The sequence below is a fragment of the Nuphar pumila genome, chromosome 7 (assembly GCF_984573655.1).
Source record: "Nuphar pumila chromosome 7, dmNupPumi1.hap1.1, whole genome shotgun sequence".
In the NCBI taxonomy this organism is placed as follows: Eukaryota; Viridiplantae; Streptophyta; class Magnoliopsida; order Nymphaeales; family Nymphaeaceae; genus Nuphar; species Nuphar pumila.
The window spans coordinates 104849987-104915429 of NC_143255.1; the positions used below are offsets into that span (position 1 = coordinate 104849987).

Consider the following 65443-nt stretch of genomic DNA (forward strand, 5'->3'; position numbering starts at 1 on the left):
AGTCAAAATTACATGTGCCATCGTGGTACCGATTATACAAAGTCAGGATATTTTTTATCAACCAAAAAGTTTTAAGGTTAAATAGATTTTTTCGAGGAGAAAAAGCGTTATAAATGGAAGGCTGGGACCTTTTCCTTCAAACCGGGTCCATTCCATGGCGTGTTTGTTGGAAACGATTTCCACTTTCCTTTCTAATCCAAGCAAACAGGCCACCTACTTTCAATTAAGCAGCACATGCACCGAATTAATCACCGCATACTCCTTTTGTCTTCCCCTGTAAGTAAGAACTCACAGAGGGACGACCCTCTCTCTCTCTCTCTCTTTTGGTAAGGTATAGCGGCGAAGATGGTCACTCCCATAAGAGCATCGAAGAACCCAATCAACGTTTTGATAGGATGGGTGAGGAGGCAACCCCCGAAAGTGAAGGCCTTCCTCGCCGTCGTCACGGGGATGGCCACCCTCGTTTTCCTCAGATTCATCGTCCACGATCACGACAACCTCTTCGTCGCCGCGGAGGCTTGTCACTCTCTCGGGATCTCCGTTTTGATCTACAAATTGATGAAGGAGAAGACCTGTGCAGGTCCCCCCTCTCCCACCCATCTTCATATTTTTCTCCATTTGTCTCTTATAAGGGCTTCATAAGTTTGATCAATCTTGTCTTTTTCTGATGGAATCGAAATGGGTTTTCCTTTTTTTTTGTGACAATTGAATGGTTTTACGATGTTGGTCGATGAGTTTTATGTCTGTTGCATTGTTTGGTTAGCTTCTATCGGGAATTCGCGGTTTTTTGTATTGATTCTTCGCGGCGATTGTCGTTTGGAATTGGATGCAGGGCTTTCACTCAAATCACAGGAGCTTACGGCGATTTTTTTAGCTGTGAGGCTGTATTGCAGCTACATGATGGAATACGACATACACACCCTGCTTGATTCGGCAACGTTGGTTACGACATTGTGGGTAATTTACATGATTCGGTTTAAGTTAAGGTCGAGTTACATGGAGGATAAAGACAACTTTGCAATATATTATGTGGTGAGTTTTGGATCATTCTATCCATATATTTTCTTTATTATTTCCATTTATTTTTTTAATATTTAAATTGTCTGATTAGTAAACTTTAGATCATGGAGTTTAGCAGTATGAGAAACTGGTTGGTACTCAGGCATTTTCTATGATCGTTTGAAATGGATGATGAGAATGTAAACCATCATTTTCTGCCATTCATTTGTCGATCCTATAGCTAAATTGAAACAAATACGTGCTTAGCAGTGGGTTCTTGAGTTTTTGTGTTATTACTTCATCTATCATGGCTGTGGCCGGTCAAAGTTGTAGAAATCAATTCTGTTCAAAATTATTAGGCAAAAATATTGATGTTATTGGCATACCTTTTGTAATCTTGACAACTTTAAAGCATATCTTTTATCCTTCTAACTACAAAAATGACATGATTTGTTAAACGAGATAGTGGTACAATGATCAACAAAAATATAGAGATGTGTTTGTAAGATTTTACTAAACATGGAATGAGACATCAAAAAACTAATATGGTCCATATCAGTACGTACTCAAATTTATTAGGACAGACCAATTACTCTCTCTCTCTCTCTCTCTCTATATATATATATATATTTATCTATATATCTATAGGGAAGGGGGACCGTCCAATCAAAGGAAGGTCCAAAATCTACAACCGAAACGATCAGACGGCCCCCCTTCTCCAATGCTTGAGCATCTCATCGATCGGACCTCCTATATTTGTTTTTTATAATTTATTTAGTAAGAAATATGCTTCACACTAAGACTTGCGACATATAAACATGTTTTTCAAAGCATGAAAAACCAAAATCTCACAATGCATTTAAAACTTTACAATATAAAGTATTGTGGGCTGTTGATTTTTAGCACTTTAAAAAATTCATCTAAACATCGAAAATTCATAATCCATAACATGTTGTTCACTAAATGAATGATAAAAATCCAATATGTAAAGTCCGATAAATGAAAAACTCGATCGTTAGAGAAGGAATGTCGTCGATTATCGGTTGTAGATTTTGGACCTTCCTTTGGTTGGACAGTCCCCCTTCCCTATATAGATAACTGTGTGTGTATGTATTATATGTACACATGATAGTACTAGTAACTTTAAGATATACTTTATGGGGGTCTTGATATAGCATTGCATTCTCTAACGGAAATATATTTGCTACAATCGATTGTATGTCCAATCAACTTAGCAAAGTGGCGGGGCCTCTTTTTTTTTTTCTCATCTAACACCATAGATGTGATTTGCATGTTTTATTTGGTGGGAACTAACTTTTGGATCATTAGAATCTGACATGTATACCGGTTTCTTCAGCGATCCAAAAGTCAACAATTATAATGCATCATTTTTTCTTGACTCATAAAAACATGTTTTATTGTTAAAAAATGATCCAAGAGTCGATTCCTACTAAATTGTGTATTGAAACAAAAAATAATATAAGGATTGCCTCTAAGGGCTACAAGAACGCAAAAAACACAAAGAGACCACTTATGGGTCAAATACAATATCTCAAAAAAGATATACAAGCACAATCAAAAGGGTCACTTATGGACCTAATACACTCTCACAACGGAGAAACCACACACAAACACTTTTAGATAGCAACAAAGTAAAAGATATAAGTTTTTATTCACCATAAAAATGCTTAGAAAAGCATTAACATACAATGGGAAAGAACCCCCATTAAATAGGCAAAAGGAGACCATAGGGGCTAGTCTAACTAGTCGTTGGACTAGCCCCAACAGTTAGAAATATAGCCGTTGGGGCTAGCCCAACGACTAGTTGGGCTATCCCAATGGCTCCAAATAAAAAAATTATAAAAACTAAAAACTAAAAACTAAAAACAAAATTACAATGTAGCCCCCTACTAGGCCAACCCTATTACAAAAATAAAATGATTAAAACACCCTTGATGGGTATTTTAGTTTACATACATAAAAAATCTATAAATATTGTATATATATTTATATGTTCACACTCTCCCTCAAACTTACGGTGTAAAAACTGAAAGTTTGTCAAGTAGAAAGTGAAGCCGAGATGACAAAAGTGCCTTGGTGAAGAAGTCAGATAGTTGATATTCTGAGGTGACGTAGGGCAAAGTGATAGTCCTCTTAAAAAAATCTTCACGTATATAGTGGAAATCCATTTCAATATGTTTAATCATTTCATGAAATGTATGATTGTCAACTATGTATATGGCATTTTTGTTGTCACAACATAATCTGGAAGGTGTCTGCAAATGAGCCCCTATATCTTCAAGTGGCATACATGACCAAACAATCTCTGACGTTGTAGTAGTCATCACACGGTACTCAACTTCACTAGATGATAAGAGTACTTTTTGTTGCTTTTTGTACTTTCAGGACACCAGAGCATCACCTAAAAATACATAAAAGCTAGTAGTTGAGGGTTTATCATTTGAATCTCCTCCCCAATCTGAGTTAGAATAAGCAATTAACTCGAGAGAAAAAAAAAGACAATAAAAGACCCCTAAAAGTAGAATTTTGTTAGTATCTAACAATTCTCATTATATCACTTATGTGAATTGTGGTAGGAGAATGTTGGAACTGGCTTGTAGTATGAACTGCATGAGAAATATTAAGTCGGGTAATGGTCAAGTAGGTCAATGCACCAATCATTTGGCGATATGGAGTAGGATTTTTTTAGAGGTGATCCATTGTCTTTCTTCATGTTGACGTTGATAACTTCTGGAGTATTCATCCTCTTTTGGTCAGTGATTCGTCAATTATATCATTAGCAAACGTGGTTTGAGTGAGTAAATATCTTCTAGGAGAATAATCAACCTCGATCCCTAGAAAAAATCTAAGAAAACCAAGATCAATCATTTTAAAATGCTTTTTAAGAATAACTTTAATACTATCAACTCCTTGTTTATTTTCACCTATGATGATCATATCATCAACATAAATGAGCAAAATGACATGCTCTGTGTATGATTCTTAACAAATATAGCAGTGTCAGTATAACAAGATTTAAATCCAAGTGTAAGCATAACAAAGCTAAATCTATCATACCAGGCCTTAGGTGCATATTTTAAACCATATATTTTTCAAATGAAGAACCTTTTCAGGAGAAATCTCATATCTAGGAGGTGAGTCCATATAAACTGTAATGAGATATTGCGGAAATATAAAGAGTGCATACAAGCACATACAACAATGAATAAAAGAGAAAATATCACAAGTCCACGAAGGGACAATACAAGCACAAGCCTTTAAGAAGGCAACAATATACAAAGCCTCTTATTGAAAAGAGAGAGAAGCTCTCCAAGATGAGAATACACAAGGGGGTCACCCCTATTTATACAAGAGGAAGAGAAGGAAAAAGGAGGGCCAAAGGGCCTCAAAAGGAGAGCCAAAAGGGGGCTCCCATAGAGTCGTTGGGAGCCCCCAACGGTCACATTTGTGACCGTTGGGGGCTCCAACGACTTCTATGTTGGAGCCCCTTTAGGTCCTCAAAAAGAATAAAAAAAGAATTGAAAAAATAAAAATAAAAATTACATTTATTCAAAAAAGAAAAATAGTTGTTTTCTAAAACAACTATGTGAAATTACAAAAATACCCCTATCGGGTATTGATGTAATATACAGAATTTATATATATATACATATATATAATAGGTACATTTTAACACCCCCCCTCAAACTTTACGGGGGAATGACGGAAAGTTTGCCAAGAAGAAACATGAAGCGAGGAGCCGGAAGAGCTTTAGTGAAGAAGTCCGCCAACTGATATTCTGAAGTGACATATGGCAGAGCAATAGTTCCTCGTAAAAATTCGTCACGAACATAGTGGCAATCCATTTCGATATGTTTCGTACGTTCATGAAAAGTATGATTGCTCGCAATATAGATGGCACTCTTATTGTCGCAACACAGCTTTGAGGCTTCAGTAATATCAACTCCCATATCTTTAAGCAAACTGCGAAGCCATACAAGTTCCATTGTTGTGGTTGCCATCGCCCGGTACTCTGCTTCAGTGGATGATAGTGAAACTTTCTGCTGCTTCTTGCATCGCCAGGCAATCAATGAGTCCCCTAAAAAGACACAAAAACCAGTAGTTGAGACTCAATCATTGGGATTACCTTCCCAATCTGCATCAGTATAAGCAAGAAGATTCAAAGTGGAAGAGGAGGATAGAAATAGCCCTTTATTGATGGTATTCCGAATGTAGCGGATGATTCGGAGAACCGCACTCATATGCACGGTTGTAGGAGCATGCTGAAATTGACTGACTGAGTGAACCGCATGAGTGATATCTGGTCTGGTGATGGTCAAATATGTAAGAGACCCAATGAGTTGTCTGTACGGTGTAGGATCTTCCAGAAGAACCCCATCCTCTAACCGCAATTTGGCATTAATAACCTCGGGAGTCTCTACCTTCTTATCATCAGAAATCCCAGACTTAGAACATATATCTGCAGAAAGCTTCATCTGTGACAAAATATATCCTCTAGGAGAATATGCAACCTCAATTCCAAGAAAATATCTGAGAAAACCTAAATCAGACATATCAAAATTATCTTTCAACATATTTTTAACATTAATAATACTACTTTGATCATTTCCAGTGATAATCATATCATCAACATAAAGCAACAAAATTACGATACTAGAACCTGCATTTTTAACAAAAAGAGCAGTGTCAGTATAACAAGAATGAAATCCTAATTTTATCATGATATCACTAAAACGATCATACCAAGCCTTAGGGGCTTGTTTAAGACCATATAAGGCCTTTAAAAGCCGAAGAGTTTGACCTTGCTTAATATTTATTCCGGGTGGTGGATCCATATAAACTTCTTCACTTAAACTTCCATTTAAAAAGGCATTTTTTACGTCAAGTTGATAAATAGGCCATTTTTTGGTTGATGCGACAGCTATTAAGGTTCTGACACTAGTCATACGAGCTACGGGGGCGAATGTTTCTTCGTAATCAATACCATATTCTTGGGAGTATCCCTTAGCAACCAATCTGGCTTTATATCGTTCTAAAGAGCCATCGCTTTTAGTTTTAACTTTGAAGACCCACCGACAACCAATAGGTTTTTTGTGTGAGGGTAGATCAACTACTTCCCAGGTATTGGCCTTTTTTAAAGCATTTAGTTCAACTTGCATTGCTTCAACCCAATGAGGTATAGATTTAGCTTGATTATAGTGAACCGGTTCAAAATAAGAATGTAGAGTTATCAAACATGCCCGATAGTTGGGAGATAAAGAATCATAGGATACAAACCTATTTGGGGGTATTGATATTCTAGAAGAATGCCTAACTTGTGGTTCCTCAATGGATTCGGAAATTTGAGAGTATTTTTCGAGGGCACTAATAGGTTTTTCTTGATTTCTTCTTGAGTAAACATTTATATTGGCATCACTATCATGAACATTTGTATTTGAATTACTATCATTTGAGAGTGTTATGTCAAGAGGGAATACCTCGTGAGTGTCATCTATGTTTTCAAGAGAATCTTCTTGTATGTCATCAATGAGATCATATAAGAATATATAATCGATTTCATTTGTCTCTTCTATTTTATCAAAACCGTTTTCTTCTTCGAGAAATGTTACATCTTTTGAAACATATAGTTTATCATTCTTAAAATCATAACATCTATACCCTTTTTTATTTTCACCATATCCAAAAAATACACATTCAATTGCTTTTGGAGATAACTTATCCCTTTTATGTAGTAGGACAAAACATTTGCAACCAAAAATACGAAGTCGATTAAAATCGGGTGAAAACTTAAAGAGTTTCTCATAGGGAGAAACATTTTTTAACTTAGAAGAGGGCATTCTATTGATTAGATAGGTTGAGGTAAGAACGGCTTCCGCCCAAATTTTTTTTGGAATATTTCTAGACACAAGTAATGTTCTAGCGGTTTCTATAATGTGCCTATGTTTCCTTTCCGCTAGGCCATTTTGTTGAGGAGTCCTAGGACATGACTTTTGATGACAAATGCCATTTTGGTTTAAATAGTTTTGGAATTCGTGAGATAAGTATTCACCACCGGAATCGGATCTTAAAATAGATATGTTACTTTGAAATTGATTTTGAACCTTTTTATGAAAATCTTTAAAGAAAGTAAATACTTCCGACTTATGACTAAGGAAATAAATCCAAACATACCGAGTAAAGTCATCAATAAACGTAACATAATATGAATAGCCCCCTTTAGACATAACCGGAGAAGGACCCCAAACATCCGAATGCACCAATTCAAAAGGCCTTGATGAGAAAAAAGATCTAGTTGGAAAAGGAATAGACTTCATTTTTCCAAAAATGCAATCTTTGCAATTAATTTCTTTTTCCTTACAAAATTTGTTTCCAAAAGGAAAGAGATACATTTTGGAGTAACTTGGATGACCAAGTCTTTTATGCCAAGTTTCCATATTTTTTTCTTGGACATAAGAACAAAAAAAGTTTGTAGGGAGATCAAGATGGTCCATATAATAGAGGTCTCCCTTTCTATGGCCTTGCCCAATCCGCTTCCCGGACCGGAGATCCTGCACAAAGCAACCATTAGATGAGAAAGATATTTCACATCCATGGTCGGCAATTTGAGAAACCGAAAAAAGGTTTAAATTTAATTTGGGAACAACTCTTACTTTTGGAACACAAAAATTTTGTGAATCTTTAAAAGAGCCAATACTTGAAATTTTCAAAAAAGTTCCATCGGCCGTTGAGACACAAGAGTCCTTTGAATTGATGCAAACATCACTAAGTGCATTTTCATGAGGGGTCATATGAAAAGAAGCTCCGGAATCAAGGATCCAAGAATACGTACCGGGTGATGATGTTGAAGCAATGGCCGCACCCGATGTGGAGGAAGAAACTTTTAGCATTTGTTGGAGAGCCATAGATATTTGTCCAAGAGTTTCTTTAATGTCATTGTTTTTGCCTTCATCTTCTTTGGTGGTGGTTTCTTCAAGAGAGGCTACTTTAGGCTTGAAGGTTCCCATAAGCTTTGGACAAGCGGGTCTAATGTGACCCGGCTCATTGCAATAATGACAAACAATCATTTTTCTTCCTCCATTGTAGTTCCCTTGTTTCCCAAAATGAGGAGGCTTATAGGTTCTAACATTGTTACCCGATTTGGATACGGCAAGGACTTCATCAACATGCTTACTCATGCCAAGCCTTGTCTCCTCTTGAGTGATTTCGGCAATAGCATCCTCAATAGGAGGAAAAATAGATCTATGGAGAAGTGAGGATCTCACTTGCTCAAATTCGGGACGTAGCCCAAAAAGAAATTGAAACAATCGCTCTTGTTCCATTTGTTTTTGTCTTAAATCAACATCTTCCATAGAAACCCACTTTGGCTCTAAGAGAGCCAATTCATCCCATAGTGGGTTTAGGGCACTATAGTAGTCTTGAATGCTAGAATCACCTTGCTTGGTGGTTCTAACATTTTCTTGCAAGAAGTATGCTCTTGCAAGATCCTTTTGGGTATACATACCCCTCATAAAGGACCAAGCCTCATTGGCTCTACGAAATTTAGCTATATTAGCACATACCTTAAGCTCCACATTGTTCATAAACCACGCAAGGATTTTTGCGTGATTGCTTTCCCAATCTTCCACTTCCTTTTGATGATTTTCAATGGCCTTGAGACGAGCATCTCCCTCAAGAGCCTTTTCTTGATCTTCTTCCATCTTCGTGAGCATAAGCTTAGGTTCCGGAACGGTCCCCATGACATAACCCCAAAGCTTCTTTCCTTTGAGATTATTCTCCATTGCCGATGCCCACATCATATAGTTCTTTCCATTGAGCTTGAAAGAAAGATCAATCTTTGTCTCCATGATGTTGCCAAGAAGTGAGAAGATGTTCACTAAAATATGAGATACACGAACCACACCTTTCCTTCAAGAATCGAGTGGCTTTGATACCATGTAATGAGATATTGCGGAAATATAAAGAGTGCATACAAGCACATACAACAATGAATAAAAGAGAAAATATCACAAGTCCACGAAGGGACAATACAAGCACAAGCCTTTAAGAAGGCAACAATATACAAAGCCTCTTATTGAAAAGAGAGAGAAGCTCTCCAAGATGAGAATACACAAGGGGGTCACCCCTATTTATACAAGAGGAAGAGAAGGAAAAAGGAGGGCCAAAGGGCCTCAAAAGGAGAGCCAAAAGGGGGCTCCCATAGAGTCGTTGGGAGCCCCCAACGGTCACATTTGTGACCGTTGGGGGCTCCAACGACTTCTATGTTGGAGCCCCTTTAGGTCCTCAAAAAGAATAAAAAAAGAATTGAAAAAATAAAAATAAAAATTACATTTATTCAAAAAAGAAAAATAGTTGTTTTCTAAAACAACTATGTGAAATTACAAAAATACCCCTATCGGGTATTGATGTAATATACAGAATTTATATATATATATATATATATATACATATATATAATAGGTACATTTTAACATAAACTTCTTCCTTTAACTCTCCATTTAGGAAAACATTTTTCACATCCATTTGGTATATGGTCCAACCCCAACTACCACAATAAGAGTCCTAACAAAGGTCATCGTAGCTACGGGTGCAAAGGTTTCATTATAGTCTATGCCATATTCCTGAGAATAACATTTTGCTAATAATCTAGCCTTGTATCTCTCTAAAGCCCCATCACTCTTGGTCTTTACCTTGTAGACTCACCTACATCCTATGATTTTCTTTCCTTTAGGTAAATCTCTTATCTCCCAAGTTTTTTATTTTTCAAGTGCTTCTATTTTGTCATTTATAGCTTCTATCTATTCAAAATATTTTTTTGCTTGGTTGCAGGTAGCTGGTTCAAAATAGGACATGTTTTTTTGTTGAACATGCTCTATATTGGGGAAACATAATAATCATTTGGGTTAATATGACATTCAGATAGTGTGGACTTATTTGGGGTCATGAAAAGAAGCACCAAAATCAAGAATCCAAGAAGTCTTATCAGGGTCAATGCATGTTGATACGGCCATGCCCGAGAGGGAAGAAGCTTGATTTTTTAATATTGGTTGTAGTGCCTCCATGAGTTGTACCAAAGACAAATAGCCGATGCTTTTGAAATCATCTACACCATTTCTTTTAAAAGATGGTTTCACCGAAGCCACCTTCTTATCGTCTCTGTGATCTTCTCTCATTCTTTTAGGGTAAAAGTGCTTGACATGACCCGACTCATAGCAATGATAGCATATTAATTTGCCACTCTTCTTGTATTTATGGTCGTCTCTTTTATCGCTTTGGCTCATTTCATAATCATTGAAATTTCTTTCATTTTCATTACTTCTTCTAAAGTGAGGGAGCTTATAAGCTCTTATGTGATTTTCAAGCCTTGACATAACAAGCATAAACTCTTCATCTTTAGAAGAGGGGTTTTTCAACCTATTTTCCTTCATAGTTAATTCTTCAAGTATTTCAACTATGGTAGGTATACCTCTATGAAGAAGGGTCGATTTGGTCCCTTCAAATTTGGGTCTAAGTCCATTAACAAATTGGTAAAAATTCTCTATTCTAATTCGTTCTTTACTGGGTTTTACATCTTGGGGGCAATGTCACTTTGGCTCTATGAAAGCCAATTCATTCCAAAGAAGAGAGAGGGCATTGTAATATTCTCTAATACTCATCTTTCTTTGGATCGTAGTTCTCACCTTATTTTGCACATTGCATGTGTGAGCTATATCCTTGAGACTATCCATATCTTTAAGATACTTCCATGCATCATTAGCAAAATCAAATTTTGCTATGCTAGAGTATTTTTTTATGTCAACGCTATTGATGAGCCATCCAATTATCTTGGAATGACCTATCATCTACTCTTTTCATTTTTTCTCGTACTCGGTAACGGCCTTAGATATCTGTTCTCCTTAAAGAGCCATTTTTTTTCATTTTCCATCTTGGTGAGTACAAGTTTAGGTTCTTTTTCGATGTCATTAACCAAACCCCATAGACCCTTTTCCCATATTTTATGTTTTACTATAGATGCCCACATCACATAGTATCATTGATTCTTACGGGAATGAAAACAATCACTCCTCTTTCATCCTCTAATTTTAAAATAAAGAGAGAAAGAAGATAGCCAAAATTTTGTTGAAGAGACTTTGATTATGCACTTCTCAATGCTACGATCACACGAACCGATGCTCCACCAATCTCACAATCCTCCTCTTGGCCTTTCCGAATGAATCACAACTCAAAAGCAACAAAAGCAATGGAATGTCAACCTAACACAAGGGACCACTTAATGGTCAATCACACATGCACAACACCCATACAAGGGTCAAGAGAGCACATAAAAAATATAGGCAATATATTGCAAAATGCTTGAGAAAGCGTTGAAAATTACAACGGGAGAACCCCTATTTATAACCACAAGAGAGGGGAAGTGGATCATTGGGAGCCAGCCCAAGAGCTAGTTGGAGCTGTCCCATCGGCTCATGCTCCAATAAAGAACAAAAACAAAAATAAAGAAAAGAAAAACAAAGTCAGCCCCTAATGGGCTGACCACTATTACACCGAATCGGTTTACCTACATTTGGATATTACAAAAGATGACTATATATATATTAGATACACATTCTTAACCGACCCGATCTTTAATCCACAAGCCTTCAAGAGGGTTAGATCTGATACCATGTAATGAAACAAAAAATAATACAAGGATTGCCTGTAAGGGCTACAAGAATGCACAAACACAAATAGACCACTTATGGGTCAAATATAATCTCTCAAAAGAGATAAGAACAATCAAAAGGGTTACTTATAGACCTAATACACTCTTACAATGGAGAAACCGCATACAAACACTTTTAGAGAGCAACAAAGTAAAAAATATAAGATTGTATTCACCGTAAAAATGATTAGAAAAGCATTAACATACAATGGAGAAGAACCCCCTTTAAATAGGCAAAAGGAGACCATAGGGGCTAGTCCAACTAATCGTTGGACTAGCACCAACGGCTAGAAATATTGCTGTTGGGGCTAGCCCAACGACTAGTTGGGCTATCCCAATGGCTCCAAATATAAACAACGAAAAAACTAAAAACAAAATTACAATACATCCCCTACTAGGCCGACCCTATTACAAGAGTGAACTGACTGGTATTTCAGTTTACATACAGAAAAAAAAAATATATATATATATATTATATATGTTAACAAATCAAGCATGCTGAACACATCTATGAGGTTAGATTTAGTCAAAACAACTTGCACGATGAGATTCCAACTCGATTGTATGTACAATTGATTGTAGCAAATATAAATCCTTCTCTAATTTATCCAAATACGATTTCTGGATGCAGGTAGTCCCGTGTGCCATACTGGCACTTGCTGTCCATCCTACAACATCACATAATATAATTCATAGGATCTCCTGGGCTTTCTGCGTTTACTTGGAGGCTGTTTCTGTATTGCCTCAGCTACGTGTGATGCAAAACACAAAGGTGAAAACTTTAGTTTTTATTATTTAAATTCATGATGACTAGAAATACTGTCACTCTTTTGCAGATTGTTGAACCATTTACTGCTCATTATGTATTTGCTCTGGGGGTTGCTAGGTTCTTGACTTGTGCACATTGGGTCCTTCAGGTATGAATGTCCATCTGAATTCTTCTGTTCATTTGTGTGAAAGCATCCCGTCCTTATTTTTGTGGCTTTTGTTTGCAAGTCGTTCAATGGTACATATCTATGGTGTATTTTTCCAATGGTACGCTTGCATGTTTGCTTGTATTTCATGCATCATTGTATCTACAAACTATCCTTATGTATATGTGTGTGCATGCATGTAGCTCGCATGGATATTTAGAACATGTCGGTCTTAGGTACATGATTTAGGCAATTACAATGACCAAATTAATGCTTTTCTTCTGATTATTATGCCTGATTCATAATGACTCCCTGGTAAGATATGGGGGTTATCAGAGAAGCTTCTGCTGAATCATTTCAGCTGCTTTACCAGGATATTCTGTTTTTACTACCATATATATCCTCCTTTTAGATGAATACAGAAGTCAACTGTTATCCCTTTGGTGTAACTGTATTGAATATTTGATCTGTCATAGTATCTAAGTATGATAAAAAAAGCATCTCATGCTAGATATTGCATTTTAAGCAATGAACCTTCTGCATCAGGTATTACTAAATCAAACAGAAATGTTTTATTCTTTTGGAGGAAGTTCCTTTTGCTTACAAAAAATTCAAAATTTCATGAATTTTGGATCATAGAGTTTCCCTAAATATTTCTTCTAGTATAATGATTGGACATAATGCCCTGATGTATATGTCACTGCATAGCTTGACCACATGTTGCTTGAATAAAACTTTTGGTCATGTGTGTTCATTGTAATGCACAAATATGTATTCTTGAAATGTAAAATATGGAATACCGAAAGAATGAAGAACAAAACAAGTTTCCCTGAATAAGAATCAATTATTTCATAGATCTCATGTCTCAGCTTAATTATGGTCACTGACTCTTGTCAGAATCAGTTTGTGGTTTAGCAATAAAATTCACGGTGTTTTGGATGTAAACTTGATATTATCCATTATACACTAAAACTTGTAGTTGTTAGCACTTCGATATAACTGGCCAGATGTGGCAAATAAGTAAAACATAAAAGAAATGTTCGAACCGAGAAATCTCGCAAAGCACAATATCATTTATCGGTAAAACTGAAAAAATATATAATTGGTGGGCACCATTCTCTTTCGGTTGCATGGAAATATCTGCCAGCTTAGAGTGGTTATGGTTTGGGGGCTGAATGTCTAGACCAGAGTTACTGGAAGCTTCGTAGATAGGTGGAAATATCTGCCAGCTTAGAATGGTTATGGTTTGGGGGCTGTGTCTAGACCAGAGTTACTGGAAGCTTCATAGATAGGTGGAAAGTGCGCTTCCCAGAAACTTGCTTCGGAAGCACGAAATTCCTCGCTTCCGAAACTTAATGGGAATCTCGATTCTCCCATTCTTCTCCTATGCTTCCTACATGTTTCTTCCCTACTTTTCTACATGCTTCTGATGCAGGGCAGGATGGACCCATACAGCAGGACCCGGGACCCAGATCCAGATGAGGCCTTTAAATGCCTCTAGGGTTGCATGCGCAGGGGGCAGAGAATATTCAGAAGTCCAGCTGCTTTTCCCTTTCAGCAGTTCTTTTCCTGTTTCTTTTTTTTCTATTGCCTGTTTCCTTGTCCTTTACGCTTATTCAGTTTTATTGTCAGTTCTTTATTCATTGTTCTTTGAGTTTGCATTGAAATAATAAAAATAAAACAAGCCTCACCGAGTTATCGGTGGGCATTATTCTCTACTTCTGCACATTGCACGATCGTGAGGATCGTGCCTTCGTCAGCCACTGTCAACGATTGTGAAAGTGCACAACCATGTGGGTCGTGTTTCTCACTGCCACCATCGAGGATACGTGAGGGTTGAAGATTGCGTCAGGTGGTCGTGCCTTCACTGCCATCAGCAAAACACGTGAACGCTGCATCAAAGTAGTATCAGAGCTCAGGCGTCCACATTCATCAGCGTGATGTCTCTTGAAGCGAGGACCGATCCGGCGAGTGGCAATGAGCAGGAGGAGATCGGTACCGGAAACCCAATGATACGCCTGATGGAAATGATGACGAAACTGCAGGAGAATATGTTGTGCATGAATAAAGAGGTTGTTGGGGGTATCGAAACGACTGGACGGGATCGAGGGCCGTCTTGTCGCCCTAGAATCGCCAGCGGAACCGCGCCCTACGACAACTCAAAAAATGGGTACAGTGGTGGCCGACGGTGCGGTCGACCTCCTCAATGCGGCAGCGAATGATCCAACCCAACTGAACTGACAACTTGTCGTGTAGCCGGGAAACATCGAGGGGGGGGGGGGTCCACGCCGGAACGCCAGTCGCGAGACACTCCAGCCAGGGGTACCGATCCTGAACCAGAGCCCGAATGCCAGTCGGGGGGTCGTGGCTGTCCAGCCAACCCCCGGGCCCATTGGAGACCCTCCTGTCGTGAGCCTGGGTGCGCCGACTGGGTACCGAATCACGACCCAAGGGCTGCAGGCCAGATGCGACCTGCAGGGCCCGGGCGTGATGCAGGGTCGGGCCGCAGGCACACCTGCGCCAGCCCGGGCCGGCACGGTCCTGACGACCCTCCCGGCTCCTGTGCACGGGGGCTCGATCGCAGCCCATCAACAAGCAACTGGGGATCATCCCCCGTGGGTCGGACCGAACCCGACCGGGTCCAGCCAGGATCCGAGACTATTTGGGCTCGAACCTCAGTCCCGTGGCCCATCCTTGGGGTCCTCTGGGGCGGGTCTGAGTCTCGAAGCCCCACATCCGACCAACTCAGTTGGGTTTAGTTCGCAGTTCACCCCGAATTAGACCCAACCCGTTATGTTTCAACCCCAAAATGGATCTAATGCCGACCCAAACCCATATCGGACCCGAATGGAGCTCTAGTTTGAATTTGAGCCGGGTCGAAACCGGGCCTATAATCATATGGATCGCGGATCGAGTTCAAACCAAGCCTTTTATTTCCACAACTCTATCCTCGATCCAACCTACCCAAATCCGGGTTTGACGAGTAGTTTAGGAATAGACCTGATCCACATCCAATCGGGCGAATCAACCCAATACTATATTAATCCGACCCAATACTTGACCCCGAACCAACCCATTAATCCAATCTCGATCCAGAATCCAATACTATATTCGATCCCACACCACTATCCTAGCCTGACCCATAACCGAAACCCATATTATCCCGTTCCTACCCACCTAGAGCCCGAGACCCGACCAGTCTTTCCACACATAGCAGGACCTCCTGTCATACCGGTGCCACAACGCCAGCCACAGATGGCTCCCACCCACAGGCCAACCAGACCAAGACAGATTCAACAGGGACCGATGCGACCTGAGCGCTGATCACACGACGTCGGAGTACATTAGCACCTGTCGCCAGGCGAACAGAATCATGATGATGGAGCAGTGTGGGACGATGATGCTTTTTGGAACGAGTACCCCGCCGGCATGGTGGAGGCCCGTCAACAGAGAGCAGCAGAGCGCCCCTCTACGTACGGGGTGAAGGTGGAGCTTCCCGAGTTCGCAAGCAGGTTCGATGCGGAGCAGTTCTTCGACTGGTCTTACGCCGTTCAGTTCTTCTTCGACTACCGCGATGTCGTCGAGCGCTGTCATGTCTCCCTAGCCTCTACTCGGTTGAGAGGCCTAGCGCAAACATGGTGGGTCGAGCTATAGAGGTCGAGGGAGCGACAGGGACTAGAGCGCATACATACGTGGGAAGAGATGCAGAGGTTGATACAGTCTAAGTTCGTGCCATCAGATCACGCTGAGAGAGCCTCCACCCTGCGTCAAGGCACAAGTATTGTGGCAGAGTACACTACTGAGTTCCATCGTCTTTCCCTACGAGTGCAGATCGAGGAGACCGCCCGACAGCAGGTCACGAGGTATATTTCTGGTCTCCGTTTTGCTATCTCTGACGACTTCAGTTGTATCACGGTCGAGTCATTAAACCAGACAATTAGTTATGCCATTAATGTGGAGGAGAAACTGAAAAGGAGGTAGGAACATAGGACATCCCCTATGTCACAGGGATTCGGCTAGGAGGGTGCCGCACCCGCGTCGACGCGACTCGACGCGGGTGCGGGTGCCGCACCGGGTGCGGTCAACTCGATCCTGGGTGCGTTGACCGCACCCAGGATCATTAATGTCCATTTTAAAAAAAAAAAAATTTGCCCAAATGGGCTTCGAATTTTTTTTTAAAAAACTTTATGCTAGTCTGTCAGCTGCTGACAGACTAGCATAAAGTAAGTTTTTCAGTTTTCACGCACAGCTGCTGACAGCAGCTGTCAGCACAGCTGCAGCAGTTGTCTGTCAGCTGCTGTCAGCAGCTGCCTGTCAGCTGCAAAGTTTAAAAAAAAAACCCCGCCTATTCCCCAACCCCCTTTTTAAAAAAAAACCCCGCCTATTCCCCAACCCCCTTTATTTATATATATATATATATATTACTTATTACATTTTTGCCCCTGCCGCACCCCCGCACCCGGGTCTTTTGGAAGTGCCGAATCCCCGCACCCGCACCCGCACCCGCACCCGCGCCCGCACCCGCGCCCGCACCCGCACCCATGTGACATAGGACATCCCGTAGTGATCAGTCCAGTCAACCCAAGTCGAGTTTCCCGGGGAGCGAGCTCCCCTAGGAAAGAAGACTCAAAGTCTACCCCTGGAGTCGACCCTAACAAACTCGATCAGTCTAGACCCGCGTACCACACTCGATCCAAAGGTAAACTCGGTGAGTCCACCATTCATTGTTTTAGGTGTCAAGAGTTAGGTCATATTGCGTCCAAGTGTCCTACCATGAATAAGAACACCCATCTAGCAGAGGGCATTGTTGAGTCTACGTCCGATAGTGAGAGCGAGAGTAAGTCGCCTGTTGAGGGAGATGACGATATGAAAGCCGTAGAGTTCGACGGTAGCATCGAAAATTTGTTAACCATCCATCATGTTTTGACCACATCCCGTGAGTCGACCCCGACAAAATGGTTGCGGAATAATATTTTCAAGACCCGGTGCAACTCTGAGCGGCGTGCGTGTGATGTTATCATTGATACCGAGGTGTGCGAGAATATGGTGTCCGAGAATGTCGTGTCCACCTTGAACCTAAAAATGAAAAAATTGTCCCAACCTTATAAGATGGCAAGGTTCAAAAAAGGGAACGAGGTACCTATCACCCTGCATTTTCTAGTTCGGTTATCCATGGGGGAGCATTACCACGATGAAGTGTGGTGTGATGTGGCCCCTTTGAGTGAGTGTCACATCCTTTTGGGATGTTCTTGGCAGTTTGACCATAAGACCATCCATGATGGTCGTAGGAACACATACACATTTGTCTTTAAGAGTCATAAGATAGTTCTCCTTCCCACCAAGGAGACCGAGCTTCCCCGGCTAGCGGGCCTATCTGGCCAATCTTACCTCCTTGGGCTGCCCAAAAATTGGCACTTTTCTCCTACATTTAATGTGTCTGGTCTAAATGCTTATTGTGGATACAACAAGTCGTCAGAGCCGACTTCTTTCCAACCAGGGGAGAATGATGCAGGGCAGGATGAACCCATACAGCAGGACCTGGTACCCGGATCCTGATGAGGCCTTTAAATGCCTCTAGGGTTGCGTGCACAAGGGGCAGAGAATATTCAGAAGTGGAATCGCTTTTCCCTTTCAGCAGTTTTTTTCCTGTTTCTTTTTTTCTATTGCATGTTTCCTTGTCCTTTACGCTTATTTAGTTTTATTGTCAGTTCCTTATTCATTGTTCTTTGAGTTTGCATTGAAATAATAAAAAGAAAACAAGCCTCATCGAGTTATCGGTGGGCATTATTCTCTATTTCTGCACATTGCACGATCGTGAGGATCGTGCCTTCGTCAGCCACTGTCAACGATTGTGAAAGTGCACAACCGTGTGGGTCGTGTTTCTCACAACCACCATCGAGGATACGTGAGGGCTGAAGACTGCGTCAGGTGGTCGTGCCTTCATTGCCATCAGCAAAACACGTGAACGCTGCATCAACTTCCTATGCACTTCTCTCATGCTTCTTTTCACATTTTCCATGTGCCCTTTTCAAGCTTTAGGGACCCCAATTTCATCCTTTTGCAAAACCCCTATCGGATTCATTATGCGGAAGTCTGAAGGTTCCATCATGAATTCTTTAGTCGAAGATTTTGTCATTTTCATTCCCGGTCAGGTTAAGGGTTAAACCTGAGCCTCATTTTGATGAGGTATTTCATTTTCCGGTCAGGTTAAGGGTTAAACCTGAGCCTCATTTTGATGAGGTATTTCATTTCCCGGTCAGGTTAAGGGTTAAACCTGAGTCTCGTTTTTACACGAGATATTTCTCGTCCCATCCAGATTAAGGTCGAAAACCTGAATCTCACTTCTTTGAAGTAAATCTCTTTTTCTTTATTCTCTATTTCATATCTATCCCTTCACGCTTCCCCTTCACTTCCCATGTACCTTTTCTAAATTGGTAACTATCATTTTTAGATTTTGAGAAGAATTTAATTTTTAGACTACAATATCATGAAATTTAAGAATAGCCATTTTTATTTTAGCTTTTATTCCCTTCCCATTCGATTAGTATTTCACTTTCCATTTGATGCTATATTACTTTTTTATTCCTATTCTGCTTTTAAATTGATTCCTTGGCACCTTGCTTATCGCTTCCTATAAATTTTAAAATACCTTGTTTCTCGCTTCCGCTTCTTGTTTCGTTTCCCGCTTCCCATTCTTAGTCTGGTAACCTTGGTCTAGACAGGCAGGCGGTAAAACACACAAATGATCCAAATGACAGACTGATTTTCCAAGCGAGTTATCTATACACAAGATTATGAAATCTGACATACTGATTCTGGACCTTAAGGAAGGATCTTGATGTAGGTAATTGGCTATGAAAGCCAAAATGGTTAAGGTGCACAATGGGATATAGACTTTCATGGTCAACTTGTGCATCATAGGTGACAAACGAGGGCGGGCCTAATTCTATGTGGACTTGAGCTGAATGAGCTAAGTGTAAGAAAGTATGCGAAAATGAATAATAAGAATGCTTAATGCATTCACACGGTCCAATAATGGACAAGCAAAAACCCATAATGGGGAATACTAAAATAGTCCACTAAGGGGCAACTCAAGAAACCTTCAAAGAAGCAAAATATATAAATCTTTATTGAGAGAGGGCTTAAAAAGCCATGCTTTACAAGAGGGAGAGCCCTCTAATTTATAAAGGAAAAAAAGAGTGAGAGAGGGACCATATGGGGCTCTCTTCTAGTCGTTGGGAGCCCCAACGACCAGATGGGTGGGGCCCCATGCGGTCCTTTTACAACTTTAAATAAAAGAAAAAAAAATAAAAATAAAAGAAAAACCTAAAAATAAAAATGGTACTGGAAAGTTACCAAAATACCCATATCAGGTTTTTGGATGTACAATAAAGAAAATAGAAGAATATATGTATATATATACTTATATATATACGAATGTATATATATTTTAACAATCTCCCTTAAACTTTACGGGAGGATAACAAAAAGTTTGAAGATACAAAAGAAGGATTCCAAGTCTTCAATGAAAGTCATCATCTTTATAGCACATGAAAGAATTTTGCAAATGTCAACCTTCAATTGTCTTTAATGATCATTCCCAAGCACCTTCCATGATGTATCATAGGTACTTCTTCCATCTCATCTTCAAGATCCTGTGGAACAAACCAAAGAGCTCAAAGTAAAAAATATCTTTGCATTTCAATCAAGTAGAATATTTCAAACAAGATGAATCAAGAAACCATAACATTGATCAAGGGGAACATATGATTTATCAAGACAATGATGCAAAAAATATTCTACGTATTTCAATCGAGCACTATGTGAAAATAGCATTAAGAGGATTAAACTCAAATACACTTTGATAAACTCATATAAGGAAAGATATATGCACAAAGGCACACAAAATATTCACAAAGGAGTTCAATATGCACAAAGACATAAAAAATATTTCTTATTTGCATTAAAAATGTCTTCAAAGAGACAATGTTCATTCAAGAACTAATTCCTCACAAAGGGATGTGCACAAGGGCACACGAAAGAAATCATGTTTAATACACATAAATCAATAATGTAGACAATTAATTTTATCAACAAAAGATGATTTTAATAATTTCTCACACTCCTTAGAATGAAAAGAAATCAATGACAATAAATGTCATGTATGAACTTGCAAGAACACACTCCAATCAAGTATAACACTTGATTGAATAAACCAAAACACCCACCCAAGAGTCAGGAATGAATGTTATTTTAAATATAGAACCTCTCACATTGAAGGATGAAATATTTGAAAAAAAAACGGATGACCACTAGAAGGCCAAACACCACAATCCCTTAATGTGTAAAATACACACATCCATTATAGGGTAAATGCCAAAAAGGTAAAAGTGATTTCCAAATATGCATATCAATGATATGAACTTTTATCGATAAATATTTTTCTATGAAATAAAAAAACAAGTAGTAAGGATTAAAATTTAGAAAGAAATCCCATATGATAAATGAAATGATATATGCAAATCAAAACCGACTTAAGAATTCCCATAAATATGAAATTTTGCAAATCTCAACAATAGTTTATCCTACTACAAGCAATCACCTCATTAGACCTCCAAAACCCACAAATTAAGTGTATAAGCGACTAGAACAAGAATATAAATATAATGCCACTAAAGGGCCAAAGGCACACACGAAGGTGTGGATAAACACCTCTTGTCTACATATAATGATACTTGAAATGAGTGTATCAACGACTAGAACAAGAGTACAAAAGTCAACCATGGGCTAAAAATCACACATGAAAGTGTGAATAAACATCTCTTGTCTACATATAATGACACTCAAAATCATGTATGTTCAACGACTAGAACAAGAGTACAAAGCCAACAATGGGCTAAAAGCACACACGAAGGTATGACTAAACATCTCTTGTCTACATATAATGACACTTAAAACAAGTGTATCAATTACTAGAGCAAGAGCAAACAACCAACAATGGGCTAAAAGCACACACAAAGGTGTGAACAAACAATTCTTGTCTATATATGATGACACTTAGATAAGAAGCATAAAAGGAGAAAACACTTGAGGCAAGAAAGCTTGTAATGGAAATACAATTAAAAATAAATATCAATTTTTCAATATATCTAGAAACATTATGGTTTCAAAAAGTTACACATCCATTACAAGTACACATAATTAAGAGCATCCATAATAAAGTCAATGGCTAAAGAACAAACGAGTTATGTCACACACTCATAATCAGATATCACATAACATGTCATTTAGAGTCAAACTACAAGTTGACAATCTAAAGTGACATAACACGAGGTGCACATAACTCACCCCAACAAACATCTCTGTAATAATAACAAGGCCAAGAAAATTGATGCATCAAATAAAGTTTGTGATGGACAATATAAATGCCATAAGAAGGCAACAAACACTTATGAAAATCTTTTTCCAAATAGGTGATTTTATAAAGAGAGACGATCAAATCAAAGATCCAATAATGGTAGCTAATCAATCATATGCACAACAATGTGCCTTATGACAACAATTTTACATAAACACGAATCATGCTTAACATAATCAATTCTTCAAAATGAAGTCATTTATACCAAAAAAGTCTTATTATTCAACAAACACAACATGAAATATTAAGCAATGTCATGTGTAAGAACCGATTTGGAATAATCCAAGAGTCAAATCAAGCCTTAACTATGATAGTGCAATTATATGCACACCAAATGATAATAAATGCAATTTTATGCAATACAAGATGTCGAATGACAATAATCTTGAATGACAAAAAAATTTAGGCCAATATAGGCGTTCTTAATTAAGGTGGTAAGATTATGAAGTTTGAAAATCTCATGTGAAAAACCATGAAAGGAAATGAAGTCCATAATTGGAACTTCAAATGATGCTTACAACCACTCTCAAAAGAACCACAAAAATTTACAACAAATGTATCTACAAAAGATACTCACAAACAATCTTCTCACAATAACCACGAAAGCTCACAAAGAGCATATACTCACAAGAACCACTAAGGTTTAACAAAAATACTCAAAAAGAGTATACAAGAATAGTAATAATTTTCATTCAAGTGGGAGAAACCCACACTCAAGAGGATAATAAGTTTATGAACTTGTTAAAACCGCACAACAACAAAAAAATGCTATTTGTTGAGGAGGAAAAATTCAAAACTCATAAGTTTATCAAAAACATATAACTTTAAAGGTTAGAACCAACTCATGCTTCAATAAGCATTAATAAAAACCATAAATTTTACAATGAGATAAACACTTGAAGACAATCAAATTGAAGAATCTTTAAGAGCATCAAGATGCAAAAATAACCATATTTCATATGATAATAATACAAGACTACTACTCTTAATAAAAACTAATCTTAATTCAACATGCATCATAAAAAAAACTTTTCCAAACAAATATTGCTCATACGAAATGACGCATTAGGTAAGCCTTGTTAAAGGAATTAAAACTTAATAAGGAATTTTTCATAGATAATATATGTCAAGAAATATTCTGAAAAACACACAATATTATAAGAAGCCACACATAAGACTTTTTAGTGGATATGAGAGTGTAGAAGAGTATGTGATCAATAGCTTTACACTCCATACATCACAAAATTTTTAATCTCAACATAACTTTTGCTAAAGATATACCATTCATATGAAAGACATGCTTACAAATAAAGTTAAGCATAAAATATAAATTCAAAAACACACATGTTCAAGTGAGATTGTCATCAAATTATGCTTGAAAGAAAAACATGATTAACGACCCATTAAAGCAAGTTTTGAGCAATCATACATCTAGTTTTTCGAAAAACAAGTTCACCGGTTTAAGAATTTATCATTTAAAATTTTCAAAACATACGAAAAAGTGTAATGTGATATACGAAAAAGCAAAGGTTCAATGAAGAACCAAATAACACAAGCACTAAATGTGCAAAATACTTTTTTTATTTAATTTTTTTAATAAAAACATAACGATAAAGAAAACACATACATATAAATGATCAAGGAAGTAAATATTTCTTCATAATGCATGATACTTAAGGAAAAAGAATACATACCGAATGACTTTAAGAAAGAAAAGAGAGAAAAATGAATACCTCACCATTTTTCTTAAAATTTCTTGAATAACACACTTACCGATGCTCCAAAGAGCAACTCGATCACAACCTTGCTTTGATACCATGTAAGAAAGTATGCGAAAATGAATAATAAGAATGCTTAATGCATTCACACGGTCCAATAATGGACAAGCAAAATCCCACAATGGGGAATACCGAAATAGTCCACTAAGGGACAACTCAAGAAGCCTTCAAAGAGGCAAAATATATATTACTTTGTTGAGAGAGGGCTTAAAAAACCATGCTTTACAAGAGGGAGAGCCCTTTATAGAGGAAAAGAAGAGTGACCACATGGGGCTCCCTTCTAGTCGTTGGGAGCCCCAACGGTCATATGAATGACCATTGGAGCCCCAACGACTAGATGGGTGGGGCCCCATGTGGTCCTTTTACAACTTTAAATAAAAGAAAAAGAAAAAGAAATAAAAAAAGAAATAAAAGAAAAACCTAAAAATAAAAATTGTGCAGGGAAATTACCAAAATACCCCTATCGGGTTTTTGGATGTACAATAAAGAAAATAGAAGAATATATATATATATATATATATATATATATATATATATATATATATATATATATATATATATATATATATATATATATATATACACGAATGTATATATATTTTAACACTCTCCCTCAAACATGGTACGTGTTTGACATAGGTGCTGGAATAAAAGGAGCCTTTACCTAGGTCATTCCCGCTTTTTATTCTGAATCTATCAGAAATTATCTTGCTAAAATGGTCAATATTAAATCATTTAATTTGGGTGGAATAAATAGTAGAAATTTATAAGTTTTTTCATCGAGTCTTGGCTGGAATTTTTCAGTTTTTGCATGAAATTCATTTGATTGTAGACTAGAAACTCAATGAATATGAATGCCTTATTAGAATCTCAGAAAAAAAAAACAGCAAAAGCATGTGTTTGCTTCAAGTAGTAGTGAGCTTGGATTTTCTAGGGTTTGGTTGAGAGTGTTGGAACTTGGATTATTGGGGTTTTCATGTATCATCGTTGGTTTTATGAATTTTGAAGTTGACTTCAGCGGAAAACTGAATGAAAAATTTACAACTGTTGCATGTTTTTGTTTTCTTAGATAGTCAAGCTAAGGGTTGCCCCTGATGGGATTTGAATCCGAGGCCCCTCAGTTAAGATAGTATCACTCTAGCCATTGAGCTATCTTATTTGACCCAATCATTACATGTTTTTCACTGAAAATTTGCACATTTATTTCTTCAAAATGGTTTTGGCCCAAAAGAAATCCTGGTTATTGTTTCTAATGGAGGAGTCTATGGAAATTTAAGAAATGCTTCTCTTTTTAAGGTCAATTGAAATAGTGACACATTCACTTCATTCAACTTTACAGGATATATCATATCTACAGTTAATATCTATTAGCTCCTTAGTTCTGGTGCTATGACTAACCAATCCTTGGATTGTCAATGAGAGAGAATATTGAGTTCCAATTTGAAATGAATCTGATTTTCTGGATATGACTATGCAAACAAATTCAATTAAGAATCTCTGTTGGATTCAGATAAGCTGCTTAAATGCCCATTTATTTGTTCCCCTTCTAGATTCATCTGCTCTTCATTTACCATATTGTCCATGCTTTTTAGATCTACCTGATAAAATTGTTTTAGCCAAAAGCTAATAGTAGCTTTGGAAATGTCCTTATTGAGAAGTCAACAAGTCTGTTGATTACTCGTTAAAAAAAATTCTGTTAAGTGGATGATGTGACCGCAACATTTGTTCAAATGTCACAAGTTCTTTGTTTGTCCTTTTTCTTTTTTGTGATAGCCGAAGACATCATATTGATTGCTTAATTATGGACTGTTTGCAGAGATTGGAAGTGATCGTTTTCATTGACAACCTTTATGTTTTTTTTTCTTTTCGGGCCTGGATGTTCCTACATTCATCATCATTCAAATGATGCATTAACTAGCTGCAGCTCTCTGCAATGATCCATCACCCAGTATGGCAGAGTGTAAGAAGAAAAAGTCTTGTGAACAGATGACATATTTTTTTCCTTTGTTACAGGTTTTGGATACTCGTGGGCAGTTGCTGACTGCTTTAGGCTATGGCCTATGGCCTTCAATGGTGCTTCTCTCTGAAGTTGTACAGACTTTTATTCTTGCAGATTTCTGTTACTATTATGTTAAGAGGTGATGAATTTGGTACACTTTCTTTTGCTTGTTGATTTGAGCATTTCTCATTCACCATATGAGCTCTGATAACTTTTGTCATTTTGACAGTGTTTTTGGCGGGCAGCTTGTGTTGCGCCTCCCTTCTGGAGTGGTGTAAACCTGAGGCTCTGCGATGTACTTTCTGTGTACTGCTTTTATGGTAACTTACCACAGTTAGTGTTCTCCTATGCAGTCTTTTGTATCTTTCATGGGAGTGAATATTTAAGTAATGAATCCAGAGTTTTTCCTGTTACTTCAATTTATGGAAGACTAATGGAAAGGGTTAGGATTGAACTGATCTGCTTCTCTTTAGACAATGCTTATGTAAAACTTTTTAGTTGCACCAGTTGCTCGTGAAGGGCCGAAAGATTTACAATTTTTGTCAGTCGTAAAGATGTAAGCTTGCCACATGGAACAGCTTTTTATTAGATTGATTTATATTATTCTTGGTTTATTTGAAGATGCAGTCTGGTCCTCCATGTTTCTTTGTATGACAATATCCATGCATTCGCGTTCTTTCATTTGTGCTCTGCTGTACAAACTGTTCCTGGTTCAATTGTATCGTGTGTTGCAACACTTTGTTCATAGATGGTCTGCTGCTTGCATCAGTTACTCTGTAGCAGTAGTCACTAAAATCACGTGATATCTATCATTGCCTTAGGACAAGCATTAAACTAGCTCAGAAAGGATTTAGTCAGGAGCATTAAACATCAGCTATCAAAGACACAGCTAGTATCTGCAAAGAAACTTGTATAAAAAATCTTTAACATGCAGAGTGAAACATAGATCAGTGTCTTTGTATCATAGAGGATCCATCATTTCAGCTGAATCCAGTTATTCCTATGCTGGATCTGATCACCGTTCAACAAATTTTTACCTCTATATCTATCTATCTCTTTCATGTGTTTAGACTCTAGGATGGGTATAAGATTAGCGACATTGACAATGCTGGTTTCTAGTAAAAAAATGATACAAATTGGATTTCAAAATCTTTGTTTGATTTCCTTGGTACGCCTGTTCTTGTTGCCAAAAAGTGTTCCAATATGCCATTGGATGAGTCCTTGGCTTTATGTTGAATGAGCTTGAAGGAGGAAGCATATCTTGTACATTTTGTAGAGAGTGAATCAGGTCATGGGCACTCCTGATGGCATTTGGATGCAGTTCGACTTCATGATCAACAACTTTGCACAACCTAATTGTTAACCTAGATCATGTTTGCAATGCCCTGTGATTCTTGGATTTTCTCAAGATCTTGTGACTGTAAATCTCAATCACAACATTTTCTCAAGGTTGGTGAAACATGAGAAAAGTACAAGTTGTGATTGTGATTGTGATTGCCAGCTATGATTGCTTTTACCTTGAATCTTGTGAAAGTTACTCACAAGATTGACCTTTTAACCAACAATTACAGCGTCTACTTTCTCAGCTGGGATTGTTCATCCCCACCTATGACGAAAGCAAATATGCCCCTAGTGACCTGAGACACCACTTGGGCTCTGGATTAACACCATTGGTTGGACATTTTCCATTGAATCTGCATTGGGCTTAAGATCAAATCAAATCTGTTTGTCTATTTTGCATGTAAGAAAGATTAGGAGTCGCATTTCTACTCTGCTGAAATTTTGGATCTGGATTTGGACTCAGATCGACCATGATTCAGTCCATGTCCATCCGTTTGCACCACTGCCAAAAGGGGTGCTTTACAATGAATGCTCTTAGTCTGCAATGCATGACAATGATGCCACTGTACAGGTGATGCATCATTGCAACTCATTATTGTACAACCACAACCAACACAAGTTGATAATGTAGGTGCAATGCCACTAGGTTGTCCTGCGGGTTGGTTACATTCTTCTTTTGTTGATTAAAATCTTCCAAGTGGTAATTAATTATTAGTGAAAATTCCGTTTAGATCCCCACCTTTTGCCTGATCTTCTAAAAGACTCCCATGGTTTCTGCAAAAGCATTTCAACACCCAACTTTTAATAAAACTGTCCAGTAGAGGCCTCAAGTTAATTTCATGGTTAAGATCCATAGCATATCGTTTTCAACCTTGGGGTTGAAAAGATGTGTTTTTCCTTTTTTTGTATGCAACAAGGGCAGTTAAGTCATTTTTTTATACACAATAACCTGAGTTACTCCAGGTAAGGTCTATATTTGACAGTTTCATTGGAAAGTTGGGTCTTCACTCCTGAAATATCTTTTCAGAAAACATGATCTGCAATTTCAGCTAGTACTACTTTCTTACCATCATTTATATGCCACTGTTGCAATCCAACCATCAGCTACCTTATTGGTCACTGACCCAAGTGGTATTACTACTTTGATGTCATCATTGATGGTCCACTGTATCACCTTTGCTCTCACAGCTCGTACACCTTGTATTTGGGTGGGAAGATACAATCTTGAAACAACTAGATACAGCTCTATATGATGTTGGGGGCATCGAAGCTAAGTAGTTAGTGTACATGAATCATTCTGCAATCTACCTGCCCTGGAAGTTCACAAGGGCACTGAAACAGGGTCACGGTCAATATGGCACCTCTTAGCCCGTAACAGGACTGGTTTCTCTTTGTTAAAAAAAAAACTACCTGCCTTTGACATTCAGACTTGCACTGGTTCATCTGGTTGGAGAGCATAGGATGAACCATATGGCTTGTGATGTTCTTTCTACTTCCAAGCTGTAAAAGGATCCCAATTTCCTAAATATACTGGTAATTCTCAACAAAGGACTAAGTCTTGATCATGTTCATTTTTTCACATTTCGTTATATAATTATTATTAAAATCGGCATTTTCTGGCATAGTTTTCCATTCTAGTATCTCCTACAGTACTTTAAGCAGAAGCATGATTTAGGCCTAGCGGATCAGATTTAGCCATTGGGACGTGTGCATCGTCCACCAAGAACCCGGGAAATTAAGGGTTCTTATGCTCTGTTTGGGAGCCCTGAATTGGAGGCCTCTTGCGGTTTCCCCAATGTAATGTGCTGTTTGAGAGCAGTGATGTTGTCAAAAAACATACGTCTGTAATCGAATTGACAGCCCCAACCTCACATTTCTACACCATTCACGATGTTTTTGTCAACTCCATCTTCAACACCACATTTTGGCAAGACATGGGGATGATGTTTCCATCCCAATGCAAGGCTCCGAACCTTAGCTGCGTTCATGTCACCATTTGGGTCATCATACCCTCTAGGACCATAGATCCAGAACAAAGGCAATGTAGATATGTATCTACATTTTAGTGAATAATGTTTGCTTGGATCTGCTCAAACCAAGGTTTCTTCTACAGAATATCTCATCTTATTGGCATGCTAAGTGTTTGGTCTATTTTTCACTTATTCCTAACCACCCAACCAGTGAACAATTACACTTATCAGTTTCATTTTCTCACCACTACCAAAGAAACAAAATGGAGATAGAAAGAGATGGGAATGATGATGATGATAACTAATAATTAATAATATTAACACATTATTATCAAAACCAGATGCAGGAATGAGCAGTGGCTCAGGGGCACTTTGCCCTGCCTCCATGAGTAGTAAGGCTTGCATAGCATGGGCATTTCTCCTTGTTACCATAAGTTCCTGGCGGAACACAGCTACACACCCTACAGCAGCTGCTACACACCTGTATGCACCTGTCTTGCCTTGAAGCCTTTGAGCATCTCCCATTGCATGCAGCACCACAGTCTTACAACATCCAAAACCATAACACACACACACACACACACCCCAAAAAAAAAAATCACACTAAGTTCAAAAAGGAAATACTATATAGTTGCATAAGAAAAAAAGAGAGATTGTTTATAAATTAAACAAACCATGGCAAGTTTATTAATTACCTATGGAAGGGAAGCTACTTCCATCCCCATCACCATCACCATCACCAACCTACAACATCCATATATTCATTTTTTTTTCAGTTAGTATCATCCTTAGGGAAGGGAAAAAAAATGCAACATGGGTTCATCAAAATTTTCTTTAGACTTACATAGTGATAGTGTTCTGATCCAAGTCTGCCATCAACAAGATGAAGTGTAAATAGAGAAAGAGCAAGGCAAACAAGAAACAACTTAGGCAATGCCATGAGAGAGAGAGATGTGAATCAGTGGTGATAGTATGATATCAATTTATAGTGTTATTGGACTGGTGCTGTTTTAATGGAGCTTGGACCACCACAGGGTAAAGGGTAAGCAGGGTTGGTGAGTAGGGATGGCCACCGTAATTCATTTTGAAGGATAGGTAGGTGACTGCTAATACCAGTGTCACGTGATGGCATGGGCCCATATTGGCCTTTTTTGCCGGTTGGCACGTGCGACCTTGTCTCCCTATTGGTGGACACATGCAGGAAGACGACAAGCCACACGCTCAAGGCTTGTACGCACGCTTTGTTGATTGAGCCCGTGAGTCAGGTTTAAAACTTCAAAGCTGGCCAATCTCAGGCTGGGTTAGTTGAGAAAACTACAAGATTCTCAAAGGGAAATAGCACGGTTGGGACTATGGCCACATGTGGAGTGATTATTGTGTGCATAAAAAGGTATGTCGTTTATGCTAATGAAGGGTAGTGTGCAACAAAACGTCGGTGATATTTGAAAATATCGTGATAAAATGGCGATAATTTGGAAGCTGATAACCCACAACAAAGATGCTAACATTTTAAATATTGTTCATTTAAAGTATCATGACTTATCACGGTATTAACTTGACCAAAACATTTTTGATACATTCATTTTATTATTATACATTTTGTATTTTTATTTTAAACTTTTACACAGCTGTGTTTTTCTATTATTCCCCCCTCCCCCCCAAAAAAAACTGTTTCAAATTATCGTTCGAGTTTTCTTCCAAGTTTTTTTCAATACGGAGATTATGACGTTGCCTTGCAAAAACACTCTTTTATTAGACTTCCTACCATGGTGGTTAAAGAATCTTATGGTTTTCTCAGTGTAACAACATTTTCTTTAGACGAAAATATTGTCAATTACCACAGTTACAAATCCTGTTCTTGGGATTTTTCTTAGCAAGGGAAAATCACATGATATATTAGAAACTTTTGTGGTCTTGAAAAACGTCATGATTTATACTAAAAATATAAAAATAAAAACATCTAAAGACATAAAATTGACAATAATGTTGCGATATATTAAAAAATAAGCATGATTTTGACTCTCTTGATTTTATTTGTGAGTATGGACTTGAACTATTTTGGCGAAAATTACTAGTGACGGGTAGTGATCATAGTTACAAGAAGCTCCTTAAAACCTTGGAAGCTCTCTTCAAAAGCATGACTTTATGCTTCTTTCACATTTCAGAAGTTTCATGGGAAACTTGCTTTGTAAAGATGGAAACTTTGCTTCTCCAAAATATCAAAAAGATTTTTCTTGGTATTGTAAATGTCATTAATTCACATGCAAAAAAATTGTATTTTTTATTTCACGTTTTCATAATAAAATCTACTAATAAAGACATAGATGACACTCACTTTTGACACCATTCCGTGTTTTGGCAAAATATGATAACCATGGCCAATTCACGACTCAAAATATAACAAATCTGGACAATTGTTTTTTTCTTCTTGATGGTTTTACCTTTTTGATGCATGAAAAATTATGTGCCTTGGTCAAACCACTTGCCTAAGTTGTCGCCTGGAAAAATCAGGTGCCATGTAAGTTGTCGCCTACAAAGTCAGGGTGCCATGATTTTGATCAAACAAAAGACCAAATCTGTCAAGAAAACAGTAAATTTGTCATGTTTGTTATATTTCTAATTTGCAGTCAGTTATGCCATTGTGTGAAAAATTAGTAACATCTAGGTCATTACTCGTATAATCTGCCCATAGTAATTATTTTCATAAATATGCTTAAAATTTTAATATCATTTTCTGCTTGTTTCTATTGTTATTTTTTTTTACTTGGCTTTCTCTTGTGCTTGCTAAACTCTTCATGCTCACACTTCCAAGCATTTCTAAATCACCTGATCCTCACTTCACACTGTAAGCATGATTTCTAGCACCCACTTCTTACTCTCAGTAACTATTCAGTAACTATGGCAGACCAGGAGAGCCATGCAAAGAAGAAACAGGTTGATCCTATAAGAAGCCATGATTGTAAATGTGAAAGAGTGGGATTGACAATTAGGTCATGTTTGGTTGAGCCTCATGAGATTTAGACTCATGCATACAAGAGAATAAACCTCAGGCATTGGCTAGTAAACATCAGAAAAATAAGTCGTGAGAAATGGAGTCACTTTTGCCTTTAAAAGTTAGTTTTTCATTTATGAGAATTAGAATCACGAAGAGCCTCATGTGATACGGATTCATATTTAAAATCAAATTTAATTCATAAAATCAAACTTACCCTTAGTCTCAAGATCACCAACCACATTGCCTATTCACATACAATTAATGGCAACAGTATAAGCCTCCCTGCTTGTATCATAATGAGAGGTGCTTTGGCTACAGTGGAAGCAAAACTACACGTGTAATCAAGGTACTTCATGGGCTGACTTAAGTTTTTCCAGTGGGAATAAGCTTCTTCATTGGTTTGGCCGTGTTGGAGGAGTGTGGAGCATGGTCGATCTACCTGGATATGAATCTTATACTTCTCAAAAAATTTTAGGGTAATTTTATAATTTTACCTTATTGTAAGATCAAACTACAAAAGTTAAGTAAACTCTTTTAATAAGATTACAAGTCTTGTAGAGTCCTTATAATGTCTGAATTCCACTTGCAGAGTTTATTGTAACACTCTTTGGCTTTACCCTTTGTAAGGTATCTCATAATCAAATAACAAGGTTTCAGTGCGGCAGTGAAAGTAGATAATTTTTTGCAGAACCCTGTAAATATTTCTTCCTTGTATGGTTTGATTTCTTTTTTTTTTTTGCTTCTTCCCATTTATTTGTTTTTCAATTAGTTGGTTGAGCCGAGAGGTCTATTTGGTAAAAAAAAATTCTCGTCCTAGTTTGAAACGCAAGAAATCATTGATGGCCCTTAATCCAAAGCTAAGGGGAAGAAGGACAAGGCCCAAAGTAACTTTTGAAATACTTTTCTATGAAGCCACTGTTTGGATTTCAAATAATCATGACCAAAGCAAGTTATGGGAAATACAACTCATGAAACTATTTAAATAAAATCCATGGCTACATAGATCCTATCCTTTATTGGACCTCCCAATACTAAAAAAAAGGCCAGATTAACACAATGGGAAGCTATGGTACAGGGACATGCCATCTTGGTCACTTGTCCGTAGTGACACGACTCGACACACTATAACCTTACATAAAATCCGAGAGAGACCAAGAAAGATGAAGCCAAGCAAAGATTCAAGTAGGTTTAGAAGTAACACTTTGTTGAGCACCGACGGGGACTCTGCTTGTCTTGCTTGTGTTAGGACGTTGCAAGTTTGAACCCCAAATGGTATGATTGTATAACTGGTAAGGGTTTGCCTAACCCCAACTTTCTCTGTCAAAGAAAAAAACAGTCAAGAGGCACTACTTTAATCCAATTCTTCCTTCCCTACGGTGTGAACGATGACTGAGATGCCTAGCTAGCAAGCAATGTCTCTTTTTTTTATGATGAGGAACCTTATTAGGGATGTGGGTAACTTAATGACCCCACTTCCTTGCAAAGTAAACCCCAAGTCGTCCGTCGACTTGACTTCTATGCCTCACAGGAACTAACTAGAAAAAGTGGTGGGGTACATCTTGAAAGCAATAGGGTTTGATTTGACATCCTTCATCCATGGTGTCTGGTTTCCCTCATCCCTTATGTTATCCCTCATCTTCATACCCCTCTTAAATCTTATGTTGCAAGTTGTTTTGATCAGATCGGTCTGATCTTATTAGATGGATCCAACATGGTCATTTAATAAGAATTGACCCTTGGAACATATTGTTTTGATAAAAACATATGTTTTTTAAATCACAATTTTATGTTTTGTCAACCATTGTTTTTTTAATTGCCAAAAAATCTTTATACACGAGTTGGATTTTGGGCGATTTAAATGTTGATATTCACTAAATGAACGACCTATTTCATATCTAAGGAGTCTGATTTGATCAAAACAACTTGCATCGATGAAATCCCAATGAGGGGAATGAAGATAGGTATGAGGTAGGAGACGAGTGGAACCAATTTAGTCTTTATATACCCCTTATTAACTTAGCGAGCAGTATGGTAAAAAGAAGTTAGCAGCAACATCCCTTCGCAGTGCTACCCAGGTGGTATCCCTTGTGGTAAGTGAGGTCATGTGCCAAGTTGAAGGCCCAGGTTCGAATCCCTATATGGGGCTTAAGAGATATCTGGTAGGAGTCTGCCTAACCCCAGATTGCCTTTCAAAAAAAAAATCTCTTGGCACTGCTTCTCCTGTATAATGGATCAATAGTAACCAAAAGTTGCATACAAGCTTCCAAAACCTAACTCAATCCACCAAACCTCATTGTTGTCGTTTGGCAGGTTGATTGCCCCACTCCAAACTAACTCAACTAGAGTAGGATTTCATCACAATGTAGTAATAACCCTTTTTACAACTTTACATGAGTGTATGGACATGATCAAATCGAAAAAAGTGAGCACAGTGAACCAATTAATTTCCAGCCTAAGGCTAATCAATTTCGTTTTGACCTTACTATAAGCTAAAAAAGAACCCAAGCATTTTTTGATTTTTTGTTCATCTTTTCAGTGTTCTCATCATTTCTCATTTCACTGTGATTCAGTCTTTTTTTTTTTTGAAAGACAAGTTGGGTTAGGCAAATCCCTACCAGTTATACAACTATACCATGGGGTTTTGAACCTGCAACTGCGCATCACAAGGTGACGTGAACTAGCTGCTCCTACCAGACAAGCGGAGACCCCTGTTATGTGATTCGATCTTTGACGTTGAAGAATTGGTGAAAGATTAAGAGTTGGACCACATAAAAGAACAACACTGCAAATAAGACCTATGGACTCAACACATAATATTTGGGAGTTGAAATGAGTACTATAAAGATACTCCTACTTTATTTTCTCTTTTGTTTATTAAAATATAGTTGTTCAGGACTGCCAAGTTTTTTTACTTTTATTGTTGTATGTAGTTACCTCTTTTGCTTTCTTTTAGTGCATATAATGACCTTTGTTCTAAGAATTCTTGGGTACAAGGTAATTTTGAGATCCCTACTCATTAACTTGCTAATAGAAGTATCTACTTTCTATGCTATCTTGTCTCTCAGCTCTCTTTATGTGATTGTGTGGGAGCATGTTTGTGTCGTTGAGCATGCATGGTTGACGAGCGATGTTTAGCTCATTTTTTGTTGTGCTTTGAAAAGTCATTTCGGTAATGGGGTACACTGAAGGACGTTATGGGGGCTTTCACTTTTAGCCTGTGACAAGTTGGTATCAGAGCCTTGTTAAAGTTTGAGACAAGGATTCAATATTCTTCATCGAGTATGCCTTTGAAAAAGCATAAAGAAATTCTTTCGAGTAGTCAGATCCCTCCCAAAGATGATTTCATGGCTGATGATCATGTGACAACTCGTGTGCACAATGTCATCGAGTTGACATAGACTGCGACCAATGTAGAAAGGTTGGTTAATAATACTAATAAAACTTTTGGGATGCTTGATTAAGATATCAAGACCGCAATAGAGAGATTGAAAGATTATGTGAAAGATCTTGCCAGATATGAGAACTCTATTGAGAGTCTTAATAACAAGTTCAATGATCTGCTAGAAATGTTCAACATCTTGACTACTGAATTGGATATTGTCTGATATCAGAATGACCAGTTGGAGTGACAATTGAGGAATGCTTCAACTGGTGAAGCAACAACACATGTAGATAGTCAGCATATTAAGTTGCTTGAGCCTGCAAAGTACAAAAACACTGGAAACTTGAGAGATCTCAAAAACTTTGTTTACTTGATGGACCGGTACCTCAAAGCTGGAGGTATAATGGAAGGTGCAGATTCGTTGTGCACTACAATGATGTACCTTACGGATGACACTATGCTTTAGTGGGAATGTTGTAAAGGCGATGCTGAGCGTGGACATTTTAATGTCAATTCATGAGCGGATCTCAAGAAAGAATTATGTGACTTCTTTTTGCCCAAGAATGAGAGTAGAATTGCCTGAACAAGATGTTGGCCCTCAAGTAGATTGGGTCAATTCATGAGTATGTCAAAGCATTCACCTCACTGATGCTAGACATCGAGAACATGAGTGATGCAGACCAATTATTCTCCTTCATGCATGGACTGTAGGGGTGAAAAACTATAAAGCTCAATCGACAAGACCCTCAAACTCTTGTTGTGACACTTGCTGTTGCTGAGAATCTTGTTGAGATTGATAGATACAATATGACATCCCAAAAAATACAGTTTGAGAATGACCGTAACAATAATAGAAGGGACAATCGAAAGATTGATTGAGGAAATAATGCTGGTAATGGGAACCATCAGAGTGATAACCAACAGAATCGTGGTCAGCGAAAGAAACAACACAATAACCAACAAAGAAATAACAACTACTGAAGGCAAAATTATCATTGTCGAGATTGTTATATTTGCCACGGTAATCACTAAGCAAATCATTGTTTGAACAAGAATAATGGTATAGAGAAGGGGATAACCATGAGCCTAGAGTTGCAAACGTCATCCAAGCTGAAGTTGGGCATGTCGTCATAGAACAACCGACTGTTGGAGCTATGCAGAAACTACCAAAAAAAAGGCAAAGTACATAGTAGTCTCGAAGATCCTTGCTTCTAGGCTCACGTAGTTTACAGCGGTAGGGTCGCTCAAGGTCCTTTGAAGCCCGCACCCAAAAACTGCTACGACATAAACATAGGCTGGTAGTATGAATTCAACTGGATTATCCGATCGTGTTGTGACTTCCTACATATGAAAAACACTATCAGCCTGACATGTTGCAAGCTGATTGGCACAATCAAGATCTTTGTTTCTTGTCAAGCATGAGAGGTGGTATCTCAAACTTGTAAGTTGTACTTGTGAGCAGGATACAACATCCATACCTGTTGTCAGACCACTCGTGAGCAGAGATCTGATGTACTTGAAAGTCCTTCTAAATGGGCGACTCACCATGGCATTGGTTGACACAAGCGTCACACACAACTTCAGTTCTCTTGAAGAGGTGAAGTGATTGGGGTTACAATGAAAAAAGAAAGAGAGCCAAATGAAGGCAACCAACTCTGATGCCAAGACTACTTATGGGATTGTCTGCAATGCACTGGTGAAAATCCTAAGCTGCTCTGGAACAACCATATTTTCTGTAGCACCAATGGATGATTTCAAGGTCATCATAAGAATGGAGTTCCTTCGAAGCAACAAGGTTGTGTCGATGTCTCATTTGAATGTTGTCAGTTTAAAGGACAAAAAACAACCTTGAATGATTGTCGCACTGCCTGTGGTAAAAGCCTTGTGAGCATTTATTGTCTACGCTCCAATTCAAGAAGGGTCTCAAGAGAGGGGATGAGACCTTTCTCATGACGATCTGCAGAATTAATGAAGAGGGGAGCGTTGTTGATGTCCCAGTGGCCTTATCATCATTATTGAACGAGTTTAGTGATGTTATGCTTGTCAAGCTACCGAGGAAGCTACCTCCACGAAGAGAGGCAGATCATGAGATTGAGTTGGTGTCGAGTGCGCAATCACTTGCTATAGCATCGTACCACATAGCAAATAAGCTTCTTCATGAGGTACTTCATGGGCTGACTTAAGTTTTTCCAGTGGGAATAAGCTTCTTCATTGGTTTGGCTGTGTTGGAGAAGTGTGGAGCATGATCTCTACCTGGATATGAATCTTATACTTCTCAAAAAATTTTAGGGTAATTTTATAATTTTACCTTATTGTAAGATCAAACTACAAAAGTTAAGTAGACTCTTTTAATGAGATTACAAGTCTTGTAGAGTCCTTATAATGTCAGAATTCCACTTGCAAAGTTTATTGTAACACTCTTTTGCTTCTTCTATTTAAAGGTCATTTGCCCTTTGTAAGGTATCTCATAATTGAATAACAAGGTTTAAGTGCGGAAGTGAACGTAGATAATTTTTTGCCCAACCACATAAATCTTTGTTTCTTATATAGTTTGATTTCTTCTCTTTTGCTTCTTCCCATTTATTTGTTTCTCAATTCGTTGATTGTGTTCCCAACAAGCTTTTGAGTTGAGAGATCTATTTGGTAAATTTTTTTCTCGTCCTAGTTTGAAACTCAGTAAATCATTGATGGCCCTGAATCCAAAGCTAAGGGGAAGGACGAGGTTCAAAGTAACTTTTGAAATACTTTTCTATGAAGCCACAGTTTGGATTTCAAATAATCATGACCAAGGCAAGTTATGGGAAATGCAACTCATGAAACTATTCAAATAAAATCCATGGCTATTTGGTAAATTTTGAGCTGAGAGGTCTATTTGGTAATTTTTTTTCTCGTCTAGTTTGAAACACAGGAAATCATTGATGGTCTTGAATCCAAAGCTAAGGGGAAGAAGGACGATGTCCAAAGTAACTTTTGAAATACTTTCCTATGAAGCCATCTGTTTGGATTTCAAATAATCATGACCAAAGCAAGTTATGGGAAATGCAACTCATGAAACTATTTAAATAAAATCCATGGCTACATAGATCCTATCCTTTATTGGTCCTCCCAATACTAAAAAAAGGCCAGATTAACACAATGGGAAGCTATGGTACAGGGACACACCATCTTGGTCATTTGTCCATAGTGACACGACTCGACACACTATGACCTTACATAAAATCCGAGAGAAACCAAGAAAGATGAAGCCAAGTAAAGATTCAAGTAGGTTTAGAAGTAACACTTTGTTGAGCACCCATGGGGGCTCTACCTGTCTTGCTTGTGTTAGGACGTTGCAAGTTCGAACCCCAAATGGTATGATTGTATAACTGGTAAGGGTCTGGCTAACCCCAACTTTCTCAGTCGAAGAAAAAAACTTTGTCAAGAGGCACTACTTTAATTCAATTCTTCCTTCCCTATGGTGTGAACGATGACTGAGATGCCTAGCTAGCAAGCAACGTCTTTTTTTTTTTTATGACGAGGAACCTTCTTAGGGATGTGGGTAACTTAATGACCCCACTTCCCTACAAAGTAAACCCCAAGTCGTCCACCGACTTAACTTCTATGCCTCACAAGAACTAATTAGAAAAAGTGGTGGGGTACATCTTGAAAGCAATAGGGTTTGATCTGACATCCTTTATCTCCGGTGTCTGGTTTCCCTCATCCCTTATGTCATCCCTCATCTTCATACCCCTCTTAAATCTTATGATGCAAGTTGATTTGATCAGACCGATCTTATTAGATGGATCCAACATGGTCATTTAATAAGAATTGACCCTTGGAACATATTGTTTTGTTAAAACATATGCTTTTTAAATTGCAAATTTATTTTTTGTCAACCATTGATTTTTGAATTGCCAAAAAATCTTTATACACGAGTTGGATTTTGGGAGATTTAAATGTTGATATTCACTAAATGAATGACCTATTTCATATCTAAGGAGTCGGATTTGATCAAAACAACTTGCATCGATGAAATTCCGATGAGGGGAATGAAGATAGGTATGAGGTAGGGGACGAGTGGAACCTATTTGGTCTTTATATACCCCTTATTAGCCAGATATATGCCTAGCGATCAGTATGATGAAAAGAAGTTAGCATCAGCATCTCTTCGCAGTGCTACCCAGGTGGTAAGCGGGGTCTTGTACCAAGCTGAAGGCCCAAGTTTGAAACCCTACATGGGGCTTAAGTGATATCTGGTAGGGGTCTGCCTAACCCCAGCTTGCCTTTCAAAAAAAAAAAAACTCTTCGCAGTGCTTCTCTTGTATAATGGCTTAGTAGCAAGGTTGTTAAATGCGATGAGGCGAAGGGAGGCGTTGCGCCTATTATAAAGCGAGGCGTTGAAGCGTAAGCTTCATGATCAAAATAATAAAATATATAATATTAATAAAATAATGAAAATTTTAAATAAGAACGACTAATAAACGAAAATATAAAATAAATACTACTTTCCTATAATTAACTCATATTATTTATTTTCTTATATTCATGCACATGTAAACCGCAATTAAGTTAGACTCATAGTGCAAGATAAAACAAGTTATATCTACAATCATGAAATCATATTGAATACATGTAGGGCCATCTCCAAATCGACCTGTTCTAGAAATACCTTCTATGCACAAATTTTTTGTTGTAATAATAGAGTTCAAATGCATAATTAATATAAAATAAGTTAATTCCTCAACTATTGTACAAAACTAACATTCACAGAATCACAAATAAATAAATAAAATTAAAAATATCTCTTTAAATATTTATCAAAATATAAACAAGATACCTCTTCAAGTCAAATAACATCAAATATTTAACAAGTCATAAGTCTTAAATGTCTCCTTAAAGGAAAACAACATAAAGTCAAATCTTTTCAACATCACAAGTCTTAAATAATATCAAATATTTAACAAGTCATAAGCCTTAAACAATATCAAATATTTTCAACAAAATTGTCTTTAGTAGGACTAGATAGCTCATCTTCATTTAAATCATCCATATATGGGATAGTTTCTTCTTCATCTCCAGTTTCTTTATTATCTGCACTCTCATTTTCTGAATCTTCTACTTGTTTTCTTTTACCTTTATTCCAAAATATTAACAAAATTAATATTTAAAATTCAAAAAGTATAAGATTTATAAAATACAAGACATACCTTTATTAGCATGCATCTTGTTTGAAGATGAATCTTTTTTACATTTCTTAGTTGAGCTTGGTGAAGTCTCAAAAGGAATAACATCTATATCATCCAAATTAAAAGTTGGATCCAACCAAGAATCTTCTAATGCATCTTGTGGCAAAACTGGATCTTCATTTTCTATAATCCATTCATCACCAGAATCAATATTTTCAAGACACAAAGGATCCTTAACTGTCTTCCTTCTTATATCTCTTTCTTTCAACTTCATATTGTACATGATAAACACCAAAGCATTGAGTGTTTTTTGCTTAAGGCGATTTTGCCTTTTTGTATGTACCTATAAATTAAAAATTTATATAATTACAAATCTGCAATATATTATGCAACAATGAACAATCAATAATATGAAAATATCTTTATTTACCAAAGAAAAAGTGCTCCAATTACGCTCACATCTTGATGCACTACATGTGAGATTCAACATTCGCATTGCAAAGTTTTTCAATTCTTTTGTTTCATCACCAAATGTGTTCCACCAATCATGTGAGAAAATAAAATAAAAAAGAATGTTAGTAAGAAAAAAATTAGATCAATTAGAATTGAAATTAAGATAATATAAAGAAAAATACATACATGGATTTTTTCTCTTTCTTGTGCCAATTGCCTCTAGTCTACCAAACAAACCAATTGTATTTTCATATGTATCAAGATGAATCAAAATCTCACAACGTTCTTCTATATTGGGCACTATCTTTTCTAAACATTCCATAAACCCAGTTTTAAGTTTTTTATCTTTTACACAATCATCATCATAATGAAAGTGCGGGTTTAAAAAATACCCTGTAGAATGTAAGTTGTGATGCATTTGATTATCCCACCTCTTGTCAATAATATCCCAAATTTCTATATAGTTGCTCTTATCATTGCCTATATTATGAGTTATTTCTTCATTTACCTTTCTCATATCATTAAACAAAAATCCCATAACTGGTTTATCATCTGAATCAACCCTTCTCAATACTTTCACCAAAGGTAATATGACTTTGATGATATAAACAATTGCTTTCCAAAATTTTCTATCTTTAGTGACAATGTGTGTTACTTCTTTACCTTTTGGATTTTTTATATAATACTCACTATCTTGAAATTCTGAAGATAAGAACATATTCTTTAATGCCTTTTTGTTTACACCAATACTTTGAAGAGTAAGATAAAAAGCTGCAAAATGAGTAATAGCTGGCCATAAGAGCTCTTTACCATTTGTATATTTTCTCATCAAATTTAAAAGCCATGCATGTCCATATATAAATGTAGTTACAATTTTTGTTTTTTCCAATACTCGTTTATGCAAATGTATCTTGTCAATGTCTTCAAGTATCAAATCTATACAATGCGCTGCACAAGGTGTCCAAAAAATATGTTGAAAACCTTCAATATCTTTTAACTTCAAACCTGCAACCTTGTAATTTGTTGCATTATCTGTAACTACTTGTACTATATTGTGTTCTCCGACTTCTTTAATAACTTCACTAAATAACTTTACCAAATTATCAGTTGTCTTTCTTATTTCACTAATATCACAAGACTTCAAAAAGACTGTACTTGAAGGATTGTTCATAAGAAAATTAATCAAATTTCTACATTTACCATCCATCCAACCATCTGTCATTATAGTACAACCAGTTCTTGCCCATGTCTTTTTGTAGTCCTCCAACATAATTTGAGTTTTATCCACTTCATCTTTTAAAATCCAAGTTCTCATCTCATGATAACTTGGTGGTTTAAATCATCGACTATAATTAGCAATAGCTTCACACATGGATTCAAAATATTGACTATTGCACAAATTAAATGATAACACATTTGCAAAAAAGAATCGCCTAATAGCATAACATACTTCTTTTCTTTCTTCTTTTTTGAATGCATTATTTATTGTTGTCTGACGAGCTTCTGAAATCACAAATTGATTCATAGGGCCTCTTATTTGTGAACTTCCAACTCTACTAGTAGTTGGAGAAGTAAGTTTAACACTCATCAGTCCTTGAGTAAAGTTTTCATTCATACCACTTTGTAGTATATTTTTTCTTGTTGTTTTTCTTCTTTTGTAAGTTTTTTGTAAAAAATTGTGTCACCTCATTTGGTGCACAATCACATGGTTTAGCACCCTTATGAGTTCCAGCTAGATGCTCTTTTATTCTTGCTACACCACCTTTATAAACTATCTTACAATACTTATATACCAATTTTCCTTTTTTTTTCTTGTCATTCAAATCTTCTTCAAAACAATGCTTCCAAGCTGAATATGTCCTTGTCATTTTTTTTGAAGATAAACAACCACATGCACAAAATTATATTTTTTTAAAACAATACAATCCATAATAAAAAAACATACATTTAAAAGCATCTCTATCATCCAATCCAAATAGTACTCATGCATAATAATAAATTTTTTTTTTATAAAATCATGCACAATACGGGACTATTCTTAAGTTTTCAACACATCTTAGCCCTAGATGAGATAGATTTGATCAAGAACTAAATTCAAAACTAAACACATAATTCTCTATTCTTCCCCTTCGTGCAAAACCAATTGTTGTTTGGATGAATGAAAACCTTGTAAATTCTTTTTGCACCAAGAGGAAAATTTCATATCAAAGTCTTGTTAAGAGCCTTGTAATACTTATACATACCCATATTCTTGCCCCTCATGATCTTGTTTGTGTGATTTCAGGTGAACTTTTCACATGAAAAATTAGTTCAAAATGCCAAGAAGTATATATATATATATATATATATATATATATATATATATATATATATATATATATATATATATATATATATATATATCAACACTCCCCAAAGGGTGGAAGGGTTGGAGTCTTGAGCTTCAGCATCCTTTTCAAGTTCCTACTTTCTTGTCTTCGTATTATTTTTTGAGACATAAGATAGCATGTCTATTTCGTATTTTCTTGTATGGCTTTTGATGATGAACTTTTGTTTCATGTTTTCATATTACAGAAAAAACTGAGAAATCCTCAAGTGGCTTGTGTTCTTGCTAAAATAAATCAATTATACTTCGTCCGTTCCTCCACTTCTTAATTGGCTTTTTTTATGTTATAAGTTGTGCTGCTTAGGCATTGTGGCAAAGTATACCCAAATCTTTACTAGTTTGGTAGATGTAAAACAAAACCTAAAAACCCTAATCTTTACTAGTTGGTGATCAACTAGAATACAGATGCCATCTTCATGCAAAGAAACCTAAAAACTAGTTCCAACTACTACCTTCATCATATATGTAATCTTTATTGAAAACCTAAAATTTTTTATATGAGTATTCTTAAAACATACTCTTGTAAGGCAGTGGATTTCATTCAAACATTCGATGCACTAATTCTAAATCTCTGCAATGGAACTTTACCCAAATCTCTGCAATGGTTTCCAAATTCATCATTTGAAGGAAATGATCTTGTTTTTTAACAATACTCCTCTTACCCTAATATATCGCCAGTTCTTCCCCCTTTTGAGAAGTCAAAGAAGCTTGAAAAAAAGTCGATCTGGAGGATCTGTTAAGGGATCCCTTACATTATTCAAAAAAAATTCTGAACCGGTAGCTCGCGGTGATGTTTTCCTTCAGTATTAAAAAAAAAATACTAAACCAAGAATCATGTTCCCCTTCAATATTAAAAAAGAATAGCACCAGATGTGCAGAAAATGGATTAGAGATTCAAAAATACCTTGTCCAACAGGTAGCGCGCGGTGATGTCTCCCGCAAAGCGCTAAATCACCGATGCTACTGCTAAGTTCTGAACTTCTACTGCTACTTTCCTTCACTGTTTTGTCTGCTCCAAGACTGGGCTGCAAAGAGGAAGACAAGTAAAAAATGTAGGTTTTTGTTTGTTTAAGAGTTAAAAACGTAAGATGGGTTAAAGTTTAAATGGATCAGATTAATTTAGGGTCCTGAATCTTCTGATCCAACTTAAAAAAGAGTAACATGATGTGTACGCCTTAGAAGCGAAGCACGCCTCAACGTGAGGCATGCACTTCACCCCATGTGAAACATGCGCTTTGAGCCTGCAAACGCCTCCCTACAACACCTCAGTTCCTTGAGCTTGGACTTCGCCTCTGAGGAGCCTATACTGAAGTTGCATGGCTGCCAAAAATCATTCAAAGTGCAAACCGACACGTCTGACTTCATAATTGGAGGGGGTGTTACTAGAAGAAGGACATCTCATTGCCTTTGAGAGCTGCAAGCTAAAGGATGTCGAGCGACACTACATAATGCATGAGTAAAAAATGTTAGCTATCGTGTATTGCCTTCTGGTTTGAAGATGAGCTACTTCGCACCACCAGGGATCGTCTTTATATCCCACGTTGGGGTACTTTGTGAAAGTGCTTGATGTAGGAATGTCATGACACACACTGGGTAGGCCACCTAAGGCAGTATAGGACATTGGCATTGTTGAAGCGTGCATATTATTGCCGCATATGCAGAACAATGTAGATATGTATGTGCAAACCTGCTTGATTTGCCAAAAGGACAAATGGGTAAACAAGAGATCGAGAGGATTATTGGAGCCATTGCTTGTGTTGAGCCATCTGTGAGAGTGCATCACAATGAACTTCATTGTTAGTTTGTTGAAAGCACAAGGTTGTAGTTCAATTCTTATGGTTGTTGACAGGTTCTCGAAGTGTACTATCATTGTGCTTGCCCTACCACCGACTCAACTGTTGACATTATAAAGTTGTTTATGCAAAGTATTGTGAAGTATTAAGAAGCCCCAAAGAGCATTGAAAGTGATTGAGATGCTCACTTCACTTAGAAGTTTTGGTGTGATGTATTCTGATTGCTGAGAACAGATTTGCATTTCAGCACTAGCCTTCATCCTCAGACATAGCGAATTAATGAAATACTGGAGGAGTATCTTCAGCACATTGTGAGTCTAACTAGAAAGATTGGGTGGACTTGCTTAATGTTGCCCATTTTTGCTTCAATCTCTAGAAGAGTGAGTCATTTGACCATAGTTCGTTTGAAGTTTCAACAGAACAACAACCACATACTCCTCACTCTCTTGCTACACGTGAACATGGGAAAGTGCCATATGCATACTAGTTTATTAGAAACTGGCAGGACTAGGTAGAGTTGGCAAAGGTATATCTGAATAGGACAGCGAAATACATGAAGAAATGGGCGAATAAGAAACGTTGACTTGCAGAGTTCAGCATTGGAGATAAGGTATTGGTGAAGCTTTACCCCAAGCGCACTACTATCTTTAGAGGTTACCACTAAGGCTTTATTCGCAAATATAATGGCCCATTCACCATCACGAAGCGCGTTGAAAACTTGGCGTACAAGTTGGATTTGCCAGCAGACTTTTAGGTACATCAAGTCTTCCATGTGTTCAACCCAAAGTCATTTCATAAAGATGAAGGTGATCTACAATAGAGCATATCTCAGCGTGCTTTGATCCCGTAGTGCACACCATCAACAATCAACATCCCAAGCAAATAACCAAAAGTTATCCTCAACCACTCCAACAATTATTCTGACAAGATGAAAAAGTACCTGGTGTAGTGAAAATGTCTACCTGAGAGTGAAGTTACTTGAGAGAAAGCAATCAACATGTGGATGCACCATCAACTTGTGGAGGAGTACCACTCACGATTGTCATCAAAGACGATGCCAACTTAGGCAGGAGAGAGTATTTTAGACCACTAAACATTTAACTTTTGTTACTTGGTGTAGTTACCTCATTTTTTTAGTACATGTGCCTAAAAACCCCAAGTACAAAGTGATCTCGGTGTCCCTCTAGACTCGTTAACTTACTAATAAATGTCTCTACTTTCTTGTCTTCTTTTATGCTCTCTTGCCTTCCTGCTCTCTTTATGTGATTGTGTCTGCGTGTACTTGGTTTGAAAAGATGAAAAGTAAGACTTCACCCCTCCTACCATTAGGTGGAACTAATCACTCCCCAGGGTGTGGACCCTAGTTCAGAAAAGCCCCCCACTATGATTCATCATGGGTGCCCACATGAGGAATCGAATGATGGACGTTTGGAATAACTTGGACAATTACACGCCCCACTCTAGCTATGTGGGTGTGCCCATGATAGGCACCTTTTATTTTTTGGATAGTCCACCCTGCACCCAATCACCGACCACACATTGGCTGGCCTCTAGTTGATAAAACCCTTGAGGTCACTCTTTTTACCTTGAGGCAAGGGACTTTACCCATGTAAAATATGCACATATAACTTAACTACGAGATTCTGGGTATATCTGAAAGATGATATATGTTATCGGACTCTCAGGGCTCTGGGTACACCTGAAAGAAGGTGTATGTTACCAGACCCATGTTCTACCTTAGAGAGGGTAGATGGTGCAAGCTCCGTAGGACAGTTATATTTTTGTGAGAGCTAGGCGTCTCACCTGGTCCCCAGTCCTCGAAGTTAGGGGGGTAGGACTACCAGTGCATCCTAGGTGGTAGATCCAAGTCTTCTGCAGAAGTTACATGGGTGCATCCTAATTCTAGTTCTAGCCACTGAAGAGTACTCTCTCGGTCACAGAACGTCCCCTTTGGATATCCGTATGACTATGGCTAGAACTAGAATACCAATTCATACGGGTTATTTACCGTTTTCTTGTATAGTTTCTGAGTTCGCTTCATGTAGTCCTTGTAATAATTCTTAGAAATTACAGTAACAAGTGATTCTTGTAAAAATGTAACTGTATCTGGTATATTTCATCATTGTCTAGTAAAGTAGAAATCATGCTTGTCTTAGTAATAATTTCCTTCTTAGCAAGTTATATTGCCTGGAATTTTATATTTATGATACTTAAAAATGTTGCACATATCTGTACACAGGGCACTGAGCACAAACATATGGATATTTTTCAGGTAGCGAATAAGTGGAGCGATTGCGGGTGTCACTGCAGAAGTAATCATGGGATCTCATTCTTCATTGATCTTGCTTAGAACTCTGAACAATTTAATTAATTCTGCATTTATGAGTTGTAATAAATGAACATAATGCTTTGTTTAATATATTGAATGTTCTTTTAGTGCTCCTCTGTTTTACCCTGTAATTCACCCAACTCTTGGACTCGTTATTTCCGCTATATCAAAAAAAAAATTTACCAAATTTTTTCGTCCAAATTGTTGGGGCGTTACACCTATGTTGATCTTTTCTAAAGAGTCAAGTCGTAAACTTAAGGAACAAGGCAACTTAAATCAAGAAACTTGCCTAGATACATTGTATAGCAAAAGCAAGTTGGCGAAAGAAGAAAAACTTGATAACTTAATAGATTGGATGTGTATTTTAAAAAAACTTATAAATGGAAAATCAAGCAATAATAAAAAAAAAGCTTGTGTTGAAAATTTAGACCCGTGAGTTTGGGTTGGGTCCAAAATTTAGACCCGTAGTAAAAATGGGTAGGGTCTTAGGTATTGTAAATCAAGATCCAAACCTGAATGGATCTAACCTGATTATGTATCTGAACCCAAATGGTTCTCCATATTTTAAAACTGAACCCGAACCCATTTTGTACCCGGATCAATTATACACCGAAACCCGAACCGACCTTTACCTGACCCGACTATATAACCGAACCAACTATGACGTAGGAGTACAACAAAATAACTAGAGTAATTGGTAAATATTATGTTATATATTTAATTAAACATTTAAAGTTGTTGATAATCTTAGAATTAATATGCATTACATTTTAGTAATCAATACTTTAATTTATTTTTTTGCAAATACTTCTCATTGTCCTCTCATGGAAATTTTCAAGTTGAAGTGAATCCCAAAATACTACTCAAGAACACATTGAATTCGATACATTTTGAAGATGATATATCATTGGTTTTTTTTGTTTCAAATTGAAATGATTGGTTGGCATGAAAACATTCTTTTTATATTTAGTTTTTGACATTTTTAAGTAAAGTAACTGGGAATAGTTAATAAGCTTTGGATTTGTTAGCATATAATTTTAATAAATAGTTGATTCCATTAATTGACATATTTTTTTATTGGTGAGTAATTAGGTCTAGAATACGGTTAAGACCTGAACACATAATACTCGAACCTATTAACCCATATGGGTCTACTTTTTTCAGCCATACCCAGACCTGAATCAAAATGGGCCTATTAAAGATCTGAGTTGATGCATACCCGAAACCTGTTAACCCATATGGGTTCATAGTTTTTAGGTGTACCCGAATGAGATTGGGTCTGGTTTGGCTCTTAGTTACCTACCTGCGTGTGAGTTATTACATTTAGACACCTACTTTAATTAAATATATTTCAAATGCCTGCCTCAGATATGAAATGACATTTTCTGTCTTTTTTAGTAAACTGCTCGTCTTATGTCATGTTAAGCAAATTTGCAATTAGTAAAGTGCGGCTTTGGAGTATAACTTATAAAAGAAGGCAGCTAAATGTAATAACATAAATATGAAGGGGACTTATGTAAAATCTGATAAATTCGGCAGTTTTTTGCTTCTTCAGGCGTTTATTCAACTAATCGGATGTTGACTAAACAGATTCGAATTCAGATTCAAATTTAGACATTGAAAATCTTATAACAAATCTCATTTTTACATGTAAACATGTTTGGTAGCCAAAAATCAAAATCATATCAGATTATAATGGAATATGGTTATCGGATTAAAAATAATCAGGTTTGGTGGGATATCTGATAAAATCCAATCCACTGACATCCCTAAAAGAGAATTTAACCTTTTTTTTATGTCAATAGTTTACAATGCAGGACAGCATATTAAATAGAAAAGGATTCTATCTTATGACAAATGAAACAGATGATCCTACGTCCATCCTAGCCATGCAATTCATGCATCTTGGTGGCTAGGATCAGTACACATGCAGTGAGCAGTGAAAATGTAGACTAATCTTAGTCATTGGTTGGATGCAATGTTGTGAAAAACGTTGTAGTGTAGCGCTCCACCAAAAACTGAAGCGGGAAGTAAGCCTCAAGGTGTAAGGCTTAAGCTTTAGAAAAAAAAATAATTTAAAAAAAACCTTTAAAAATATCTACAAATATAAATAAATAATAAAAATGTTTTATTGATAAAGTAACAATCAATAAGAGACAGAAAATTGCAAATAAATAGCAAAATAAAAAAAATCTTCTTTTATAAAAAATTGTAAATATAAATAGTTTTCTCTCTCTCTCTCTCTCTCTTTTCTTTCTTTCTTTTGTTCATACTTCTTTCTTTTTTCCTTTCTTTCTTTCCTTCATTTTCTTTCTTTCTTCCTTCCTTCCTTTCTTTCTTTCTTTCTTTCTTTTTCCTTACTTTTTTTTCTTTTGTTGCACTATTTGCCTGCGCCTTAAGTCACAGACAGCCTCAAGGCCAAGCACGCTTACCTTGAGGCACGTTATTGATAACTATGGTTGAATGACTGTGATTGAATGTAAGATGGGTGTCATCATATATCAGATGATAGGATTTGCCTTCCATCTTAAGTTGTCAGGACTTGGGACCAACTCCCAACTAAGCTGTACCATTCTATAAGAAAAATGCACCATGCATGTGTTCACCCAAAGCTACTTCCATCTCTGATCTCTGGATTCTCTTTCCAATTCCTTTCTTTTGATTTTTTTATTAAATCTGTTAATGTTATTAATATTATTCATTTTTACACGGTAAATCAGAATGCTAAACCATGGTAGGAGGCATGTGCGATCATAGTGGCTTCCTGGACAACCACCAACCAAACCCTGGGATGCACGCCCATAGCATTAGTGCTGTAGCAAAGGGGAGACCTATCCGGTGTGCAGGAGGTAATACCAAGGGTTTTAGACTAGAAGATCCCAGGAAAACAAATGGTAAACACAAATTTTTCGTGACATTCTTAAGAAACAATATATAAACATGTGGTTCCCATCATTTAAAAAAAACTATTAAAGCAAGCACCTTATACTTTTAGGAAACGTTTCTATGACCAAGACCGGAGGTATAACCCATTTTGACAGGAAAACTGGTTTTTTAGCATTTATTGCGTGGGTCCTATCATATATTTCTCATAGACAGGTTTGTTTCCCCTTTGCAAGCCCTATTTCCTTTGAAAGAGATATCTATGAAAGATTTACTCTTTCATGGGAAAGGGCATGAAACAAAACCCCTCTTAGATTTGGGGTTTGAGCTTACTAATTTTGTTTATATTTGGACGTGACGCTACCTGGTTGGGGATCATTGAATCTGCTTTCGAATACAAGAGCTTTATCAATTTTAGACATGTAAACAAGAAACTTCACCAGAGAAACTGTAAGAAATAAAAGATATGTCTAACACATTTTTACTACAAAATTTAGAAATTAACAAAGTGGCACCACATTACGAAAGGACACTCACACTGCAATAATCCGTTGACAAAGAAAACCATTTCTTAAACAGTAGTTATCAGTAATTCCCTAGTAACTGTTCTGGCTTAGGCAAGTATTTCTTGGATTCTTTTGGCCTCGGTGATTTCCATGGCCTGTCTATTCTCTTTCTCTTGTTTGGAAAGTTTCTTGAGCTTGGCAAGCTCGAGATCGCGGCTCATCTTCCTTCTGTACATCTCCATAAAGGTGATCGGCTCCTCCATTATGGACTCCTCTCCCTCTTTCAGCTTCAATGGATACACAATTGCTTTCGGCGCCGGGTTCTGGAACGTAGCGATCGACAGACGGCTGCGGTGAGAGTTCACCACTGCCTGGTGGTCCGCATTCAGAAACCTCCCATTGCTAAGATACTGCAATCAAGCGCAAACCTTGCTCAGGGTGGTAAGCTTAAATCTTCATTGCTTACATTTTAGGTAGATTCATTAGTATGGCCATAATTCATAGTCAAATTCAACAAATTGCCTTGATGTGCCAATTAATCTTGGTTTAGCCTGCCGCTGCACCTGATCTACCCTGCATCTTCTATTGACCCCCACAGCTGATCAGGTGTAATCCCACTGCAGATTTCAAATGTGCTGCTGCATTTAAGCACCCACCCTGTGTTGTTGAGTCCTACATCTGACAGGCTGCATGAAATATATGGAGGGTGGGGAGGTGTTGCAGCACATTAAAAATGTGCAATCTGATTGCTTATGATCCACCCTCCAGCTGCAGGACGAGATGGAGGGAAGTCAGCGCAAAGTGTGCGATGTGATTGCACCTGATCTGCTGTGGTCGATGTCACAAATGTCTCACGATATTAATGGTAAGCGTCTCGAGCCCTTTTATTTCTAATATCTTCTTCTGGAAAATTTTCATTAAGATCATAATGAACTTAAAGTAAAAGGAATGTAAATTTTCTAAAAATGATATACTGTCAAGATACAAGAATAAAAATGTGAAATGTTTAAAAAAAAAACCACTGAAATGAATTTCCCGTCATCTTGTCATGAATTTTAACTTCTAGAGAGAGAGAGAGAAAGAGGTATCATGCATGTGCCACACGATGTGTTGGACCGTTTTTAGTGGACATTCAGATATTTTTGATCGGACAGTTTTCAGATTTGGATAAAATTTGTAACAGTATTTTAGACATTTTTCAGATTCGGATCGGATTTGAACTAACATTTTAGGTCGAACCTAATTCAAATTTAAATTAAATTCCAATGTGGTTGCAATTTTTACATGTAAATAACTTGTTTCTAATCTTATTTTACCGGATCTGGATACATACTGCTACATATATTTTGGATCTGGATTCAACCTTAACTTACCGGATATGATTCACCGAGTTACCTCAGCCTCAGTCCTCAAGCCCGATCGGCAGTTATTCTTTAAAGCAGATTCCATCATATGACAAATGATGTCATGTATCTCTTGACCCCTTGTCTGAACTGTTACGTATGTTTATCATTGCTTATTAATTAAAAACCAAGCTTTATTTTGAATTCATTCGATGTAGAAATGTGAATATTTTTAAAATGCAAATTTGAGCATAAAGAATGCTTAAGCATAAACATGCATGTTTTCTATTGAAGAAACAAGTCTAACAGTTTAGATATATCATAAAACACGTAGAACTATAATTTTTTAAGGGTCCTCACAGCACAATCCCCATTCTCTCACACACATATATAAAGTGCTAATATTTGGTATTAATAATAAAGGCAAGGTATAATATAGGCTTTAAAAATCAAGAGTTCACATTTTTTTTTATATTTTTAAGACACCAAAAACAAGTTTTTTCATCAAAAAAAGTATGATGCATGAGCAACAGATTCCTAGCAAGTGGATCATGCTGAAAACATCTGTTGGGGTTTGATTTGCAAAACATGACTTGAAAGTTGAAACGTCTAAAAGTTGAATAAAAGATTTGGAGTCTGACCCTTGATCCACTAGGATGAGCGGTAGATATTGAACATCACCGTGAATGGTGATTTTGAATATCACCTGATCCCGTCTCTTCCAACCAGCTCGCCCTTGGGTGCATGGCCTCATTTGATGTGTCACTTCACTTGCTTCTGAAAGAAAGCTCAGTTCGAAGGGACCTGCTGTGATCCAATCATATCGAGCCGAGCTTGCCCTTTTCTCAGATGTTGATCAATGACGATTCTCAATTGCATTTGTTTAGTGCCTCCTTCAGTCCACCTCAGCTCAGGTGCAATGTGATCGTACACTTTTTCTGCGTGCTGCAGCACTTGGTCACCCATGCAGCAGCAAGCACCAAAGTGTGCAATCACATTGCACGGGAACCTCCCGTCTTCGAGTTTGAGCCACTTAGGGATGGCAATGGACCGGGGCGGGAAGTTGCACGGCTGCCAAAAGTCGTTCGAAGTACAGACCGACACGTCTGACTTCACAATTGGAGGGGGTGTTACTACAAGAAGGATATCTCATTGCCTTTGAGAGCTGCAAGCTGAAGGATGTCGAGCGACACTACACAATGTATGAATAAAAAATGTTAGCTATCATGTATTGCCTTATGGTTCAAAGATGAGCTGCTTCGCACCACCAAGGATCATCTTTATATCCCACGTTGGGGTACTCTGTGAAAGTGCTTGATGTAGGAATGTCCTGACACACACTGGGCAGGCCACCTAAGGTAGTATAGGGCATTGGCATTGTTGAGGCATGCATATTATTGGCCGCATATGCAGGACAATGTAGATACGTATGTGCAGACCTGCTTGATTTGCCAAAAAGACAAATGGGTAAACAAGAGATCAAGAGGATTATTGTGGCCATTGCTTGTGTTGAGCCGTCCGTGAGAGTGCATCACAATGAACTTCATTGTTAGTTTGTCGAAAGCACAGGGTTGTACTTCAATTCTTATGGTTGTTGACAGGTTCTCGAAGTGTACTATCTTTGTGCCTGCCCCTACCACCTGCTCAATTGTTGACACTACAAAGTTGTTTATGCAGAATATTGTGAAGTATTAAGGAACCCCAAAGAGCATTGAAAATGATTGAGATGCTCACTTCACTTAGAAGTTTTAGTTTGAGGTATTCCGATTGCTGAGAATAGATTTGCATTTCAGCACTAGCCTTCATCCCCAGACATAGCAAATTAATGGCATACTAGAGGAGTATCTTCAGCACATTGTGAGTCTAACTAGAAAGATTGGGTGGACTTGCTTAATGTTGCCCAATTTTGCTTCAATCTCTAGAAGAGTGAGTCATCTGACCATAGTCTGTTTGAAGTTGCAACAGAACAACAACCACATACTCCTCACTCTCTTGATACACGTGAACATGGGAAAGCGCCATATGCACACTAGTTTATTAGAAACTGGAAGGACTAGATAGAGTTGACAAAGGTATATCTGAATAAGGCAGCGAAATACATGAAGAAATGGGCGAATAAGAAGCGTTTGAAAGTGCAGTAGGATCGAGGCAACGAGCACTAGAGGGGGGGTGAATAGTGCTTTTATAAATCGTCTGCAGAATTTTGACGGATTTTGCAATTCGCAAAGTAATTACACAAAGAACACAATAATTTATCTTGGTTCGGTCTTTCCCGACCTACATTCAGTCCCCAAGCAAAACCCGCTTGAGATTTCCACTATCAACCTTGTGTAACTACAAGATCATACAGACCAAATTCGGTCTCACTTCCAGTAACACACCTACTAAAAGCAAACAACTCTTTTAAACCAAGGAGTCCTTTTTTTTACAGAAAATTGAAACAAGTAACAACTTACAATACAACCTATGAGCCCTTCTTATGAATGCAAATGAGATGCAATTGTCTTTTAAGGTTGTTGAAATACTCTACTCACGAATTCACTATTTCTCAAAGAAATTTGAGTGAAAAACTGAAGTGAAAAATATCACGTGAGCGAGAAAATGAATATGAGTGAAAAGCAAAGAGTAATTGATTCAAATTGATTAAATTGCCGTGTCTTTGAGTGTAAAATGCACTCATATTTATAGTTGAAATATTTCATATGTTGAGGGTATGAAAGGGTGTGAAAACAGTCAATTTTGAACGATCAAAACATTTGAAAAATGAAAAGACACGCATTTTCAAAGTTTCAGGAAAAATGGCAAAATTAGTCGATTAGAACAATAGTTAGTCGACTGATAATTGGCTATTAGTAGACTGACAGTTATCGTCGGTCGACTGATCTGTTTATCGAGCCGTTTGAAAATCTGAAGATTTGAAACTTAGTCGACTAGAGAGAAGTTAGTCGAGTGATAATATCATCAGTAGACTGAAAAACCTTTCAGTCGACTGCTGCTAAAATTTTCTGAAAAACACAAGTTCTGTCCGGTCGACTGATAAAAGCATTAGTCGACTGCTAAATTTCCAGAAAACAGACATTCTGTCCGGTCAACTGATAAAGTCATTAGTCAACTAATTTGACAAAAATGAGATTTTCTTAGAAAATTTGGCGCGAAAAGATTAGTCAACTGGTGAGTCTATTGGTCGACTAATAAACACGAAAATTTAAGAAAAGAGTTTTCTAAAAAGATTTTCATGAAGGTTTCTTTTAGAAAAGTTTTTCTAAAGACTTTTTAGCTGAAATGCAACCGAAATATGCACTCTAAGTAAGGCTCTTACAAGAATCTAAGACTTTTAATGAATTTAACATTTGCACACTAGTCTTCAAAGATTCTTCATCGAATTCTTCAATGATTGTCATCTTTCTTCATAGCCTTAGCCGAAATGCAGTTGATTCACTTGCTCATCATCAAAACCTTGTACTTGAAGTATCATGTTTGGCTTCATTGTCGTAACAATCTCCCCCTTTTTGATGATGACAAACTTAATCAAAGATGAATCATTTAGATGCATAGATGGAGATTTTACTCCCCCTATCAATATGCTGCACAACATTAAAAGTTAGTACATTCAAAGCACATATATCACATATTGATTGGTTTGCATTTCCATCATTACTTCTTGCATTTTTAAAACTTTTTTTTTAAATTGCAATTTTCAATGCTTTCACATGATGTAATTTCTATGTCATAATGCAATATGCAATTTCTATCTTTTTCTCTTAATTTCTCATGCAAGTTCTATCTTTATGCAATTTCTCATGTAAATTCTGTCTTTTTCTCTTTCTTTTTACAATTTCCATCATGTGTCTACCAAGAGACACCAAGTTCTATATTTTTAACTATCTTTTTCTCCCCCTTTGTCATAATAAAAAAAGAGTAAGGGCAATCATAATATAAGCAAAATGTAAATTCAAGTTCAACATATTACAACCCATAAAGTATCAAAGTTCAGTAAAGACAAAACAAAGATAAAAAAAGTGAGTTAAGCAAGTCCTTGATTACAGTAATATTTTTCTGAATCGAAGAAAGTTGTTGAGTCACATCTTCACGAAAAGTGTGTTGATGCAACTCCAAAGCTTCCAGTCGCTGCAAAACATTATCATTGTCTTGACCAGTAGAAAATTTCTTTCGTTTTGCTTGAGATGAAGGTGTCACAGAAGATGGTGAGGGTTCAGAAATTGATGGTTCAGATAGTTCAGTTTGATCAAAGTTTAAAGGAGGCAAATATTTAATTTTCATTCATTTAAAAATAGTTTGATCAAAGAACTCATTTTGCTCAATATATTTTTCATTTGTTAAGGGAACTTTGAAATGTCTGAAAATACGAGTAAGAAGACATCCATAAGGAAGTAATGATTTTTGTTTCCACAAATTAGTAAAATACACATTGGCCCAATTTACAGAAATATTTTCAAATAAGACATAAAGAGCCGTAGAGAGATCTGTGGAATAGTAATCAAAAGAACCAGTTTTAGGTAGAACATTGTGGGCAAGGATTCGTCCAGCAATGCGTGCATGAGTTTGAAGATTGGTATTTTTGAAAGGAGGACAATGAGGTGCACCGGAAAGAAGAATTTGTTCAAAAATTATTTCATCATTAAGTTCAATAGTATTGAAAAGAGTGTCTGAAGGTAGAATTTCTAGGATTTGTCCAAGCATTTTAGAATCAAACTCAATTTCAACATCGCGAACAAGAGAGGAAAGAACTCCAGTTTCATGATCAATTTGTAAATTTGTGTAAAACAAGTGGATCAGAAAAGGATAATGAAGGGGGTCTGCACAGGCATCAAAAATATGTGAAATACCTGGAAATAATTCTCTGATTTTGTAACGAGAAAACAAGTGAAAGAGGACATTTCGGCCTGGTAAAATAGAAAGTGCAGAAGTCGATCCAAAAGTATCATATAAAAGAGGATTTTGGAGTAATCTGAGAGAAAATCCATGTCTTGCTGGAGGTGTAGGAGGAGGAGAACCTTTTGCAGATGCAGTCTTCTGACGAGGCATGGTCGAAACAGATTCACCTAAAAATTCACAATTGCAGAGAGTGATTGATCAACACAGTTGTTGAGAGGAACAGTTGAAGATGATGTTGATGTCATCTTCCAAATGACGTCCGGCGGGAGGAAGTTATCCGTCGTCGTGCAACAGAAACACTTTGTCCAAAGTGAACGATGTGCCTTCAAATTCGTTGGTAGTGGCCAAAATAATCAACAGTAACAACCCACTGAAAAGGGATGTCGATTCTCCACAGATTTTAGGCAAGAGGGAAGAGACGAAGAGGAATCCGCGGTGGATGACGACAGGTGAGAGGAGGCTGCCACAAGGGGATTCCGGTGAGGACTGAAGAGGCACTGGTCACGGCAAGAGGATTCCGGCGAAAAGTCAAGAGACTCCCTGTCTCGGCCAAAAGATTCCGGCGATGAGAGGTTCGAACGACACTATGAGGTTTTTTCGGAAGAGAGAGAGGAGAGAGAGGTTTTCGTTTTTCAAAGGGTTTCGTTTAAGAAAAAAACGTAAATGTGTGTAAAAATGAAACGATGCGTTAAAAACCAAGGGGTATCGGGTCCTTTTAAAAAATTTAAAAAATATCAGTCGACTAGAATTTTATCGGTCAACTAATAAGGTGCGATTCTTTCTTTAATTTTTTTTTAAAGCATCAGTCGACTCGAAATTTATCAGTCGACTAATATAGTGTGATTTTGAGATTTTGTTCAAAAATCATCATTTTATAAACGAGCAAATGCCTAGTTCTCTCCTAATTCTCATAAAATCTTCATTTTTAAGTGGTTTAGTGAAGATATAGGCATGTTGTTCATTAGTGAAAATAAAATTTAATGAAATGTCTCCTTTTAACACATGATCTCTTAAGAAATGATGTCTAACTTCAAAATGTTTAGTCCTTGAGTGCTGAACAGGATTTTTTGAAAGATTTATAGCACTAGTGTTATCACAATAAATAGTTATTGTGGAGTAATTCAAACCAAAATCTTTTAAGGTCTGTTTCATCCATAGTACTTGTGAACACGCTTAACTAGCCGCTATATATTCTGCTTCAGTTGTTGAAAGTGACAATGAATTTTGCTTTTAACTAAACCAAGAGACTAAGGAATTTCCTAAGAAATGACAAGTTCTGCTAGTACTCTTGCGATCAGATTTACTTCCTGCAAAATCTGCATCACTATATGAAACTAAATCAAAGGAAGATGATTTTGGGTAAAACAAACCAAAATCTGAAGTATATTTCAAATAACGAAGAATTTGTTTTACTGCAGTTAAATGAGATTGCTTTAGATTAGCTTGAAATCTTGCACACATACAAACACTAAACATTATATCAGGTCGACTAGCAGTTAAGTATAATAGAGATCATATCATACCTCTGTAGAGCTTAGTATCTACATTTTTACCATTTTCATCTTTATCAAGAGAAGTAGTTGTACTCATAGGATTTCTTCTTGATTTCGATGAGTCCATACCAAATCTCTTGAGAAGTTCTTTTGTATACTTAGCCTGATTGATGAAGATTCCTTCTTCAGTTTGCTTTATTTGAAGTCCAAAGAAGTAGTTTAATTCGCCAATCAAGCTCATTTCAAACTCTTCCTACATAGCTTTAGCAAATTCTTGACAAAGAGAATCATTAGTAGAACCAAATATTATGTCATCAACATAAATTTGCACAATAAGAATATCTGAATTAAGATTTTTAATAAATAAAGTGGAGTCTACCCGACCAATGGAAAAACCAGATTGTTCTAGAAAATTTTGTAGTCTTTCATACCATGCTCTTGGTGCTTGTTTAAGTCCGTACAAAGCTCTTTTTAATTTGCAGATTTTTTCTGGATATTTCTCATTTTCAAAGCCTGAAGGTTGCTCTACATAAGCTTCTTCATTTATGTGTCCATTTAAGAATGCACTCTTAACAACAATTTGATATAACTTAAAGTTCATGTAACTAGCAAAAGCAAGTATCATTTGAATTGACTCCAATCGAGCCACCGATGCATAGGTTTCATCAAAATCTATGCCTTCTTCTTGATTATAGCCTTGTGCTACTAGCCTTGTTTTGTTTCGAATGACTTCGCCATTTTCGTCCAGCTTATTTCGAAAGACCCATCTTGTTCCAATTACTGGATGATCATTTGATATATCAACTAGATCTCATACATCATTCCTAGTAAATTGGTTAAGTTCTTCAGACATGGCCAAAAGCCAAAATTCATCAGCATAAGCCTCATTTATATTCTTTGGTTCTATTTTAGATATGAAAGCAATATTTGCAATATATTGCAATTGCCTTCTAGTTTGGACACCACTCTTTATTTCTCCAATTACTTGTTCATGTGGATGATTGGGAACTTCTTTCCAAACCGGTTGAAGAGGAACATTTTCTTAAGAAGTACTCTCTATCAAAGGTTCTTCTTGAAGTATTACTTCTTCTCCTTCTCTTAGAGGTATAACCTGCTCACAATTCTCATCAAATGCAACATGTAAAGATTCTTCAATGCAAGATGTTCTTTTATTAAAAATACGATAAGCTTTACTTCTAGAAGAATATCCAAGAAATATTGATTCATCTGATTTTGAATCAAACTTATCAAGATTATCTTTGGTATTTAACAAGAAGCATTTACTACAAAAAAATTTGAAATATGAGATCTTTGGTATACGATCATAATACAATTCAAAACATGTTTTATGTAAAATTGGTCGAATAAGAATACGGTTTAAAACATAACATGTTGTATTTATTGCTTCAACCCAAAAGTATTTTGGTAAATTTTTATCTTGAAGCATGGTTCTAGCACATTCTTGCAAAGTTCTATTCTTTCTTTCAACAACTCCATTTTGTGGAGCCGTTCTAGGAAAATCAAAGTTGTGAGATATACCATGTAAATCACAATACTTTAGAAAAGATTCATTTTCAAATTCACCACCATGATCACTATGAATTTTAATTATAGATGTAGATTTTTCATTTGTAATTCTTCTACAAAGTTTGGAAAATTCAGAAAAAACATCATTTTTGCTTTTTAGAAAAATCACCCATGTAAATCGAGAATAATCATCTACTATAACAAAAGCATACTTGCTACCATTCAAACTTTGAATTCTAGATGGTCCAAATAGATCTAAATGTAAAAGTTCAAGAGGACGTTTTGTTGAAACTATATCTTTTGCTTTAAAAGAACTCTTGATTTGTTTACCCATTTGGCAAGCATCACATAAGTGATCCTTTTTATATGGTATTCTAGGTAGGCCTCTAACAAGATCATTCTTGGATAACTTAGAAATAATTTTAAAGTTAACATGTCCAAGTCTCTTGTGCCATAACCATTGAATTTCATTTGAAATAATAAGACATTTTTCATTAAAAGTGGGTAACTCATCTAGATAATGTTCATACACATTGTTCCTTCTTTTATCTTTAAAAATGATCTTTTTAGATTGAAAATCAGAAATTAAGCATAAATCATGTTCAAAAGAAACAAGAAAACCTTTATCACATAATTGACTAATTGATAATAAATTATGCATTAAACCTTCTACTAAAAGAACATTTTCTATCAAGGAAAATTTTGGATTACCAATAATACCAATACCTATTACTTTTCCCTTGTTATTGTCACCAAAGGTGACGGTTCCTCCATCCTTATTTTGGAGGGTGGAAAATAACTTCGGCCTTCCAGTCATATGTTTGGAACAACCGCTGTCCAATATCCATTTGCTCCTTATTTTGTGTACCTACAATAAAATTATAAGACAAAGCATTTGACCCCTTTCTATTTTCGGGTCCATGAGAGTTAGTCTTAGGAACCCATATTCATTTGGATTTTGGTTTCCTTTGATAATAAATATTCTTTTTATAAAAAGATTTAGCATTTCTAGAGTAATTATGTCTAGGCTTATAAGCATTACAAGTTCCATGATTAGATGCATTTCTAAAAAAATTAGTTCTTTAAACAAATGGTTGAGAATATTGTCTTTGATTCTTCACCACATAGTTTGGTCTATTTTGAGTATCAAAGAAGCTATATCCCAATCCGGTTTTATTAACCGAGCATCTTTGAGAACCAAGAAGTCTTTCAGAAGTCTTTCTAGATTCTCTTGACCATTTGTGAATTTGGTCACTATAGAAAGAAGATCATTTGATTTTTCTTTTAGACTAGTTATTTCTTTTTGTAAGAGATTGGTTCTAATTCCAATTTCTTTTATCTCAAATGCTTGATAAGAGTTTTCCTTCTTGAGATCTTCTATCTCTTGAAGTAACACTTTGTTTTGAGAGTCAAGAGTTGAATTTTCAGTTTTTAACTCTTTGTTTTTAGAACTTAGACTTTTAAATTTAGCATATAAATCATTGAATGTTTCTAATAAATCATCATAGTCAAATTGACTTATCGAGTCTTCTTGTGCTACAAAGCACATGTTGGCGACTTCTTCATTTGATTCTTCATCGGAAGAGGAGTCACTATCATCCCAACATGCTTGAAATGCCTTTTTCTTCTTGAATTGGTCCTTGGGCTTGATTTTGAGAAGAGGATAATCTTTCTTGATATGTTTTGTCTTTTTGCAGTTAAAGCACTTGACTTCATTTGGATTGGAAGAATCCGCTTTCTTTACCTTTTTTTGAAATCTTTCCTTTTTGATGAATATTTTGAATTGCCTTGTAATAAGAGCAATATCTTCATCTTCATTTTCTTCTGAATTTTCAGAGTCAGAAGTAGCCTTAAAAGCAAGAGATTTATTCTTAGGTTCTTCTTCTTGTCTGTCTTGAAGTTGGACTTCATATGTCATTAAGTTACCAACCAAATCTTCAAGAGTGGGAGTGTTTAAATCACTTGCTTCCTCAATAGCAATGGTTTTTCTCTCTCATTCAGGAGTTAAACACCTTAGAATTTTTCTGACTAAATCTACTTGTGAATATTCTTTTTCAAGGGATTTCAGAGTGTTAGTGATATCAGTCATTCTTGTTACCATGTCCGATATAGATTCATTTTGCTTCATTTTAAACAATTCAAATTTATGAACTAAAAAAACAATTTTATATTCCTTTACCTTTGACGTACCTTCGTGAGTCACGAGAAGAGTATGCCAAATTTTATTTGTTGTACAACATTGAGAGATGAAATTGAACTCTACCTTGTCAACGACACAATACAATGCATTCATAGCCTTGGCATTAAGTGAAACAATCTTCTTTTCTTCATCGGTCCATTGATTGAAATCAGTTGATGGCATTTGGTACTTTTCTAAAACAACTCTCCAAATTTCGAGATCCATGGATAGCAAGAATATTGTCATTCTCATTTTCCAGTATCCATAGTTTGTTCCGTCGAAGAGAGGAGGACAAACAAAGAAGCATCCTTCTTTATGTTGAGATGTTGTAGTTGCCAAGCTAGATGATGGTCAAATCAAAATAATAGCAAACCTGCTCTGATACCAAATGAAAGTGCAGTAGGATTGAAGCAACGAGCACTAGAGAGGGGGTGAATAGTGCTTTTATAAATCGTCTGCGAAATTTTGACGGATTTTGCAATTCGCAAAGTAATCACACAAAGAACACAATAATTTATCTTGGTTCGGTCTTTCCCGACCTACATCCAGTCCCCAAGCAAAACCCGCTTGAGATTTCCACTATCAACCTTGTGTAACTACAAGATCATACAGACCAAATCTGGTCCCACTTCCAGTAACGCACCTACTGAAAGCAAACAACTCCTTTAAACCAAGGAGTCCTTCCTTTTACAGAAAATTGAAACAAGTAACAACTTACAATACAACCTATGAGCCCTTCTTATGAATGCAAATGAGATACAATTGGCTTTTGAGGTTATTAAAATACTCTACTCACGAATTCACTATCTCTCAAAGGAATTTGAGTGAAAAACTGAAGTGAAAAATATCACGTGAGTGAAAAAATGAATATGAGTGAAAAGCAAGGAGTAATTGATTCAAATTGATTGAATTGTCGTGCCTTTGAGTGTAAAATGCACTCATATTTATAGTTGAAACATTTCATACGTTAAGGGTATGAAAGGGTGTCAAAACAGTCCATTTTGAACGATCAAAACGTTTGAAAAATAAAAAGATACGCCTTTTCAAAGTTTCAGGAAAAATGACAAAATTAGTCGACTGGAACAGTAGTTAGTCGACTGATAATTAGCTATTAGTAGACTGACAGTTATCGTCGGTCGACTGATCTGTTTATCGAGCCGTTTGAAAATTTGAAGATTTGAAACTTAGTCGACTAGAGAAAAGTTAGTCGACTGATAATATCATCAGTAGACTGAAAAAACCTTTCAGTCGACTCCTGCTAAAATTTTCTGAAAAACACAAGTTCTGTCCGGTCGACTTATAAAAGCATTAGTCAACTGCTGCTAAATTTCCAGAAAACAAATATTCTGTTCGGTCGACTGATAAAGTCATTAGTCGACTAATTTGACAAAAATGACATTTTTTTAGAAAATTTGGCGCGAAAAGATTAGTCGATTGGTGAGTCTATTGGTCGACTAATAAACACAAAAATTTAAGAAAAGAGTTTTCTAAAAAGATTTTCATGAAGGTTTCTTTTAGAAAAGTTTTTCTAAAGACTTTTTAGCTGAAATGCAACTGAAATATGCATTCTAAGTAAGGCTCTTACAAGAATATAAGACTTTTAATGAATTTAACATTTGCACACTAGTCTTCAAAGATTCTTCATCGAATTCTTCAATGATTGTCATCTTTCTTCATTGCCTTAGCTGAAATACAGTTGATTCACTTGCTCATCATCAAAACCTTGTACTTGAAGTATCATGTATGACTTCATTGTCGTAACAGCGTTGACCTGTAGAGTTCAGCATTGAAGATAAGGTATTGGTGAAACTTTACCCCGAGCACGCTGCTATCTTTGGAGGTTACCACTGAGGCTTTATTCGCAAATATAATGGCCCATTCACCATCACAAAGTGCGTTGAAAACTTAGTGTACAAGTTGGATTTGCCAACAGACTTTTAGGTACATCAAGTCTTCCATGTGTTCAACCCAAAGTCGTTTCATAAAGATGAAGGTGATCTCCAATAGAGTATATCTCAGCATGCTTTGATCCCGCAGTGCACACCATCAACAATCAGCATCCCAGGCAAATAACCAAAAGTTATCCTCAACCACCCCAACAATTATTATGGAGAGATGAAAAAGTACCTGGTGTAGTGAAAATGTCTACCTGAGAGTGAAGTTACTTGAGAGAAAGCAATCAACATGTGGATGCACCATCAACTTGTGGAGGAGTACCGCTCATGATTGTCATCAAAGACGATGCCAACTTAGGCGAGAGAGAGTATTTTTGACCGCTAAACTTATAACTTTTGTTACTTGGTGTAGTTACCTCTTTTGTTTTTTTTAGTACATGTGCCTAAAAACCTCAAGTACAAAGTGATCTCGGTGTCCCTCTGGACTCGTTAACTTACTAATAAATGTCTCTACTTTCTTGTCTTCTTTTATGCTCTCTTGCCTTCCTGCTCTCTTTATGTGATTGTGTCTGTGTGTACTTGTGTCATTGTGTTTGTGCACTTGACTAGCATTTTTTAGCTCAATTTTCACTAGAAAGGTCATTTTTGTGTTGGGGTATACTAGGGCATGTGACGACGTCCTTTGCTTTTAGCCTGTGACAATATTAGCCTTTCTCAAAAAGGCACAATGGACAACCCTTGAGAGGAACAAGAATTAGGCAGCTCTTTCACCAACTTGCTTTTCCTAAAATGCTTTACAACCAAATGATTTTGAAATATATATATATATATATATATATATATATATATATATATATATATATATATATATATATATATAGAGAGAGAGAGAGAGAGAGAGAGAGAGAGAGAGAGAGAGAGAGAGAGAGATTGGCTCCTCCTAACCGGCTATAGAGTGTGGGCAGTATTGAATCTGTTCAATTTACTCAGAATTGACTATTGGATCATGTTAATCTTTTTAATAAAATAATATGATTTTATGAATTGTTAAATTTATGAAAAATTTGAATTGACCTCCA

General features: G+C 36.8%; 1 protein-coding gene across 1 annotated transcript; it reads left to right on the forward strand.

Annotated features, from left to right (window-relative positions):
* Nucleotides 1-253: 253 nt before the first annotated feature.
* On the forward strand, nt 254-26448 carry LOC149832750 (uncharacterized). The gene is made up of 6 exons (XM_090012573.1): nt 254-580; nt 833-1032; nt 12351-12491; nt 12556-12636; nt 25843-25967; nt 26058-26448. Exons 1-6 carry the CDS (start codon nt 346-348, stop codon nt 26104-26106), a joined length of 831 nt encoding a protein of 276 aa, XP_089868699.1. The 5' UTR covers nt 254-345; the 3' UTR covers nt 26107-26448.
* Nucleotides 26449-65443: the final 38995 nt, after the last annotated feature.

Excerpts from the sequence above, each read along its gene's own strand:
- LOC149832750 (XM_090012573.1), top strand. The coding sequence starts at position 346 with ATGGTCACTCCCATAAGAGCATCGAAGAACCCAATCAACGTTTTGATA. Across the intron at positions 581-832 it reads GAAGGAGAAGACCTGTGCAG|GGCTTTCACTCAAATCACAG; the intron begins GTCCCCCCTCTC and ends AATTGGATGCAG. Across the intron at positions 1,033-12,350 it reads ACTTTGCAATATATTATGTG|GTAGTCCCGTGTGCCATACT; the intron begins GTGAGTTTTGGA and ends TTCTGGATGCAG.